This window comes from Onychomys torridus, chromosome 4, assembly GCF_903995425.1.
Source record: "Onychomys torridus chromosome 4, mOncTor1.1, whole genome shotgun sequence".
In the NCBI taxonomy this organism is placed as follows: Eukaryota; Metazoa; Chordata; class Mammalia; order Rodentia; family Cricetidae; genus Onychomys; species Onychomys torridus.
Genome location: NC_050446.1, coordinates 107,908,818 through 107,980,906, shown reverse-complemented (window position 1 = coordinate 107,980,906; position 72,089 = coordinate 107,908,818). Strand labels below are relative to the sequence as shown.

Here is a 72,089-nt window from a genome sequence, read left to right as displayed (position 1 = left end):
GTTGGCAATGAACGGAGAATGAGAGCTGCCCTTTTCCCATAATCTCATGAACATTTGTTGTCCATAGATTTGTTGATCTTAGTCATTCTGACTGGGATTAAATCTCAAAGTTGTTTTAATTGGCATTTCTCTAATTGCTGAGGATGATGAGTTTGTGAGGTGTTCCTTAGCCATTTTTATTTCTTCTCTTAAGAACTAAGTTGAGATCCTTAGCCCATTTTTAAAATTGTGTCACTTGTTTCCTTGACTGTTTTTTACTTCTTTGTATATTCTGGTTATTAGTCTTCTGTAAGAGGTTCAGCTAGCAATGGTTCTCTCTCATTCTGTGGGTTTCTTCTTTACTCAGCTAATTGTTTTCATAGCTGTACAGAAGCTTTGGAGTTTCCTAAAGTTCCACTTGCCGGTTGTCAGCTCTAATTCCCAGATAAATGGAGTCTCAAAAAGTCCTTTCTTATACCTAAATCTGGTAGGATATTGCCTATGTTCTATCCTTTTTGACATTCACTTTTCCTAGCTAGTAGATTATCGGTACACCAATAATAGGTTTCTCCACCAATACAGTAAGCCAGATGAAGCCAAATTAAAAAGTAAAAGACCAGGTATATTCTGAGCAAAGCAACTCCTGGGTGACTACTCCAGTCCCCTGAGATCAAGGTGGGGGAAGGGCTGGTAAAAAATTACATAGCCCATCTAAAGGAGGGAGCTTCAATACCCTGTAGGCGTGGGGGTGATGACATGTCATCCACAAATTGGGTTTGTGCCCAATTATAATGTGTTAGGCAGGGATTGGGCAGCTGGCAGCTTCAGGAGAGGAGCCTCTATTGCCAAGAATGCAGAACTGGGCTATTTGGTGGCTCTTCTCTGCTGTCGGAGATTCTCTGAGGGTTTGGAGAGAGAGAGAAACGGGACTAAGCTGGAGATTCCAGTGGAACATTAGCACTATTCACTGATGATACTGTGTCTTCCCTAGTGTGTGTTTTTGTCTCTTGTCAAATATCAGCTGTAGTAACAAGTACTCATGTTTGGGTCTTACTTTCACTTTGGTTTACATGTCTATTTTTGTACTGGTATTCTTTTTATTACGATAGCTCTATAAAATATATTGAAGTCTGGAATAGCAATTCCATCAAGTATTCTTCTTGCTCAGGGTTACTTTGGCTATCAGGCTTTTTTTTTTTCTGGTTTCATATTAATTTTATGATGGTTTTTGTGTTTCTGTGAAGAATGTTTTGGTATTTTGATTGGGATTGCATTTAGTCTGTCATCTAATTTTGATAGGATGGTCAATTTTACAGTATTAATTCTACCAATCCATGAAAATGAGATGTTTTTGAGTACTAGAGTAATACCAGCTTCATAGAATGAGTTTGGGGATAATTTTTCTATTTCTTTTTTGTTCTTTTTTTCTTTGTTAAAATAATTTGAAGCAATGGTTGTAGTTCTTTGAAAGTCTAGTCAAATTCTGCTGTGAATCCATTTGCCCCTGGATTATTTTTTTAGTTGGAAGCTTTTTTATTGTTTCAATCTCTTCTCTTATGGGTCTTGTTAAGTTGCTGATATCTTCTTAATTTAAATTTGGTAGTTTTGATAAATCAAGAAATTCATTCATTTCTTTTGAATGAATGAGTGAATGAATGAATGAAACCTAGTCACTAGGGTAAAAGGTTAACAACTGAACCATCACTTATACCAGCTAGGAGAGTTAAAATCAGTTTTCTCCAATGAGTGATACTGGGTATATCACTACAGGGCAGGCCTCATGTTTAGGAGTAATTGACTAACAATGTATAATTGGACTCCACAGTTTTTTCTCTGTGCTTTTATTTGGTTACAGTTTTGTTGTTGTTGTTGTTGTTGTTGTTGTTGTTGTTGTTGTTTTGAGACAAGTTTTCTCTGTATAGTTTTGGTGCTTGTCCCTGATCTTTCTCTGTAGACCAGGCTGGCCTTGAACTCATGGAGATCCACCTGGCTCTGCCTCCTAAGTGCTGGGATTAAAGGCGTGTGCCACCAATACCTGACCAGTTTGTTTTTTGTTTTTTGTTTGTTTGTTTTTATTCTTTCTTTCTTTTTTGGTGTGGTTTTCTTGGTTTCCTGGGTTTGGGAAGTTTTGTTGTATTGGGTTTTGTTTCTTTTTTTAAGAACTTAAGTTGGGTGGGTTGGGATCTGGAGGACTTGGGGGAGAGGAAGAATATGATCAAAGTACATTTGAAATTAAAACATGTTTTAAACAATAAAATATAATAATAAAAAAATAATTTAAAAATAAATTCATTTCTTTTAGAATTTCCAGCTTAATGGGGTACAGCTTCTTAAATTATATTCCCTTACAGTGTTCCCTATTTCTTTTGTGTCTGTTGTAATGTCTTATTTCTGTAATGTTCATTTCTGATTCTGCTGACTTGGGTCATTTTTTTCTTCTTCTGCTCAGTTGGGCCAAAAGTCTCTTAATGTTGTTTAATCTTCCAAAAAACAGCTCTTATATTAATTGATTTTATATTTATATATGAATACATAGAAATGAATGAATATATGTATTATATATATATAAAGAATATATAATATATATTTTTACTTTTAAATTTTATTTTGTGTGTATGGGTATTTTGCCTGCATGTGTATCTATGCACCATGTGTGTGCCTGGTGCCTTTAGAGGCCAGAAGATGGCTCTGGAACCCCTGGCATTAAAATTAGAGATGGCCTTGTGCCATCCTGTGGGTGCTGAGAATTGAACCTGGGTTCTCTGGAAGAGCAGCTAGTGCTCTTAACAACTGAACCATCTCTCCTCTCTTCCTTGATTCTTTGTATTGTTTTCTTTGTTTTTGTTTTACTAATTTCTGTTTTGATACTTATTATTACTTGCTTCTACTGGGTTGGATTTTTGTTATTGTTGTTGCTACAAATTCTTGAGTTACATCATAAAGTCATTTATTTGTGTCCTTTCTGATATTTTGCCATAGGTACTCCTAGAACTGCTCATGTGTCCCAGAGGTTTTATTGTGTTATGTTTTATTATTATTATTATTATTATTATTATTATTATTATTATTATTTTGGTTTTTCGAGACAGGATTTCTCTGTGTAGCTTTGTGCCTATCCTGGAACTCACTTGGTAGCCCAGGCTGGCCTCAAACTCACAGAGATCTGCCTGGCTCTGCCTCCCGAGTGCTGGGATTAAAGGCATGTGCCACCACCCAGCATGTTTTTATTTTTAATTAGTTCAAGGGATATTTTGATCTCTTTTTTGAACCATTCATCATTTGTGAGTTGTACAACCTTGATGAGTTTATACATGTACTAGAGTTTTGTCTGCTGTCAATTTTAAGTTTTATTGCACAATGGTCAGATAGGGTACATGGAAATACTTCAATGATCAGTATTTGTTAAGGTTTGTTTTATAGTCCTCCATATGGTCTATTTTTGATAGGTTTCCATGCGCTAATGAGAAAAATGTATATTCTTTGGCATGAGTGGAACATTCAGTGGATATCTGTTAGGTCCATTTGATATTGGATGTCATTTAATTCTAAGTTGTTTCTCTTTAATTTTTGTTCAGATACCTATTAGAAAAAGTGGAGTATTGAAATTGCCTACTATCATTTGATTTATTTTAATCTGTATTTTTAATTCCATTAGTATGCATTTAATGAAATTGGATGCACCAAGGTTTGGTGCATATATATTTAGCAGTGTAGTATTTCCTGTGTTAATTGATCACTTGATTAGAATGAGTGCCCTTCTTTGTCTTTTCTGATTAATTTTAGTTTTAAGTCTATTTTATTAAATATTAGGGTAGCAATACCTACTTGCATCCTAATCTCATTTTCTTAGAATTCTTTTCTTTAACCAGGCTTTCATTTTAAGGGGTACCTATCTTTAAAGCTAAGATGACTTTCTTGTGGACAACAGATAGTCAGATTTTGTTTCTTAAACCATTAAACAGTCTATGTCTTTTGATTGGAGAGTTGAAACCATTGGCATTTATAGTTATTATTGAAAAGTATGTGAGGATTGCAGTCATTTTTTTTTTTTGCTGGTTTGTTTTCTTTACTGTGTTTTGTATTTCATTAAATTGTTGTTTGTTTTCTTTCTAGAGTTTCTTAGCTGTTCTTATTCTTCTCTTCAATTCCGAGTATAGTTTCCAACATTCTAGTCAGGCTTTGTGTTGCAGTTGCTAAGAATTTTTAGGCAGCTTATATCATGAAAAGTTTTACTTCTCCTTCACCTATAGCAGTTTTATTAGGCACAGAATCTATTTGGCAGTTATGGCCTTTTAGAACTTAGCATGTACTGCAGCCAGCTCTCTGTTCTAGGTCACAGATTAAAATGTAAATTAGTCAATCATCTAGAAGAATCCATAGGCAAAAATCTTGAAGCCTAGAGCTTGATGAAGAGATATTAATTATAATAGCAATCCCCAGGAGAAAATCAAGTGTTTGTGCCATGAAACAAACTGTCAGGAAGATTGAAAAAGTGAACTACAATATAGGATAAGATATTTGCAAACAATATACCCAACAAACTCGTAAATAAACATACCAAGAACGCTTGGAACTCAAAGTTAAAAAACAAGTAAGCAATATAATTTTTTATTATGAGAAAAACCCAGAGATATATTTACTGGAAAACAAAGAAGCATCAAATAAGCGCTGGGCATTAGGAACCTACCCCAACTACCCATGGTCATAAGCACTAGAGAAGAATTTATTATTGCCATTTTCCTAAATCTACATAATCCCAAACTGTGTTCTAAATACTTATCCTAGATCCATGGGTAAGCTTATATTACACCCCTTTTCTAAGAAACTTCTTTTGACAGCAGACAGAGACTACTACAAAACCCCAGCTGGTAAAAATGCAGAGAGTAAGTGACAGTGGGATTCCTAGCCCCAGTTGGTACATCTATGATGTGACCCATACACCTAAGAGTCAGGGGACATGTGGAAGAGAAAAGATGGAAAGATCATAAGAGCCAGAGGACCAGGATGCCGCTACCCAATAGATTCTATATGTGTTACAGGAAGTTATGGCCATGATATCTCAACAATATCATAATTCATACAAGACCTGAATAATGGCAACATACCAAGGTGGATAGAAGAAAACTAATAAGACCCCACTCTTAGATAAAAATCTGCTGTCCATCAATGGCTGAGAGGACAATCAGTCTAGTCACTGACTGAAAGGACAACCAGTCTTCTTCAGGGTCAAGGCCCCTGAGAAGTAATTTACCCAATCCCAATCAGTCAACCCTAAACACATGTACACATGTACATAAGAGCAACACTAACCGGGCGGTGGTGGCACACGCCTTTAATCCCAACACTCAGGAGGCAGAGCCAGGTGGAGCTCTGTGAGTTCGAGGCCAGCCTGAACTACCAAGTGAGTTCCAGGAAAGGCGCAAAGCTACACAGGGAAACCCTGTATTGAAAAAAAAAAAAAAAAAAAAAAGAGCAACACTAAATTGGACCAGTAGAGTGTGTGTGTGTGTGTGTGTGTATGTGTGTGTGTGTAGCAAAAATAATTATAGAAGATGAAGTCTTGAACTTGAGAGGAAATGAGGAGACACAAGAGAGTTAGAGCAGGGAGAGGGAGGGGTGGAAATGGTATAAATACTGTACTCATGAATGAAATCATACAATTTTTTCTAATTCTTATTTCAAAAGAATAGAACACAACTTTCAGTGCAGCTAAAACATGAAAAAATATTATAAGGAGGCAGAGGATTACAATACAGCTGCTCTGGAAGAGATTGTGGTCCTTTCATAACAAAACTAAAAAGTGATCATATCATGTGATCCAGCATTTTTCCCAGAAAAATAAAATGTATATTCATATCAAATTCCAATGTTTCCTAGCAATACAGAATCATATTTTTATAGCAGCTCTATTCACAATTGTCTAATTGGAATTACTCAGATGTATGATTAAATCATAACACACACACATAATGGAACACTGCTTGGCACCCAGCTTCTGCTATATACAGGGATCTCCTCCAAGGAAGTGAATGGAGTAAAAAAGGCAGTCTGAAAATTTAAGGCACTCCTTGATCCCATTCATATAACATTTTCTAAACAATAAAATTATAGGTGAAAAGCAGATTCATGGGTACAGAGGGTTAGGGATCTTGGTACCTATCTTAGTTAGGATCTCTATTGCTGTGAAGAGACACCATGACCATGGAAACACTTATAAAGGACACTATTTAATTGGGGCAGCTCACTTACAGTTCAGACATTCAGTTCATTATCATCGTGGTGGGACATGTCAGCATGGAGGCAGACATGATGCTGGAGAGGTAGCTGAGAGTTCTACCTCTTGCAAGTAATGGGAAATGAAGTGAAGTGAGACACTGGGTGGTATCTTGAGCATATATGAGACCGCAAAGCTCTCCTACATAGTAATGCACTTCCTCTGATAAGACCACACCTACTCCAACAAGGCTATACCTCCCATTAGTGCCTCACTCTTTGGGGGCCATTTTCTTTCAAACCACCACCATACCTTTGTGGTGAGGAGAAGCCTTGACTTGCGATGACATTCACATAGATCTCAACACACAATCAGCAGCTAGAAGAAGTACACATATACAACAATGCCACATTTCAGGGCTTTGTAAGGAAGCCTTGGATACAGACACACAAATCTCTAGTTATTGTATATCCACATGCTTTTTTTTTTTTTTTTTTGACATAAGATTTCTCTATTTGGCCTTGGCTGTCCTGGAACTTGCTCTGTAGACCAGGCTGGCCTCAAACTCAGAGCAGGCTGGCTACCTGCTTCTGCCTCTTAGGTGCTAGGATCAAAGGCCTGAGCCACACTGCTCAGTATATGTTCACATTCTTGTTTCCGAGTTTCATCTGGAGAAAACCAATGTTTCTTCTACGTATTCTCTATCTAGCTCCCTTACAATTTTCAGAAACACAGCTGTTTGAAGATTTTTTTTCTCCCCATTATCAACAATTTTTTTCTTACCATATGTTCATGAGTTAGTATCACATATTAAACATGCACACATAAACACATGCATATATATACACCCATATACCCATACACAGACATACACACACATGTAGATACACACATGCCTACACATACACATATATACACTCACATATACATGAATACCCACAAACATATGTGGACATCCATACTTACACATACACACAAATATATACACACACATACACATACACATGTACATCCATATAAAAATGCATATACACAGATATATACAAGCACACAGTACACATATACACATGAACACACTGGCAACATAATATATTTAAGTATGCACACACAATCATATATAATACAAACACACACAGACTTCTTTCAGCCCTACAAACCCCTCACACTACTGGCTTGCCACTTGACTCCACTTTGCAGACAAACATCCTCAATGAACTGTCCACATTTACTGTGTGTGTTCCCAGTCCATTCCCTACTCACCTGCACACACTTAACACTGGAGTCCATGATGGCTCATGTGACTCAGCATCCTACATACGATGTATGCTTTCTCTCCTGTGCCTGTGGAGATGTGTTCTTTTCAGAGAATAGCCTCCTGGATCTCAGGACAGTCCATGCTCTACCTAGATTTGCCTTCTTTATTTTACACCATTTTTTCCCAGTCCTTCAGGCTTCCTAGTTTTGGCTTCTGTCTTCTTTCTTGGCCTCCAAATGTCAATAATTCTTAGGCTAAGCTTCGTTTCCTTCCTTCTATGTATGCTGTTTGATTTGCCTGGCCTTCAGTACTCTTTACATGCTTGTGAGTGCCGAGGTTATATTCCTAATTTAGAGTTCTCCTCTGAGTTCAAGTCTCATATAGCCACTGCTCACTAATAGTCTTCTTCCATGTCCCTCTTATCTCAGTTTTCATTCACCCAGACTTGTAATGGTTCTAACAAGAATGCCCCCCCCCCGCCCCCATTGGTTCTTGTATTTAAACACTTGGTTCCCTGTGAGTGGCACTATTTTCCAAGGTTTGGATGCTGTGGCCTTGCTGGAGGAAGTATGACCATGAGGGAAGGCTTTGAGAGTAAACAGCCTTGCCTACTTCCATTAGCTCTTCCTGCTCAGTGCTTTGGCTTCAGGATGGGAACTTTCTGTATCCTGCTGCCTGTTGCTGCTCCTCCGTGCCACAATGGGCTTTTTGTTGTTGTTTGTTTTTGGTTTTTGGTTTTTTTTGTTTTTTTCCAGACAGGGTTTCTCTGTGTAGCCCTGGCTATCCTGGAATGCACTCTGTAGAGCAGGCTGGTCTCAAACTCAGAGATCCACCTGCATCCTCTGAGTGCTGGGATTAAAGGTGTGTGCCACCACCTGTCTCGAAATGGACTCTCAACCTCTGGAACCATAAATCCAAGTAACTTGTTCTTCCCAGAAGTTGTTTTTGGTCTTAGTAGCTTATACAGCAACAGAAGTGTAGCTGATTTAAGATTGAACTTGGAAATCTGTTCTTCCTCTATACTTCCCATCTTGAACAAATTGCAGCACTAGACACTCATTTGCTCAGATTAAAGCTTTGTTAAGCAATCAACTTTACTTCGTCCTTCTCATCCAACAACATTTAACACATCGGCCCCTAATGTCACATACACTTATAAAGCAGATCTCCACTCTGCCGCTCTCCATCTTCCTTACCTCAATACCATGAATGGTATTCCTTCATTGTCTATATAATGGTAGCCCAACAACATAAAGAAAGACAGATTTATTACCTTGTCATTTTCCTGGGGCAGAAGCCCAGGTGTAGGGCCTGCTCTACTGGTCTGGACCTCCTCCGGATGTTCACCGGAACTGTAGCTTCCCCTGAGGACCACTCTCCTCATTTGAACTTGTTGATTGTCCTCTGCATTTCTTTTCTCATGGGTTGAAGTCGCTGCTTCAGTGTCCTCTACTGGCGTGGGATTGCTCAGAGCAATCAGAGCATCCATGCCTTTCCTAGGCACGTGAGTCCCTACAGTGGGGCTGCTGTTTGGTTTCTTCTCAGCTAGCGGTGTACTTTCTCTGTCACCATCTTACAAATGGCTCACTGACTTAGGTGATTCTACTCAGGAAAATCTCCTCTGGGTCAACTCGAACAGCAGATTTTCTTTCGTTATATTTACAGACTTCTACTGCCCTCAAACAGAAGGGCAGGCCACTCAGATCTCTTGGTGGGCATCTTAGAATCATCCCATTCACAGCCTCTCCATTATTCTTTATTTTCCCTTTCCTCCCCCCATCCATTCTTCGTGTAGCACTTTGGGACCTTAAAAACAGTAACCCATTCAACTGAGTATGATGTTGTCTGCCCCCTATTGAGAAGCTCCAATAATTCAGTCAGATTTAGACTGGCAGAGGGCTACAATATGGCTTCTGCTTACCTCCCAACTTTACCATATATCCTATTCTTGACTAAGATATTTCTCTTAAAGCAATTCCCATCTTCATTACAGACACTAAACTACAGAGCTCAGGGAAACACACTGGACCTGATTTTAGGCAGATTTTAAGAAAGTAGTTTAATATTTATAGTGAATGAATATGAGAATAATCTTACTTCAAAAGGTAAATTGGTAGCCAGATGGTGGCGGTGCATGCCCTTAATCCCAGCACTCAAGAGACAGAGGCAGGTGAATCTCTGAATTTGAGGCCAGCCTGGTATACAGGACAGCCAGGGCTATACAGAGAAACCTGTCTCAAAACCCTCCCCACCAGAGAAAGAGGTAAATGCACATCCAATTCCTAACATAACAAAATTCAACTCTGAATATTTCTTCAGATGTATAAAGCTATTCTATGATTAGTTTTGAGCTTGAAATTTTTAATGCAGATGTTAACAGTCTGTTGATTTCTATTTGTCTTATCTTTGTTCTCATAAAAGAACATGTAAAAGCAGTTCCCTTCAAGTTGTTCTTATTCTTTTATTTATGTGTCCCTGCAATATGGGGAGAAATAACCAGCCATACTTACCTCCTGTTACTTGCAACAGAGTGGGCTGGGTCATTAGACCACAGGCTTCTTTTCCAGGAGATGCCAAACTTGTCAAAAGGCCACTGGAGTGGAAAAAAACATCCAGCTGGCCAGCCATCTACAAACAGCCTTATGAGGAACTTCATCTACCTGCAAGAAAAGACAGAACCTAGAGGACAAGTTTGAATAACATAAAGACTCCCTGGATTAGTGTTCATTAGCCAGAGAGGTTTCCTTGAGACCAAAGAGCTATGGATAAGAAAGGCCAGAAGCTCAGCATGCATCCTTCAATCTGAAGGAACCTTCCACTCTTTAAAAACCTCAGGGATACACACACACACACACACACACACACACACACACACACACACACACACACACACACACTCACAAGAATAGAGCTGAGGGTGAGGAGAATGGGCATGGTAGATAAAGCCTCCCAGGCAGCAACAGCCCTTCGGGACTTGTTTCCTGGCCCTGCTGGCTTCTGCAGCACCATTGCTTCTGACTTTTGCCTGTTCCTGCAACCCGAGCTTTTGCCAGTCCCTGTACTTAGGGAAAAGAGAAGCTGAGTTAGAATTCCTTGAGGATAACCTGCTATACCTCACAAAGACTTATGGTTTGCAAAGGAATAAAGACCATAACTGTTAGTTCTAACAAGTGTGGAGTGCAAGTGGAGGTTCTATTTTTCAGACTCAAGCAGGATCAAAATTTTCTCCCTAGGAGCACAGCAAGGCTTGGATCTCAGTCACTTACAGAATGAATTTGGTGTTCTGTTCATTTTGTCTTGAAGGTACTAAGTGTGCATAGTTTTATAAAGTGTGTACTCACATCTATCTAGGTGTTTTTTTTTTTTTTTTTTTTTTTTTAATGGAACTTATTACCCCTCCTCTCTTTTCCCTTCAGGCTGAGCTGGATTTTGTAACTTGCTCCTAATGAATGAAGCGAAGTAGAAACAATGGCATAGCCCATTCAGTTTGATTTCCTCCTTGTTTTGTTATGCTATAAAGATACTCAAGTAGCCATTAGGGTAGATCCAGGGAGTACAGAACAGATGTGAGTGAACTCTTCTGAGAGAGGGTCCTTCTGCTGTAGATAAGGCTTCAAATGACTTTGGCACTGGCTAACATCTTGACTACAGTGTCCTGAAAGACAGAGGCAATCTCACCTGGCTAAGTCATTCCTGAATTCCCAGCCCATAGAAACCATGCAAAGTGATAAACACTTCCAATTTTAAAGCACTGTTTGCAGAAATTTGTTTCATAGTAATAGTTGCCTGATGCAAAGCCCAATTACTCATTCAGTGTTCCTGTTAATATTCTGATCTGCTCCTTGAAATCCCATCCCTTGATGCTGCCCTGTATCCTGATATAAAAGCCTCATTCTAAGGAAAAACACCTCCCCTTCCTCTCTCTCTTCCACTTTTCTTCCCACAAGATATGCACCCTCAACCTCTCTTTCTCTCTCTCTTCTCTTCTCTCTTTCTCTGTCCTTCTCTTTCCTATCATCTCTCTATTATAATGAACTCTCCATATAGATGCAGCATCTGGGTTGTGAATTATGGGCTACCGCCACTGCTGCTGCTGCTGCTGCCATGCCCACATGGCATGCATCTGCCCAGCATGTTTCCCTGCATGTGAGGATACCCTTAAGGGTCTCCCCCACACACAATAATTTGAAACATTGGCACACAACATAGGGCTGTTAAACTGATACTCTAGCCATCAAACATCATCACATCTGAGAAGGATAAATTTAAGAAGTGAGACAGCTGTTCAGTTACCTAGGCAGCAATCCCAAGTCTCTCCATGGCAACTTGAGACAAACCTAGACATATCAGGGAGGAGAGAATCTCAGCAGAGGAACTGCTTCCATTGGATTGCCTATAGGCAAGTCTGTAGTGCATTTTTCTCTATTAATGATTGAGATGGGAGAACCCAGCCCTCTGTGGGTGGTACCACCCATGGACTGGTGGTCCTAGATTACCTAAGAAAACTGGCTAATCAATCCATAGGGAGCAAGACAAGTCAGCAGCATTCCTCCATGGTCTCTGCTTTAGTTCCTGCTTCCAGATTCCTGCCTTGAGTTCCTACCTTGACCTCCAACTTCCAGATGGACTCTGAACTGAAGCTGAAGTAAGCCCTTTCCTCCCCAAGTTGCTTTTAGTCATGATCTCTTTCACAGCAGTGGAAACTAACAGTACAGGCTTTACATTTGTAAATAACCTACATTAGTATTGTATGGTGGGGTGTTAATATACACTATCTAAGGCTTTCAGTTATTATAAAAACAAAAACAAAACCCTATGGGTTAGGAAGGGCTAGGATAACATCTGTTTTAAAAGGGGAAGAGGTGGAGAGTCTGATAGATAAAACCACCTTCTGAGAGACATACATTTAACTATCTGCAAAGCCACAGGTACCACACAGACTCCAGAAACCAAAGCACAACCTTTGTTGGCAACTCTTTTCCTGTGGCTGTTCATAACTCTACCTAATGATTTACTCTAGACTAACCTTTTCCCTAGGGCTTCAGAAATTTGAGTAATGTGAATCCACTCTAATGTATTGTTTTAAACTAATTATCCAATAGAAATGTAAATTCTAGCAATATACACATTTAAAGATTTTCTACTATATTAAAAATAATGAAATAAAGGTTAAAATAATTTTATTCAACCTCCATGTATATATAACATGTAAGAAACATAGAAATTATTCATATGACTTTTTCTTTTCTGTCTTTTTATTTTTTATTTTTTACTTATCATGAAATCAAGGACATATTCAAAATTATAGTACATTGCCATTCCAATTAGGCACACTCCTGGGCTTTCATTGCCTCAATGGGTAATGGCAGCTTTATTGGACAGTGTGTTTCTACTTATATCTTGTGCAAAATCATATATTTGTTTCAATGTAAACTGCTTAGAGCCACACTTTACATTGATTTACAACTGATTTGGGTATGTTGGTGAACACTGGACCCGGGGAACTGCCTCTAACGTTCTTCTCTTCTCCACAATGCCTTGTCCTGGAGAACAAAGCTAAGTGGGGAAAGATGGTGGTGACAGGGCTCTGTGTGCAGAGTCCTGGGATGGTCTGTGTCCTTCTCAGCAGAGTGATAAAGATAGGTGTGGAACCTCATGGGGAAACTATCGGGGCTGCCTCGGAAAACTCCTGCAGTCATTAATTACAATGTTAAAAAGAACCCCTGCTAAGCTGATTTTTGAAAGCCTGAGACTATTCAATAAAAATGTCTAAGAATCAGTTCACTGCATATTCCACAGCTGTCAAAATTATGAAATTGGAGCTGTTAGATGAATCCTGTATCTAATTAATTCACTGGAGTCTTTCCCATAAGAATCATCTATCATAAAATAAAAGCAATTCATAGCTGTAGAACAAATTGATCACTGGCAACTTCACTTTATACTGGTATGTGAGAAAGTGTGTGCATGTGCAGGAGTGTCTGTTTTTGTTCTTGTGACACCACAGTCTTTCCTCCCCCATTATTCAGAATTCCTACAATACCCTCTGTAAAGCCAGAGGTAAGATCAGACTCATAACACAAACACAAGAAGGATTAACCTGTTTAGCAATGTTACAACAAAGACCAGAGGAGGTAAATGACAGTGTTTACTGCTCAGTGCAAGATAAGAGAATCCTTTAAGATAAAGCAAGCTGGCTAACAGGCAACATTAGGGAGCCTGGGAATGTCAGCTGCTGCAGAGGTGTGGGCAGAAGTGGAAAGAAGCAGATCACAGACAGACTTGCTTCAGTGTTTTGCAATTTAATGAAGCATTAGAGCTCTTCCCTTTCAAAGGGAAACGATGTATTCTACCTGGTGAGTGTGTAAGTTCCTGAAAAGTAAAGAACAGTTTCAGCCTTTTAATTTCACATTAAATTATCAGTGAGTCAGAGGAAAAATGCTACCATCAAAATTAAAGTCAAGTGAGTCACTGCCTCTGGCTCTGAGATTGAAGCACTCTGCTCTGTGCACACTCTGCTCTGTGAACACTTACTCTGATCTGTGCACACTCATTTTCTGTACACACTCTGCTCTGGGCCAGTTCTACTGTGTACCCATTGACTCTGCTCTGTGTATTGCCTATGCACACTCATTCTGCTCTGTGCACACTCATACCACTGTTCACATTTACTCATCTCTGTGCATTGCCTGTGCACACTCATCCTGCTCTGTGCACACTCATCCTGCTCTGTGCACACTCACCCTGCTCTGTGCATACTCATTCTGCTCTGTGCATACTCACACCACTGTGTATATTTGCTCATCTCTGTTCAGTCTCAGTTTTCTCTGCACATCCATTCTGTGCATACATGCTGGTCTGTGCACACCCTGATTTGTGCACACTTGTCATCTGCTGTGCACACACACACTGTGGTCTGTGTAGAGTACTCTGTTGTGCACAAGCTCACTTTGGTCTATGCACACACTTATTCCATGAAGTTAAACTGCTGCCAGCGCACCCCATAGGAGCAGCTCTTCTCCCCAACATTGTTGAGGTCTTTTCACATGGATGGCAGGAAAGTAATTTCTCCTTCGATATAAACATTTTCAGAAGGAAACTCAGTGGAACTATTTCTTCCCATAAACTCAGTCCCATAACCCTGGACAAAGAAAAAGCATGATAGGATCTTGTTCATTGTTCAATCTGGCATTTCGGAGACCTCCAGTATAGTTTCATGTACCTTCAACACACCCTTAGTCTGTGATGATGTGGAAAACCTCCCTCCCTGTGTTCTAGCAGGTTGGCTTCTCTAGCTCCTTATCTCCACATAAGGCCCTGGCATGGGGGTGGGGGAAAAAGAAAGAGAAAGGGAGGGAGGGAGAGGAGGGGGGAGAATGTGAGATGCTGAAACAGAAAACGCAAACAGGAAAATTCACAATACAGTCTTCCCTAGGAATCTGGTCAGAAATGGGAACATGATTCCAGAGAAGAGTTTCTATGCCAGCTAAACAGATATCCCTCTGTATGGGCAGCCTTGCCTATCTGCTGCACAGATTTCCAGAGCACTGCATTAGCCCATAGATGCCATCGAGAAAGGTTATGATTTTGTCACCACTGGAATTGAAATACCACTTGTTGATTTTTCTAGGAACATTACATAATAACTGGACCAGCCTCTGGCCCCTGCCCTGCAGAGTGCCTTCGTTCACTTTCCAGGATTAGTAACAGTTTTATACTCGCAATGTCTGACCCTTGATAGCTCTGGATATGGGAACCCTCTGGATACGCATGCCTTCTGCCATGAGAATGGACCCAAATGTGTTGTAAGGCCATCCAGCAATATCCTATGCTCTGTCATGCCACAGTCTTAAAAAGTACCTTTGTGAACTTTCAAGTGTCCCAATGGTCCAGAGGTACAAAGATCACCCTTCCATCATCCTGGCTTCAGTCTGACCATATCTTATTCAAGTGCTTGAGAAGCATGAAGGATACTCTACACACACACACACACACACACACACACACACACACAGAGAGAGAGAGAGAGAGAGAGAGAGAGAGAGAGAGAGAGAGAGAGAGAGAGGATGAGAATAGGAGCTCACTCATGATCTGATATGGCAGCCAACTAATAACCTATTTCTGCAAAATGTCATTCCCGAAGCTTGTGTAACAGTCAAGAGTATATTTTCCTTTTGGGTAGATGTTTCTGGCAAGAGGAGTCTAGACCTCTTAACCTTCCTTCCTTCCTTCCTTCCTTCCTTCCTTCCTTCCTTCCTTCCCTTCCCTTCCCTTCCTTCCTTCCTCCCTTCCTCCCTTTCTTTCTTTCTTTCTTTCTTTCTTTCTTTCTTTCTTTCTTTCTTTCTTTCCCTTTCTTTCTTTCCTGCAGGTTGCAGCTAAGACTAATGAAAAACCAAATGTAGAACGAGCTGTGACTAAGGCTAAAGCATTTGTAGGGGAAAAGACAAGCCGGGGAAAGTAATCGGGAGACACAGAGTCATATCAGTGGATGTATTCATGAGGCAAACAAGGCTGGGTAACCAAACAAATAGTAAACCAAGATGCTCTGTGTCTATGATGTAATTGATGAGAAACACGATATGATCTGGTGCATGGGTTTCCTTATGTATTAGAATGGTGCATATATTCTTCCTCCAAGAATCTTCATTCCAATGTAATCCAAATGAGGAGACATCAGCACCATCATTAGAGTAATTGAGGAAAATCCTAATAATTACACTGCATCCATGTTTTCATAGTGGCCAGAAGTTTAAATCTTCATGTTAACTTCTTTGGATAACTCTTTGTTTGTGTCTTAAATTTCACTATGTTTCACTGCAGTTCTCTGTTTATTGAGAACTGTTCTTTATTTGAAGTTTTACAAAGAGGAAACTCTTTAAAGTAACTTCTAAGACTCTCTCTACACAGAAAAATAAGATGCCATCAACATCACAAAGGCGGTCCTACACTATGATGCCATTTAGAATGGGTCCACTCTGGAAAAGTGCATTAATCATGAATATGTAAATATACATATAGTATATTTGAAGTATATATGCATATGTATTTATATTTACACCATAAAAGTTGCTAAGTTTATACAATCCTTCCCATTTTCTACTGTCCAGCCTGACGAAATTAGGAAATGTTGGCTGATGGGAGTTTTCACCTAAGACTGTTATTTCTGTTTTCATTTATTGCTCCCCTATGGATCACTGTTCTCTGCCCAGCTCATTCCAGGCCCTCAGTGCATAAGCATGATCACTTTTTCATACTGATGTGTGCCTTAGAGAACTGCAGGCTTATTGAAGAAAGCAGTAGATTGGATAATTCTTCAGTCAGATGGTGAGGTTTCTCTATCAGAGACTGGTTTGTCAAAGTTCTCTGTACTGGCCAGATGGCTCTCAAATGAATCTAATTGCCAAGCCAGTTTGGGATGAACCAACCTCAGTCCTCCTTCCTTGATCTTCCTGCCAGGAAATCCTGCCTGTAAACGAATCAGGAAAGTGGTTAAAGTTTTCCATGGATTTGACTGCATTCCAGCCCAGGGAACCCCACAAAGAGAGGAGCCAGAGCAGCAGCGGCATGTCAGAGGGTAGAGAAGGAAGAAAGATCTCAGCATGGAGCCCGTCAGCTGCCAACTGTGTGCGCATGTGAGTGAACTTGTGAACACAAGTCCAACTTGGCTGATCTATAAAGATCCGGATTTTACAACATGCTCCTGGAGCATGTTACAGAAATCAGAAAATGACTTTGATTTAAAATTAGGCCCTCACGATGGTTTTAGAAAAGATTTTTCAATACTCTCTACCAGAAGAAAGCTTGGGGTAGCTTCCTGGAGACACCGCACTCCATACCCAGGCCCTGTGCTTCTAAACATTGCCTCAGAAAGGAATAATTCCTTTATTTTGAAACAATCTGAGCTTGGAGCTGTAACTCAACATTATTAGTGATTTAAAACACACCCTTGGACACCAAGTTAGCTTCCAGGTGGGAAGCGAATTCCAGCAAATGGGAACACCAGTTAAGAAAGCTCTCGGACAGACAATCCTGTAGAGCCAGACTTCAAAAAACTCTTATGGGTTAGGGAGATGGCCCAGTAAATAAACTGCTTTCTGCACAGACATGAGCAGCTGCATTTGGATCTTCAGCACCCACATTAACAACTAGTTGGGCATGGTGGGCCATGTGTCTGTAGCCCCAGTGAGGGGAGTGCACAGGGGTGGAGGCAGGAGGATCCCTGGGGCTGGCTGGCAGGCAGCCTAGCTAAACTGATGCAAACCAGGTTCAGTGAAAGGTCTTTTCTCAAAAACCAAAGCCCAGAGCTATTGAGAAGAACACTGGATGTTAACCTCTGGCCTCCACATAGATGTGCACAAATGTGTACATGCACCTACAAACACCTAGACACTGCGCATGTGTGTACATGCGCGCGCGCGCGCACACACACACACACACACACACACACACACACACACACACACACACCTCTTCTACCCGTCAGCTGTCACTGCAGCAAGAGGCAAGGGGATCTTTGTAAGAAACCTGCGCCTTTCACATAAAGACGGAGATAAAAGAGTTCAGCCGCCCAAATTTGGCATCTTTAAAAATGCCTTTTGAATCGCTAAATTTTGTCTGCTTGGTTGTCTAGCAACCGAGTGCAGAACAGAAACTCCACCCAAACACAGTGAAGCAACACATCCAGTTCATGAGGCGGTGTGCACACATGTGCATGTATGGAATCATCAGTGTCTAAGATAGAAACTTGCCTGCATACACAGCAGAGGAAGTCTGGAGTGTATGGCAGGAGAGGACTCGGGGAGGGGAGCAAGGCAGAAGGCAACAAGAAAATGTGCAATTCGGGATGAGGGTATAGTTTCCACACACTGGGCTAAAGCAAGGTTTACACTCTTAAGCAATAAAAACAAACCATTAAGCGAGGCCCAGCACCGTCAGGAAGTGTAAAACAGTTCTTGAAGCTTTGCAGTCACTATACAAACGCTTTTCATAAACTCTGTTTCCTGATCTTCATTAAATGTTAACATCAAGTTGCCATGGGGCAATTAGCTTGCCTCCTGAAATCAATAAAAAATCAACAATTTGGAAATAGTTGTACAGTAAAATAGTTCAATAATTATTCTCTCATAGTGTTGTGGCCAAGCAGTTCCAGGGTAAATTTGGTCCAGATGAGTTCCTGCATCTTATGAGGGAAGCTGTGAGCAGACCAGGGTTTTGCTGAGAGACCTCCTCATCAGAATGGACTGCAGCAGTGATGGACTCCCGGCAATGCCCTGGCGTGGGGCCCAGCACACAGGCAAATATGAGCTTTTAAGTACTGTTCAAGTCAGCGTCTGGTATAGCACCTCAGAGGGACTCAATTCAAAACTTAGAGACCTAAACAAAACGATAAACCCATCAGGGCAGAAAGAGCTGCTGTACTCTTAGCAGTGAGACTCCAGAGAGGAGCATATTAAAACTTCTCTCAGAGATGTGCATGCATGGTGTGTGTGTGTGTGTGTGTGTGTGTGTGTGTGTGTGTGTGTGTGACTTACAGAACTAAAGACTGGTTGAGATGAAGAATTTATTCATCCCAACATTTCGTCAATGCTCAAATCTGAGTTGCTTGTCAAAAGGTCTTCCATGATAAGTAAGGTGATTCCCAAACTTGCCCCCAGTCCCCAAAGGGCATTTTGCTAATAAGAGGTGCCAACGCCAAGCAAAGACAGAAAGTGAGTTCTGTGTTGAGCCTCTTTGCACAGGGAAATCCACTCTTTTTTTTTTTTTTTTTTCTAGCTTAAGCCCATTCACGTAAGCACTTTTTCCAAGCCAAAATGCAGCCTAGAAAAATTCCAACTTCCATTAGATCCAACCTCAGATACCAACTTTGGAGTCTTACACTACATTCTAGGCTCGGTGAAGTTATACAGTGCACTGTCTTATAACTTAGAAAAAAAATCCAGCATCATTTTGTACATACAAATGCTTCAACTGCATGACATCTACCCACTGTCTTCAAAGGGAACCCTTTAACTCAGTTGTTTGGCACCAAGATCACACAGGATCAGCTCAGTGCACTGTCTTAAGTGTTAAAAGTTTTTGAAAGTACATTTTTAAGGGCTTGCACCTGCTCCCCCATACATATAGATGTACGGACACGTATTTGACTAAACTGACTCCAGCATGCCCAAGCAAGCAAGAAGATTTTACAAGATAAGCAACCAAGTGTTTTCATGTCTAAGAGTGGCTAGAACACAAGATTGCCAGTCATCCTGTAGGGGAAAGAATGTCTTTGAAAAAACACACAGGGCACTGTTTCGGATGCCATGCAAAGCAGCTTTACATTCTGTTTCTTTCCATTTACATGCGGCTTTTGATCGAAGGGGCTACCTTGATCCAGCTTCTGTAGTTCTGATAGAAAGAACAGTCAACAGAATCTTGTCACTCAACCTGTAGTCCTCTGGTTTCACCTGGGAGTTCATTAGGAATTCAGGACCTGCGGCCCCACCTGGAGCACTGGGGCGGGATTCATAAAGTAGCATGACTCCATGGAGGCTGTATAGACATCAAGGTTTGATTTCCCTCAAGGCATTACTGATGATTGAGGTGCATGTTAAAATCTAACAAGTTTTATTTAGAACTTAGGCCCCACAAGTTAGGCAGAGGTTCACTTTGAAGTTTGTAGGGCAGGGAACTGGTCAGAAAATTCTGCCCTAGAGAATATCATAAGGCTGTAATTTATGTCAGCATGGTGAAGGAAAGAAGAAATGGAATTTACCTGAGTAGAGCAGATGTGCATGCCTCCCCCTAATCTCACCTACCTGTCCTTTCCCCTGCAAGACATACAACAGAAAGGGAAGAGAGTCTGGGTGTTCTGATGTCCTCAGATTGCCAGTTTATACGACACACACACACACACACACACACACACACACACACACACACACCCTTTTATTTTTTTAACCTTAACCATTCTTTACTGCAAAGCTCTGTTCCTTTGGCCTCTCTGTCAAAGAGGGGGCGCATGGCATATTAGTACCCAATGAATCAGTGTCTTAACAGCAACTGAATAGACATTAGCTAAGTGATTTGATGGATCTTTGATTGTAGGGATGAATTTTTCCCATCCTAAAAAACTAAAGGTAAAATCTGCATCACTCAGGTTGTGTAAGAATGACATAGCTCTATTTATGGTGAAACCTCTGAACCTTAATGGAAACTGAAAACTTCACCATCCACATATGTAACATACATTATCTTCATATATGTATATACATAAATTAGAACACATACACACTATATACATATATGTATATACATAGATATGTATATACATAGGCATCACAGGGGACCTGCTGTTCTGGAAGTAATTTTTTAGCCAAGAAAATCAGAACCAATGAAGGAGAAAACATGCAAAGGATGGACCAGCCAGAAGATAGATTGCTTCTCAAATACTCCCACACCTATCTGGAGAACTTGGAGACACACAGAAAAACATGGTTCATTCTTTTGAAGATGTTAAGGCTGTAGTTTGTTGCCATTATCCATGGCAAGAAACAGCGAAGAATGACTGAAAGACAAGAAGGACTTGGCTAGCCATGCTTGGGTCTAATGGTTTCTGCGCAAAAGCAACAGCAAACGGGCATGCGGAAGAGTGCTTGCAAAGGCTAGCCAGACTATCTTTACAAAGGAGACCTCCAGAACCTCAAAGCCTCCAAAGGGAAGTGTGCTCAAGGCCATCCCATGTTAATACCTCAGAGGAATTTGACACACCACTTTCCGATTCCGTTCTAAGGCAGGGGAGGGGAAAGGAGGCAAGGATTAGGGTTCAGCCATGATGATGGACTACAGGAGGACACACGTTCTGGAAACTGACCGAAATCAGTCAGTAAACTAGCACTGTGGATTCCCCAGTCTGCAAAAATAGCCACAATGCCCTGCCTAGGTTTCATCTCCAACCTGAGTGCAGAAGCTCTGCCCCTGCTGAGGGTTCATTCGCCAGGGATTCATCTGACTGCACTCTGTTTGGGCGGCTAGCCAATTGGCAGAAGATGTCTTTGCAGAAGCTGATCAGACACTCTTTCTAATTTCTTGGCACTGTGGCCTCCATTGCATGGGAGATCATCTCTGGGACTTTATCTGGGGACCTGCAAGCTTTGCTTTGTTTTAAGGATTGGCTTTCTCTCACACGTTTTCCTGCTCCTCTGAAAACCACTCCTTGGTAAGTCCTTTGGTGCAAATGGGGCTTGATTGGAATTCTCCAACCCCAAGTCATCCTCCCACCCCTTTAAATCAGTCACTTCAGAAATGAAAGTGCAAACACGCGTAGACACTACGAACACTTAAATATACTATTTGTTCTCATGGGTTGGATGTTATAGGATGAAATGCCAGAGTTTTGATATTTATTATCAGAAATAGGTTTAACATTTGGAGAAATGTGTTCGAACACACATCCCTGAAAAGTAAGCTGATAGGTCAGAGAACAGGTTCTAGGAAGAAAACACGACATGTTTGATGTTGTTGAGTGTTGGGCAAATGTAGAAAATTGCTTTGGAGAATAAAGAGCTTGCTGATGGGGTAAACACGAAATACAAATCAATTTCCACTTCTTTTGGAGGGCCACAAGATAATCAATTGTACATATATATGACCACGATGTTAATAAAGAAGAAATATTATATTTTATTTTGTACTTTGGCCAGATCAGCCCCCTGGAAGGGATCATAGGTTTAGGAAAGAACAAGATGCCATTATCATTTCCCGACATGGTCACAGTTTTCCTAATTATTTCCACTGGTCCTGCTTTATTCTCTCTGCAAGGAGAGCTTTTTCTATCAGATCAGTAATGTCTGGTTCTTATCCAAATATTCCCCCTAATAAGAATGAAAGTTCTCACGGACTGGACAACCACTCTGCAACATTCCTGAGAATTGAACAATATAATAATCTTGAAAGTCAGCAGAGTGGATTATCCACTTTCTTCTTTTTTTGGACTTGAACTTGTGAACTTAACAGTAGTGCTGCAAGAGACAAAAAGCAACCGGGCAAGCACTCTGCCCAGGAACCTTCCATGCGGACCTCGCATCTTAAATACACACGACTGAAAAACAACTACAGCTTTTTGGAAAATTATATACAAACCCGATATTTCTTTTGATTACATATAAATACAAATTAACTATTTTTCTTCCTAAAAAGTGGTTATAATAGTAAATAAATACAAAATAACTCTGACCATTATACTTCATGTGCTGGAGTTGAACCCATATAAAATGTACAACTAAATACGTTTTAAATCTTTAAGGAATAATTCTCTGATTAAAATATTTGTTTTCCCAACTTCTTTTCGTAGATATAAATATATTTTCAAAATAGCTGTGTTTTTTTTCCATTCCATTCCATAAATAAAGTCTTCATTGGGAAATATTAAAGTGTCAGCTGGTTTTGGGGGGTGGGGAGAGTAGGGTTTTTTTTTTTTTTCTAAAATATATCTATATATTTATTTATTTTTGCTGTGCTAACGACACCCACAACCCTCCACAACCATATCCTGATAGTTTTTTAGCACGACCTTCTCATTCTCATCTAGGTACAACATGGAGATCGCGCTGAGCTCTGTGGGAACACAGCACGCCTTAGGGATCTTGGAATTCACAGAGTTCACCAGCGTCTGCACTATGGCATGGTTAGTGGAGTTCAGGTGATCAGCCAGGGGAAACGGGCATTCCCCGTGGCAGTAAAAGGCATGGTAGCCCGGAGGGGCCACAATCCAGTCATTCCAGCCCACATCGCTGAAGTCCACATACAAAGGGTGTCTCTTACAGCTGGACTTGAGGCGCTTCCGCTGTTTGTGTTTGGCTTGACGCTTTTCTCTTCTGTGGAGTGGATGTCCTTTTCCATCGTGGCCAAAAGTCACTAGCAACGGCCTTATCTGTGACCAGCTGTGTTCATCCTGGTGCAAAGACCTGCTAATCCTCACATGTCTCTTGGAGATGCCTGGTTTCTCCTCTAAATGGGCCACTTCCACCACAAACCCATGGTTGGTGTGTCCCTGTGCAGTCCACCGCATCACAGCCGGGGTGACATCGAAGCTCTCCCACTGACTTGTGTTCTGATTCACCAACCTGGTGTCCAATAGTCTGGTCACAGGAAATTTCAAGCTGGCTGCTGCCGGCTTTATAATTTCATAAATATTAATTCGGTGCTGGAAACTACTGTTTCCCAAAGTTTCCTGTATCTGTTCCCGAAAAATCTGGAGTTCTGCAGACGTGATGAACTCTTCAGTGGGGACAGAGCTCAAGTTGAAGAAGAAGCGGCGGGCCGTTTTGCCACTCATTTCTGGTAGTTCTTCAATGGCTTCTAGTTTGATCAAAGTGGAGAGAAAAAGGAAAGTATTCAGTAAGAAAGCCAATGGTAATTTACTTCCTTATGAGAAGTTTAAAACCTCAATGCACAGTTTGAGTTAAACTACATAAAAGTTTGCAACCAGAAAGTAAAAATGCCAGGGCTAGAGGTACAGTGTCTGCCTCCGTTCCTTGGCCCTGGGCTTAATGCTCAATACTATAAAAGAAATAAAAATATGTCATCTCTGAAGTGAGCATGGAGTCTCCTTTTCCTTCTTCTATATGGTCATATTACCTTTGTAACTGCTATGTGTTTAATCCAATATGTGAACATAGCTCCTAGGTAGCTATAATAATGGAGGAAATAGTGAAACACTTCTCTGGAATTCACAGACAGAATTTAAGGGGGAAAAAAGTCTAAGCACTATAGTTAGTAGAGAGCTAATGACTGAGGGGTTGAGGAAATGATTGCATTTCTTAACTAAGAAAACGAGCTTTAATGTCAATTCCTTAAGCGGCGTTTGAAAACATTACTCTACAATTTAGATGATTTACAAATCTCAATATACAGATTTTAGTCTCCTAATTAAAGAGTCTGAAACTCAACATCAATGATGACATTTTGCTAAGCGCACCCTACCATTTTGCTCCAAACTCAAGAGACAAAGGTATGGGTGGCACTAAGACACTGTAGTAATTAGCAATGAAGAATTTCAGAAGAAATGGCTCCCAACGGCCTGTCCTCTCATCTCCATCTCATCCTCATTCAAAATAACCCCTGTGTCGGCACAGCAGATCCGAGACTCTGGCCTGCACATCAGTTGTTCTGGGAAGGGGCCTGCACGCCTGCATTTCCATTAAGTTCTTAGGGAAGAGATGCTGCAAGCTGATGAACCGCACATTCAAGGGCACATTGACAAATGAGTAGATTTGTAAAGCACCTTTTATAGAAGAGGCCTTAGTATTGGCCAATGAGTAAGGATTCCGGCTGCCATCAGCCAGCCAGGGACTCGGACTGGGGAGTCTTTCCAAGCTCTTCTGCCTTGACCTGAAGAATGCTAGACCAGCTGGCTATCATTCATAGTCCTCTCACACCGGCTCGACAAAAAGTTCTTGATGATACCTTCGGGGACCCATTTCTGTTCTGAACTCCACTATCAGCTAATGGTACTTTAGGGCCGGAACATTCCTAGGAAGTCTGAAGGACTGTATTTAGCTTCTTCTGTAAAAAGCCATTTTCGTTGCCATTCTTGGGCTCCCTAATGTTCCTGCCTAAGGCATCTCATCAATAGAAAAAAGAAAACAGTAGCAACATTTCCCAAACCCTAATCACACCAAATCACACTGGCTTCTCCTGACATTGGCACAGCAAGGTACACATTACTTCCTTTAAAGACAGAATATAAAAGTCAATTACCACAAACAGCTACATCAGTCAACAATAGAAAAAAAAATGGCAGCAAAATCCCTGAATCCCAATTCACAAAGAAGGAAAAGGTGACAATCATAAGTATAAGCATGCATACAGACACACATACATGACAAGGAGAAAAGAACAGAGGCAATCCCCAAGATAAATGTGGGAAACAGGTCATTGAAGTAACCCAGAATACTATCTGCCTAAGAAATAAAGTCAAGATTGCCATCTTCCAACTGGAAGCATAGAAAGGGCCACTTCCTGTGGCCTGTTACTCAGGAGGTAAGAAGTATCCACAAGATAAGTGACCTTCACAAAGGAGAACAATGCACTACCCAATGTTGATGACAAGGGAAAGACCTATCTCCAATCTTCCAACAGCATTCTATTAGCCTAATCCTTGGAAGATCCCATCCCATCCTTCATACCAAGGTATCTACTGTGACTGTTCACTGAACTTATACACAGAAGTCAAGAATTTAAAGAAAATCCCAACACAGGAGGCTAACTGCCTAGGTAGGGTCAAGACACACAACACCTTTTCGCCTTCAGAGGACAAGTTGCAACCTCTTCTTGAGGGCGGGAAATTGAAAATATCTTTTAAATAAAGTAAATTATAGGAAAAGACGTCTACAAATTATCACAGCAAGCCTGGGGTTCTGAAAATACAGAGTAGGTAATGCACACGTTTTGGAGGCTGAAATAGCTGTTAATTCTCTGTAAACATCCCTTGTTGAATCAGCTGAACTTGCTAAGTGATTTCAAGATTCTTAGCTGTCTCTAACCTGAGTATCAGCTTCCTAGTTCTTAATTAAATGGAAGGAATGATTAGCTGAAAAAATGTTTTAAAAAAGGAAGAAAATGGGGCAACAATAACATTCCATTTTTCTCTAGAAAAAGCCCCCAATTTAAAGTTCCATACAATGTTGATTATTCATCTACCTCAAAATAACTTGGCTGGGGCCACTCCCTAGAAAAAGGGATAACAGGACATCAAAATGTCACTATAAAACATTAGCTACTGTGCTGAATGCTCTTTCTTTCTTTTATTGTTTATCTATCTATCTATCTATCTATCTATCTATCTACCTACCTACCTATTTATTTTTGCCAAGTCTGATGCCATCATCTTTCTATGAACTATCTTACATCAAGCTCATTAGAGGGAAACCATGATTACCTTCATTTTTGTGAATGAAACTGATGGGAATTCAGAGAGGTTCCGTGACTTCCCTTAGGTCACAGAACTGTTCATTTGGGTCTACTACAATGTCCAAGTTCTAGCTATTGAAAGGCATGGTCTAACGTAGGAGAGAAATCAAATCACTCAGCAACAATACAAATCCTTGGGAATTAGTACCTGATGCCATGTTAAGTGCAGAGTGAGTTTTGGCCTGAGGATCAAAACATAATGTCCCTTTGGACACATAGACAAAGCTAAACGAACAGAAAAGTGAGATGACCCAGCCAAAAGGGACACACAGACATTGTTTGGAACCTCCTCTCTGTGGCTACTTGTTTGCCCTAAAGTAGGGTGAGTTTTATCTCAAAAGTTATCATTAAGCTTGGAGGATTTTGCAACACTTTTTGGACAGAGAGCATTCCTCCACCTAAACAACAACAAAGCCTGAGGCTGCTCCAGATCAGCAGCTGCATCTCACTCCTGCAACAAGAAGCAAGGGGCTCTGGGCCACATGTGACTTTCTACAGGATAAAGTAAACAACACATCATAGAGGGAAAGAAAAGTTCAAGTACACAGAATTGAGTTTTCATTTTTAAGGTAACAAAGGAAGTGGTGGGAAAGGAAAGCAGGGGCTGGTGGCTGCCACTAGCCCGACTTGGTGTATGCTGCCCTGAGCACAGCACCTTCAGGAGGACTGTGCTCCTGCAGGTCCAGGAGAGAGTCTCTAAAAGACTGATGACATACCCCATGGGGCACATCTCACCAGGACAAAAGCAGCCTGCAAAGGAGTCAAGAGGTGTCCAAAAGACCCACTGCCAACCATCAGGAGCAAGGAACTTCTGCAAACCTGCAGGGTCTTTGTAACCACACTGCAACAGCTAGAGGTAGGTAGGAGCATTCCTGGGTGTCTATGTCCAAACACACACTGGAATTTTGGACCACGCTTTCATCATGAAAGGTACAGTTGTACCTTGAGATGTCCTAGCTTGTGGGTATTTTCTGGGTAGTTACTCTTCTGCCAACAAGATTTCTCCCTCTTTGAAAACTTTAGCCACAGGCCACACAATTTATTTATTTCAAACAAAAGAGGAAGACTCTGTTCTCCATTGTCAGAAGGGCAAGTGTGAGCTCCTTTAGTAAATGATCTGCCAGGAAAGAAGAGGTCTCTGCAGGGCCAATGTAGTCAAACAATTTCAAGCTATTTTCAAGGGCAGCCAGTTGGGGAAGGTCTTCAGTGACCTTGGGGTGGAGGGGATTCAGCAAAGTCTGTGCTCTCCGGGATAAAATCCATGTCCAGTGTTCAACAGGACACTGTCTAGAAGCATCTGCCACTGGTTGAAAACCTATCATAGTATATCTTGTCACATCATGTCACCCAACCATCTAACTCTTTAATAGGGTCCTTAAGGTTCTTTTCCAAATGTGTGTCTATTAATGTGTATGAATTCACTTCTGACCTTGAGCCAGCAGTCTTATCACATGGTTTTCTAAGAATTTTTAGTGGCACAAGGATGCTTATAAAAATCAAACTCTAGGTTACTCGGCAATGAACAGTCTCCAAAAATGCCATGTGTACCTGATATGACGGGAAAGAATGGGTTTTCTTGAAATTTACAGTAAAATGTATATCTAAGTGCACCAAGATATAAAGTTAGTGCAAGTTTATTTTAGGCAAGTTGATAACTTCTATGCAGTCTTATACATGAAAATCTCTTTTAAAGATATAAATTTTTGTTGTGAACTCAGGCACACCAAGTTAAAATAACACACAGAGACAACGTTTTGCCTGTGTTTCTCTCACACCACTTCCAAGGGAAGAGTGAGTGAGAAGATGCAGATTTTACTGATGAAACTTTCAGTTAATTGTATTTTTGTGTTTTAATTGACTTAAACGATCCTGTTAGCTTAGTTAAAACAAAGATAAGGTACATACTTGGTTTTTACAAATGAAGAATGGTTTTCATGCCAGAAAAGACTAGTAAATAAATAAATATACAAATAAATGGGCTTTTGTGCTAAATTGCTAGAGGCAGCAGAGAAAACAGCCATGCTAGTTTTCTGGTTGTGTGTGTGTGTGTGTGTGTGTGTGTGTGTGTGTGTGATCTACAAAAACTTTCCAATCAATATCAACCGGGAGAGATCAGCTTAGGCCAGAATCACCTCAGAGTGGTCAGGATGGAGTGAACACACCTGAGTCTCCCTGCTCTAGGTGGGTAGATCCCGGAGACCAGGATGGGATCCCTCTATCTTTCCAAACTGAGTTCTGCTCCCTGAAAGCACCTTAGAAACCTGTTTGCAAGAAATGGATTTAGAGTACCCTTCATAATGAGTGGCTGCCTCAAGGAAGGTCCATCTCTTGCTGTGTGACCTCCCTGTGGTAGTTTTTCCTATCAACCAGACTTTTCAAAGTTTAAGCCAAAGTTGGGGCAGGGGGGACTGGGTTACCATTTCAGAGCACAGCTTTTCACTTGAAATTTATCATCTCAGCAAGGCAAAGCAAAATTTTAAAAAGGGAACTTCGCTTCGAGCTCCCTACTGTTCTATAAATTGCAGCTCACTGTCAGACAACTCCGCATTCTTCTAGAACTTGAAGGAACTGATATTCGATGTAGAATACATTAAGTCAAAAGCACATTTAAAGGTACACACACAGAATTGAGCTGGGGAGATTTTTAACTGCTCCAAGAATTTCGGTGCAAGATACTAAGACATTTCCAACCCACTAAATGTCTTTCTGATGAAATAAACATAAATGCCCTACCTTGGGAAGCCATATTCATATCATAAAAGAAAAAAAAAAATCCCCACTGCCTTGCATAAGGAAGGTAGCAGTCAGTAGCCGAAACAGCTTTTATCTGAAGGCTTGCCCTGTCTCCACGTAGAGACTAAGATTTAAACACAAGAAGGGAAGGTCACTGTGGAAACAATAAGATTGATTGTGGAATTGATCTCCCACGGGGATTAGATAGGGATTCAAAATCTTTCAAACTAGGCCCAGATCAACAGTAAATATGAAAGCTTTGGGGCCCTGGGCTTCAGTTTGTTAGTACTACCCCTGAACACTCTGCCCTTGGCTCGGTCGAGCCTAAAACTCCAGTGTGAACACAAGACACAGGCTTGAGCTTTCAGACAGATTTAAGGAACTCCAACCCTCCGCTTTCTCCTGTGGAGTTCTAGCACGTTTAGCTGACAAGGGACTAGCCAGCCTTTTACCCTCTACTCCATCACTCCGTCTTCCCTCCAGTGCTTGGGGGAGGAGTCTGTCTTCTGGCTACCTGCCAGGAAAAGGGAGCGGACTCACCAGTGGGGAATCCCTGGCTCGGGGCCACAGAGGGGACGGTACAGAAGCAGAGGGGCCGTCCGCTGTGCTAGCGGAGGCCCGGGCTGCTCGCCGAGTCCCCGCCCGCCGTCCCCGCCCCGCCGCCCGCCACCCGCTCACCTTCGTGGTGGAAGCTGCGCACGGTGTTGGCGCGGCTGGCTGCCCTCTCCAGCCGGTGGTCCGGGGCGGGCGCTCCTGGCTGGCCCGAGTGCCGGCGGTACAAGTCCAGCATGTAGGGGGGTACCACGGCGTCCTTGCTGGGGGTGGGTCTCTGTTTCAGTCCGAACATGCTGAGCAGCCTCAACTCAAACTCGCTGAGGACGTCGTCCGAAGGCCGGGACAAGGGGCGGCCGGATGCCGCGGCGAACTTCTTGCGGCCCAGCTCCGGAATGAGGCCGGCCGCGCCGCCCAGGAGGACCTGGGGAAGCAGCAACACTAGAAGACAGCGGGTCCCGGCCACCATGGTCGACCTGCGGACAGGGCCGACGTGAGTCACCCACGTTCCCCGCCCAGTCCTTCGCCCGCCCCCGCGGCCCCGGCTCCCATAGGGCTCGCTGGCCTTCTCCAGGATGCTCTCCTGGCATGTCATGCTCGAGGGCTACAGCCCGATGATCAAGAGGATGGTGGACCCTAAGTCCCCCTTGGCTCTCTCCTCCCCTCATCCCATTCCCTGCCTACATCGGACTTCTCACATGGGGCCTTGGTCTTCACTCTCAATAAAAGTCAATGACCATCAGTCACCTTTTCTTGTGACACCAGCTAGGAAGGTGGTGTCAGGAAGCTGGGAAGCCACCGGTTAGTCTGACACACTGCAACTCTTAAAAAAAAAATAACAAAACCCAAACCCTATATTCTGCAGCGCTCATTTGCACATAAACAGACACAAACGCACATGTGACTTCCTTAGAGGCACTGTATAGAACTTCCTGGTAGGCGAATATATCTAACTTGTAGATTCGTAAGCGCTAAACTCAAGATTTATGACGCCACTTGCAAGTTGTGGCCCACGCCTCTAACATCAGGGTTGACCCACTGGACACTCTGTCCTCTTCCCTAGACCCCTGTTCAGTCAAGGAACCCACCCATGCACCTTCCCGCAATTATGTAAATGGATAGTTTCTATGAATGCACGTGTAAACTGTGACACATCCTCACAGTAAACACGCACGGAGAACCCCAACTTTAAGTAGCTTCTATAATGGACCTAGTTCTTAGGACAAACTCTACCTAGGTTCAGAAGTAACTTAAGGACGGCCAACGTATCTCTAAGGCCCGAAGTACTGGTTTGCAAGTAATGGGTGAAATCCACTGGATTTCTGTAACTTTTTTTTTTTTTTTTGTAAAGCCATTAAGTCTTTAACAGACCTAATAATATACCGACAATTCGGGAGAAGGGCGGCCATCGGGAGAGAGCAGGCCAGGTGGGCAAGGCAGAGGGGTCTGGGGTTTGGGATGCCTGACCCCCCTAGGGCTTCGCTGCACGTGCACCGGGAGAGGGTCTGTTTACGTCCACTCGACCGGTCCTCCGTGGCGCTCAGCGCCGCATGGCGGGAACGCGGTGTCACCCGTCAGCCCCGGGTCCCCGCCCGTGTCCTCTACCTTTAGGAGACCGCAGTCCGTCTAAGAAGCACTCGGGGGCACGTCCATTGAGAGAGTCTCCACATGGGAAAAAAACTCTGTCCGAGGGACCTGGAGCAGGAACCGAGATTCTGCTGTCTTTCTTGGTCTTCTCCTCCTTCTTTGGGTGCCAGCCGCGTCGTCCCTCTCCCCGTGGGGAACGGTGTCTTGGGGTGGACCCAGCCGGCCGAGGAGCAGAGAGGTGACGGGGCCGGAGGCGGCAAGACAGGATCCGCCGGGGCGAGGACACCGGCGCGAAGTGGGGAGCCCAAGTCACTCTCCCGGCAAGTTCAAGAAGTCTCCAGCCAAGTGCTGACACACAGCCTCAAGCAGGGGGAGGAGTGCCGGGCCGGGACGGGACGGGAAGGGAAGGCAGAGGCAAGGCTGCCGCTGTCGTCGTCCTCAGGGACCAGCGCTGGTGGGGCGCAGGACCGGCTCCGGGAGTCGCCGGGCGAGGGTCGGACGCTCCGCGCTAGCTCGGCCGCGACCCATGGCTCGGGGCAGCCATCCTGGGAGACGCCGGGTCCGGGGAAGGGCGCAGCGAAGATCTGGGTGGCGGACGGGCCGCCACTCCGCATCCCTCAGCCTGACTCTGGCGCACCCCCATCAGCGCTCGCCAGCGGAGCCCGCACGGCTGGGGCGCCCCGGCGTCCTGGGGCGCATTCTCCAGCTAGTTCAGCCGCGTCCCGGGCCGCCAAACCGGGTGACCTCGAGGTTGGAGCCCTCAGGCCAAATGTCTTTTGTGGCAGCCTGGGGTCCGATCACTCCTCTTCCTGCGCGCCCCGGGCGCTCACTCCTCGGATGGGGTGGCCCGGCATTGCGGGCGCGGCTGTGCTTCTGACTCCCGGCTCTTCGCGTCGCTTCGCTGCTCCGGTTTCTCCCGGGCAGCCGAGGCCACAGCACCGGGCGCGCACAGTCCGGAGCTCCAACCCGAGGCGTGCCGGTCCCTCGAAGCCACGGGTGACCCGCGCGCCGCTCGCCCCGAAGGCGTCCGGTGACCGGCGGCAGCTGGGGAGGCGACGTCCCGGGCTGCCTATCCCGGGCAGGCTATGGGAAGCGCAGCGGCGGGCGCAGCGCGAGCCGGGCTCAGCGCGGCGGGGCGAGGACTCCGGCGGCGACGGCGGAGGCGCCGTGGCGCGGCGCTCGCGGCTTTTAAAGGGGACGCCGCCTGCCGGCTCCCTCCCGGCCGCGGCCGAACACCTCCCCCTTTGCAGGCGCAGCGCGCCGGGGATCCCCGAGCGGGCGGGAGCGGCGTGCAGGGGTGTGGACGGCGCGCCCAGCGGGGCGGCCGCGGTGGGGCGGGGCGGGGCGAGCGCGCGGCCGCTCAGGGTCTGGTCCTAGACGAAGGTGAAGCGGACCCTCGGGACCTGGACTTGTGCTCACGGCTGCCCCGAGTCCAGGGCAGATCCAGGGTCTGGTTGCCTCTGAGTCCCCCACTGGGCCGTTATTCAACTTGAGTTTGAAGTTTTTAGGTAATAGAGCACTGAAAAGAAGAAGTAACAAGTTATTAGACATCTTGGCAGAGATTCGGGCAAACACTTCTGCATTTTGAGTGATGAGAAGAAAATGTCAAGAAATAGCAGATACACATTGAGAGCATTATTACATTTGAATAAATATGCCTGCACATATATTCACACCCACGTGAGTGCATCTACTATAAAGAGACGCATATATTTTATATGTATTTGTTTATGTAAATTATACAAATGAAGGCACAGGTTTCTGTACATAGATATACGAATGTAAAATGGATGTCTCCTGTGTAGTGTGTATGTGTGTGTCCATGTGAGGGGACAGTGGGGGTTGATTCTTTTTATAGAAGCAATCACGTCACTACTTTTGATATGTATCTCGACCCCAACCCCCACGCACAGAGGCAGGTAACAAGATAATTCCGGTTTGAGACCTTAGAATTTTCGGCCTGGCCCTGCTCCACCAGGTCTCCAGAAGCAAGACTCTGGCTGTGGCCAGGCCACTTTTCCTCAGCTGGAACGTCCCCAAAGCTGCTGAGCCAGGATTCTTTTTGAACTCTTTCCACTTCTCCCAGAATTTCGGGAGCCTTCATGCATACCACCACCTGGATGCCCACATGACCCCGCAAAGCCAAGGGCAGAATATTTTTGTAGAAGACCGGATTGGTACCATCAGCTTTTGAACTAGATCTTTCAAGTTTGCAAGGCAGAGGCAAGAAAAACAAAAAAAACAAAAAACAAAAAACAAAAAACCCAGAAGCAGGGGCTTTAGTAATCTATTATCCATGTGTATTAGCTTTTCAGTTGGGGAGCTAAAATAACTCAGGGTTCCACTCACCTAAATCGGATTAGCAACCCACAGAGGGAAATGGGGCCCTGGCTGTTTCTGGAGCTGGAAAGGTCAAATAAGGTATTTTGACGGAAGACGGTCTCCTAAGAAAATTAAAGGACGGGAGGAAAGATTCGGGAGTCTGCTACCGTGTTGCTTTTTTTAAAGTGTAGTAGAAGTTGTCACTGAATCATGAGACACCAAACAAGCGAGCAATAAAACACTCTACGCAGACACTTCAGCCAAAGTGCCGATCACTTCTGAAACCGTTCACTTCCCTAACTGAGAAGTGAACAATTGCTTCTGTCATCAGTGAGGCGGGAGAAGCAACCCAAACCCAAACCTAACCTACATGAGATTTCAATCGGAATGTTGCCTTTAGTGAGGAAGAGAAAGCCGACAGGCTGTTGGACCCACCCCAAGAAAAGAAGAAAATGAAACCTCTGGTGATGACATCAACAATGCCTTGCAGAACCCCAGAAGTAGAGATTTAGCCATTTCTGACACCCGTAGTAATGAAGACTCTGAGGAGAAATGGATGCTTCTGGACAGTCGCTCCACTTTGGTGGTGCCTGGTGGGTTTTCTCCTTCCTTTGTATGGTGCGCAATCCCGAGTTGCTGCTGAAAGCCTTTCCCAGAAACTTTCCTCAAGTTTGGCCCAATTTCTCCGAAGAGCAGAACGGCTGTTTTTTAGAGATGGCTGCCCTCTTGTGGTAGAAATGAGTGCAGACACATGGGAAGTGGATCCAGTTTGAATGAATTCTCTGAAGGAGGATTTGGAGTCCAAAGTGGATGATAACGTTCAGTCTGCTTTCCACAAAGCAGAAATAGTAGAGAAGAAGCAATGCAGATATTTATTGCTTTTTTACACTCCATGCTGACGGCCATCTTCCATCCACAGCTAAGGCTGTGAGGTTACTTAATACTCCCAGGGGACAATATCTGTCTTCTCTGAGAATATTCAGTCCTTCTGGTCTGGCTTGATCTTACTGTTTATGTTTCTCTCAGAATCTGTCAGTTCAGAAAGTGAAATTAACTCGAAGTTTATCATATTTAGAATATCTATCACCGAATTTGTAAGGAGTAAGAGGGGACAGGGAGTATCGGGGCAAGATGTGGTGAGAGTTACAATTCCAAATTCTTCAGAAGGGACAGGCAAGTTGTATCAAAACACAGACTACTGACAAGGACTCTACATAAAGGAGGTTGCTGCTATTCTAGTCAGTTCCTGCCAGTTTTTCAAGAGATACCGGAAATCCTCATTTGATTGTGTGTGGACATGACCTGGGATGAAATTAAGTACTTAAAGAGTCATACTTTGGCAACTTTTCCTTTAGCAGTTCAGCCCAGATAATGTTTAATTTTATTGCATCCTGCAGCTATTAGCATTCAGCATTGTTCCTGCTAGGCTGACCATTATGCAAATTAACATTAAAATAATGATCCTCATGTATTGTAAAGGTCACAGCAGGCGTGACATGATCCAACTACCTTGTAATTGTCATTCCATTGGAACCCGTGGCAACTCCCCTGAGAAACCTCTTAGCCTGTCTACCATTTGTTACTGGTGTGACACCCAACCCTGGCCCTACTCACTCCCGGTTGAGATTCTTTCCTAGGAACCAGAAGCCACAGCCAAGAGTACCATTTGCTCTACCAAGGGCTCTCCTATTCAATGTTTGATTAGACACAGTAGGAATTATGGGTGGAGTGATTTGTAGGCCAAACTAGGCCAGGTTGGCCAAGTCACATTGTTCTAGACAGCCATCAAATCTTATTTAATTGCCATATAGCAACATACTTGCATTTGTGACCAATGATATTAAAATGTTTTGCTATTGTCTTAGATTGTGAAGAGGGAGGGTTTAGAGGAAATAAAGGAAAGAGGGAAATGGTATAGTTACAATCTAAAAAAATAACCACAGTAATTGTTTAAAAAGGAGTCAAGCATTGTATTGATGTTTTGATGTATTCGCTACCCAGTGAGGGTTCTTCCCTAGAGCGTCTGTATCGAAGAACCCCCAGAGTGCAAGCGTTCATAGGTGTAGTTTGGGGGATGTGACTAGGTCATAAGGGCTTTGACTTTGTCAGTGGATTTGTCAGCTGACAAATTCCAATTTGGACACCTTTATTGGGAGGTGATAGAGGTGTTCGGGGGTGGGGACTGGTTGAAGGAAGTAGTCACTGAAGACAAACTTTCAAAGTGCCTTCCTGGCTTCTCACCAGTTGCTTCTTCCTGGGTTTTCTCCTGCTGCCCCTTCCTGGGTTCCTTCCTGCTGCTTGCTCTCTTTGCTTCCTGGCCACCATGATGCAAGCGGCCTTCTCTTGCGGGTTTCTCTCCCACCACACTCTTCTGCAGCTCAGGTCCAGAAAAACATGGAGCCATTTACCATAGACTGAAATTTCTGAAAATCAGAGCCCAAATAACAGTTACTTTCCCCCAAACTGTTTTAGGTATTTGCTTCAGCACTAGAAGCAGAAGTAAAAACAAAACAACAACAAACTAACACACATTCGGTCTATAAATCTCTATTGAGGTTCTGTGAAGCCCATGACACTATGTTATTTGGGTTCAGTGCATAACGGACATGTGATCTCTGCACATCATTTATAGAGGAGCCAGTGGAAGAAGTATTATATGTCCAGAGGTCGATAAATATAAAATGTAGGCCTATGATGCGGACACTTTAAGAGAGCAAACAGTTGTTGAAGGGCAAATAGAAAGTACTCTTCCCTCTGCAATGTGGACTCAATAAGTTCATAGCAAAGAAAGGGTTGTGGTTTGGGTGTGAGATGTCCCCTGGATTCTCCCAGGCTTGAGCACTTGATCCCCATCTGGCGGTGCTATTCCAGAAGGTCTTCTTATAGAAACACAGGAGGTGGAGCCTTGGGGGAACAAGCAGGTCTCTGGGGCAGTGGGCTTTACATCCAGATTCCCATAGGTTCTGTGCTCCCACCTCTGTTAGTCCTCTCCCAGCATGCCTCTCTGATAGAATGGACTGTTTGTCCTCTATTTTGAGAGCCAAAATGGACCCTTCAGTCGATACTTGTCAAGTGTTTTTGTCACAGAAATAAAAGTAACCAGTGATGGCAGCATTTCAGGGGGGTATTCAGGTAAATACAATAGCTGGGCAAGGGTTCAGTGGGTAAATTCATAGAAAACACCAGCAGCAGAAATTTCATAGGAACTACTAAGTGCTAAATTTTCTTTCCCTTTCCTTTCTTTTCCTTCCTTTCTTCCTTCTCTTCCTTCCTTCCTCCCTTCCTTCTTTCCTTTCTCTCTCTCTCTCTCTCTCTCTCTCTCTCTCTCTCTCTCTCTCTCTCTCTCTCTCTTTCCTAGACAGGCTTTCTCTGTGTAGTCCTGGCTGTCCTGAAACACACTCTGTAGGCCAGGTTGCCCTTAAACTCACACACATCTGTCTGCCTCTGCCTCCCAAGTGCTGAGATTAAAGGCGTGCACTACCATTGCCAGCTAATTTCAAAGTTTTGGATACTAACTGTTTGCCGTGTGTTATTTCCTTTAACTTTTACAAAACCCACTTCTTGGTGGGTGTTATTAAGCCTATTTTATAGACAAGGAAGCTGCTTAAGGAGGTTAAACCTCTTGCCTGGCTTTTGCAATCAATCATGTGAATGGTCTCTCAATTTCATACAGTGGTAGCAACCTGGAGCCAAAATTTTAGGTGAGTGAACACACAGTGGTGTACAAAGAGGCAGTCCCAGTGTGGAGATGGGTTAGAATAGGAATAAGTCAATACTAGAGAGTAGATCAATCCTCAGGAAGGACACTGATGGCTCAGTCTAGAGGGGAAATTGAAGCTTCTTGAACAATAGAATATTGTACACAGTTGTTGGCAGAGTGAAGGGAAATGGTACATGATGGTGAAGTCCCCTGGGTCTTCTGGAACCTAGGAGGGGCAACTGCAGCTGCAGGACAGTCATTGGCAGAAGTGGAGTGCTGTGGGCAGAATGGGTGCTTCAACCAATCTTTCTTTCTCTCCTCAGCATTTGTCACTGTCATCTACTGATCTGATTTAGCCACAAGGGCAAGTGTATTAGGTATCTACTGCTGTGTAACAAAAGATCATAATCTCACTGGCTTAATGCCCATTTATTATTTCACAGTTTCTGTGGGCCAGGACCCCACAAGGCTGCAGTCAGTGTGGCCCAGGGCTTCAGGGTCATTTGACACCCCAGTTCCTGTTCTCAGTACATGTGGTTGTTGGCAGGATTCACTTTCTTGATGCTATAGAACTCATCTTCGATCCCTTCTTTCAACAAAGCCAGCGGGAGACCTTCTTTTTCTGGAGTTGACTCACCTTGGAAAGACTTGCCTGATGATATTAGGCCTGCCCAGGATAATCTACATTCTGACTAACTCACATTGAGTTAACTACACCTTGGAAATTCCTTCATCATGGCCATATAATGGAACCCAACGAGAGTGATGCTCTGCTCACTATATTCACAGATACAGCTTACACTCACAGGTAGGGGATACGCAAAATCTGTACACCAGGCACTCAGAATCCCAGATCTAACCTATAGAACTAAATGGTTCAGGTACAAAACAAGACTGGCCCTAGGAATATAAAAAGAGATTATCAGGTGTAGTATAGCTGTAAGAGAGGCTATTTTAGGACCTTGTAACTCTGGGCTGCTAGTCTGAGGAGTAAGCATCAAGATTAATTATTTGACCAGAGAAATACCAAGGATGGAGATGTCTGTTAGGAAGATAAAGCTAATGTTTGGCAGTAGTCAGGAGAAGTAGAGAAACTGTAGGCACAGGATCAATGAGTGGCCTTGGAAATTATATGCATGTGTGTTCCTGTGAAGGGGGGAACGTCCACATGGAAGCCATCATGTAGGTTAGCAGGGCAGGATAAGGCAGGCATCGAGATGGGGGGTAGAGCTTTGTGGGAGAGAAAAATCAGCAATACTTTGCTGGTTTGGACTCGAAATGGCAAAAAATAAAAAATAAAATGGTGCAGAGAGGAGCACAATCAAAAGCTCAGAGAGACTCTGGTCTAAAGAGCCTTGGAGAATTCTAGAACAGGGCATTAGACCCTAGCCTAAAGCTCAGGCTAGGGAGCAGGCAGTGGGACGGCATTCCTCAGATGAAGCTTAACTGTCTGGAGGAGAACCAGTTGTTGAGAAGAGATGAAGAGGACATTGCTAAAATAGTGAGTGGTGTTTTGTCTTAGAATGAGTATGATGCGCATCTTTAGAAGGGCTGACCTACAGTGGTCTCAAAGGATGATCCAGAAGATCCAGTGACCAGCTCTTTGGTGATGTTTCTAGATCATAGATCCAGAAGGAAGAAGGTAAGAAGTGGTGCTGAGGAAACTGAGCAGAAGAACTGGAAGTCAGCAATGGGGAAGCTGAAGGTGGGCAGTTAACCTGGAAAAGTTAGATGGGAATTTAACTGACAACTAGAAAAATGCAGCACTTTAAGCATGCTAGTTTTCAACTGAGCTATAGATTTGGTCAAATCTTTCTCCATATGATCCTTTGAATACATCTAACAAATGCCTCCACTCCATTTTTTTCAATATTACAGAGACAAATCTTACCTTCAATGGCTCCTTTAAAATCAGCCCTTGTAGAAACCAATTATTGACAATATGCTTGCTCATATGCAAAAACTAATGGTATTTTTCTCCTTAATTCAAGTTTAGAATAACTTTCTGCCTGGCCTATCTGGTCAGCCTCCAGCCTATCTGTTCCTTGGTGGACAGAGCTGTACAGACATGTGACTCTTCATAGACAAAGCTCTCATCTAGAAAGAGTTGCTTGCTTCTTCATTGCACTGGACAGTGGTTCTAAGAAAAGCCCATCACTTCCAACACAGACATCAGATTCCCCAAAAAGTTCATTATTATATAGGATTAGATTAGTGCCCTGGTTCCTGGGAAGACAAAGATTTTCTACGGAGACACCATATATCTGGAAAATTTTTGTGCCCGAGCCACATTAAATATTGTATGTAGTGGGCCTTCAAACTGAGAGATAGTAGAAAGTAAGTGAATGAGCAAAAGCATTTGTTTTAGGAAATAAGATTTAAAAATGTACATTTAGGAAGTAAAATTTCGTTGGAGTCCAAGCTGGTCTTGAAAGACTCCCCTTGCAGGTCCCTAAACATGTAGACCTTCACTACAGCTGATTTCCCAAGGGGGAACTTTAGAGATGTTAAGAGGGGCTCTTCTGCCTCTAGCGCCTCTGTCTTTATTACCTTATCCTTATTTCTCCTGGAGTCAGTTCCACTTTCTACACAGATTAGTCATGGGATCCTGGTGTCCTTTGTAACTCATTTTGTCAGTAGGGAGACATAATGATCTGTTCTCTACATGGGTCCATGGTTTTGAGAAGGAGATGGCAATGAGTTAAGAGGGTAGAGCGGGATGTGTAAACAGGGCTTGGCCCAGAGACCTGGCCTTCTGCTTACTCCAGCTACAAATATTTCTAGACCCCAGCTGATCCCTTTCTGGGGACCCTGACCTCATCATGATTTCTGTCACTTAATCTGCACCATTCCAAGGACAAATGAGGTGCTCTTGAGAGTCCCACCAGTCCTTTGTAAGTTTCTTAGCTTTATGAACTTTTAAAAAGCATCCATTAGTGCTGCCTGTCTGAGGAGTCAAGCTGCAGTGACAGTCTAAGCACTTTCCATTTATTTTCATTTATCAGCTATAATGACTCTATTGTTTCCACTTCCGTATATGTTTAATTGAAAAATTATGGACTATAAAGGAATAAGTACATCTAAACAGGTTCCCTCTTTGACTGTAAGCTGCTTAAGGTCAGCAATTTTAAATATCAATATATCAAAATGATTATTAACTGAATGCACAGATATTTTCAAGCCCTTAAAATGATTTCTGAACATATCACAGAAAAATAGTCAGCTTCTTTAGCCTTTTGGGTGGGAGTGTTGTTCTATTTGTTGATTGGTTTTGCCTCAGTGTGTGTGTGTGTGTGTGTGTGTGTGTGTGTGTGTGTGTGTGTTACACAGGCGCAGACATGTGACGTCAGCCTTAGGTTGGTTTCTCAGGAGCCATTGTTCTTGTTTTTTTCAAAGTCGCTTACTGGGATCTGGGGCTTGCTGATTTAGCTCTGCAAGCTGGCCAGTGAGCTTTCAGAATCTAGTGGTCTCTGCCTCCCCAGTGCTGAGATTACAGTTGTTCACCACTCTGCCAGCTGTTTATAAGTGTGCTAGGATTGAAAAGTGGATTTTTAGGTTTGTAGTAAGCACTTACTATCTAGGCTACTCCTTAGTGCCAACAATCAGTTTACAAACAAAACCTCATAACTGTTTTAAAAGCTCTTCATGAGTGATTTTTCCCTCTTATATTTATTTCTAATAAGTAAGCTGGATTTAAGAATGGGAGAGGTGGTGGTGCAGGTCTTTGATCCTAGCACTTAGGAGGCAGAGGCAGGCGGATCTCTGTGAGTTCAAGGACAACTTGGTCTACAAAGTGAGTTCCAGGACATACTCCAAAGCTACACAGAGAAACCCTGTCTCGATAAAACAAAAAACAAAACAAAACAAACAAAAAGGAATAGGAGAGGTGATGGAAGACGAGAAATAAAATAAGGCTGAGTTATCAGTAGAGGAAATGAATCTCCAAATAGTAATGTCTCCTGTTTTTGTGACTCATCACATATGCGCTGGCATCTTTCTAGTGCTTTAAAATGGGAGGAAATACATTTTTCTAGTGTCTGGAGACATTTAGCTATCAAGCATGGGTTCATGTATTGGCTTTGTTGCAGAATTTCTATACAAGTATTCGTTCTTTACAAAAATCAGTCTCATGGGAAAATAATACAGTTGCAAGCGCAGACAGCTAGAGGTTTGTATCACTTAAAACAAGTAGAATGTTTGTGCAACTTCAACCTGGTGGACCCCGTAAAGTCTCCTATGCCTGGTTAGTTGTCTCTCACCTGCTGGTTATTTGCTATTATCCATAGGACCATCATGGAGTAACAGACTAAGAATTCTGCTAATCTTAGTTACACATTAATTCAGTGAGAGAGTATTGCAAAGCAAACAAGAATTTAAGAGTGGTAGCTTTCAAATCAGTTTAAAAAATCACTTGGGGGCTGGAGATGGCTCAGAGGTTAATTTTTCCAGAGGACCTGGGTTTAATTCCAAGCACCCACATGGCAGCTCACAACTGTCTGTAACTCCAGTTCCAGGGAATCTGACAACTTTATACCAATGTACATAAAATAAAGTTTAAAAAATTATAAAAAAAAAAAACAACAAACACTTGGGTTGAACAGTAGCAGCCTAAGAGAATTCCTTTGACCACTAAGTCTTGGTGGAAATATCGCTTGTGAATTAAAAAATTTTGCTTAGTGAGCCATAAGCAGTTTTTGAGATGTATCTTTCTTTTAAAGAGGAGAGCACTGTCTTGTTATGTAGCCCAGGTTGGCCCTGAGTGCTAGAGTTTCAGACATTTGTCACCAGATCTAGTGAGAAATAACATATTTCACCTTGTGGTGTTTGCTCTGCAATTGTGCAGAAAGCCAGATGTAGCAGATGTGTTTTTGCACCACAGTCCCCAGCGCCCTGGCCATTCTTCCAGTGCTCCCTCCTCTGCTAAGATTTTCCCATTTGATACAATCCCAGTGACCAATGAGGGCCAAGCCCTCAACCAGTGACCAATGAGGGCCAAGCCCTCAACCAGTGACCAATGAGGGCCAAGCCCTCAACCAGTGACCAATGAGGGCCAAGCCCTCAACCAGTGACCAATGAGGGCCAAGCCCTCAACCAGTGACCAATGAGCATTAAAGTAGCAACTCCACAGTCGCTGACCCCCAAAGCTCTCCCTGGCTCAAGACGAGCCATCCATTCCCCCTCCTCTCCTCTCTTCCTCCTAACTTTGTGTCACTATCCATAACTTACTTACACTCAAATTCTTGCCACCAAGTCAGAAACCCTGGCTATTCAATTGACACGAGATAGTGTTTATCAAATCGCTTTGAATTTAAGCTTGAATTGCACTTCGACAAAAATGAAATGAAATCGTGGCTTTGAAATGCTGCTTGCTCTGCTTGAGTCAAACATTCATTCACGGACTTTCACTTTTCCAGGCACTGCTAAGTTTCTGGATTGACCAAATCACACCCGTCAATTTAACAAATCAACCAAATAGAAGTTTCTACATGGCCCGGAACCTGAGCCAAGAATAGAGTTGCCACCTTCACCTGAAGGTCAGAGCAGCTTTCCTGGGGGGACGCAACACTTGCATTGGATCATGAAAATTGAGCAGGTGTTAGGCAGATCCACAGGGGTGGGGGAGGGAATGGCAGGCAGGAAGAACAGCAGGGGTAAAGGCAGAAAGGCATGAAACATCAAGATGCATTAAAGAAATGATCTGCAATTAAGTGTGACTGGACGGAAGAGGGGAGAGAAGTGCCAGCATTTTGCTGGGCAAAGGAATTTGGTCTTTTTCCCCATAGGATCTACTTTGCTCATGAGAAAAATATAGTTGGTAGAAGTGGGCATGATGGCTTGGAGTCAAGCCAGATTACAGGCGAAGACAAATTAAAAGGTTGTAATTACTTAAGCACGAGATGGGGAGTCTACACTCAGCAGCTGCATAGTGCGAAGGGTAAGGCTAGAATAAATTGAAAAGATAAAATTTGACGGGACTTAATGGCACACTAGGATGAAAAAGGCGTTGGAATGGCACGGTCAGAAAATACAGGAGCATGCCCTTCTAAAAAAGAAATGTGTAGGGAAAATTCTTAAGAGAACCCCATTGTGTTCCTAAAGCCAAACCGTCAGTTTCCACAAGGGTCAATGATGAAGTTCTTATGGTTGTTCCTGCAAAGCCATTCATGGTAGGAAACACATATTCAAAGGTAAGCTAAGTCCTTTCACCAGGCAGGTTCCACCTTAGGGGGCCATTTGTGTTTTAACAACTCGTTAACAAAAGACCCATTTGCATGTATAAAATGCTAAGGGATGGAAAAAAAAAATATTTGGTCTGACCCGGAATGGTAGCACTTAAAAGACCAATAAGAAAAACAGATATGATTTCACTAGATGACTGGAAAACTAATCTTAGCAATAGATTTGCTTCCCAACAATTGAGTTTTTGCTGATAAGGCATTAACTCAGCAGATAGCCCTTTCCACATTTTTTTTTTTTTTTGACAAATAAACTACTAACTCCCGAGGACTCCTGAGCATTGGTTATTTTGATATGCTGGTGAGTGAGTGATGATGGGATATATAATAATGGAAAGGTGAAAAGAAAAATAATTTTACAATTGTGTTATGTATAGACTACAAACAATTATAGGAAACTGTCAGTGAACAGGATTCAGTTTATTTTGCCTGTTAGGTGTACTGGGGTTCCTATAACGAAAGTGTGGGGTCATGTATCACGAAGTTTGTCCCTTAAGCCAGCTGTTTATCTGGAAAAACACAGAAGTTGTCTATTCGTCCTGACCACTTGAAAAACTATAGAGAAAAGCAAGGAAGGGAGGGAAGAGAGGGTGGGGCGAGGGAATCCATGGCATGGTTTGCTTCTTACAAAAGGACTAGAAAAGACGCTCTGGAGGTTCAAATGCTCCGCTCCTAATTCAGAGTGGCGTGGGGGCTTCTCATAGTTTGGAGCTAACAGTACCCAGAGTGACAGACAGACTCTGACAGAATCAGAACTCTGTGGTTAGCTTTGCTGTGACATTCCTTGCTCATATTAGGAGTGGGTATCATTGTGGAGGAAAGAGGGAAATCCGAGCTTCCTTCCCACGGGGCCTCCTGCATCGTCAGCAATAAACACATGGGACACTTTTAGACAGGAATTAGCTTTCAGATGAGTTGTCTCCTGCTTCATGTCCTCATGATAAATCAAAACTTCAAAGAGCAAATCCGCCATTCTGTTGATCTCATGTCCACCTTGAAGTAAACCACAAAAGGAATTGAGCAAGAACAGATTCTCCATGGTCATCTCTCTGCCGCTTTATTTGATGGTTGTGTCTATTACTCTATAGTGCTCCATAACACAAGTATGTCTGAGTTTATTCAGTTATTGTCTGGTTTTCTTTTTAAATAGCTCAGATGAGGCAGATTAGCTGAACAATACCTGAGTGATTAATGAGCACTTTCAGGATTAATTCTAAATTACTTCTATAGTGCTTCAAACTGTGTGTGAACATTATGGTCTTACCTCCAACTCTACCTAATCAGAAGCCTGAATGCATATCTGATTGTTTTACTTATTTATGTTAAAATAATGTAATTAGCAAGTGAAGACTGAATCTACTCAAGATAAGTATATATAATTTCATATACATATGTGTTGTGTAAATTAATCACAACTCCACAACCACTCAGGCTATATATTAAATCCATAGATCTTGTCCATGCTCTAATAGATACTTTGTATATTACCCTTGACCCAAAATCTCCCCATCATCCACCCTTATCCTCCAGGTAAACACCATTCTCTCTGTATCTGTGAGCATAGTATTTTTGGATTCCTCATGCATGTGAAATCACAGTTTTTGTCTTTCTGTATCTCCTTTATTTACTTTAGAACAATGACTTACTTCATCCATATTTTTGCAAGTTTCCTTCTCTTAAAGCTAGCTAGTATTCCATTGTATATATGCATTACAAATTCTTCCTGATTGTGTTTGCAGGAGTCTAAGCATTTGTATGTGTATATGTGTTTTTTTGTGTATGCTTGAGGAGGCCAAAGCACAGCTGTTGACCCTATACTGTTGACCTTGATTTTTGTAACAGAACTCCTTACTTCTTCTTGATGCTCACCAATTCAGCAAGGTTGGCTGGCCAGCAAAACCCAGGGATCTTCCTGTCTCTACATCCACAGCACTGGGATTACAAGCAAACACCATCATGTCTAGCTTTATATATGAATTCTGGGGTTCAAACTCAGGCCCACCTGCTTTGTGACTAGCACTTCCTCAACTGAGCCATCTTCCCAATCTCCACAAATTCTGATCTATTAACTTATCAAAAGATACTTGTTACTTCTGTATCTTGGTTACTGTGAATTGAACAAACTTAATCAAGGCTATTAAAGATGTGAACACTGGAAATTATACAACAGTGATGGAAACTGAAGAATATTTGAATAGATAGAAAATACCCCATGCATATGGACTGAAAGAACTATTATTATGGAAAAGCCCACTCTATACAAAGTGGTCCACAGATTCAGTACAGTCCCAATCAAAATTCCAATTCTGTTTTTTTTCTAGAATATGTAAAGAATATCTTAAATATCTTAATCTGTGTAACTATAGAAGCCAAATAGTCAAAGTTATTTTTAAATATCTTTGTTTTAAACAAAAACAAAGAACCAGAGACATTATACTGATTTCAACCTATATTACAAAGCTAGCACAGTCTGACTGATATGGTACCTGCATTAAAAACAGACAACTGTAACAAGTAACTGAGAAATAACCCCCCCCCCCACATTCTGTTAACTAAAATGTGACAATGTCACCAAAAGTACACCAAGTCTACTTGTTTTGAGGCTATAACAGAATATTCAGTAATTTATAAAGAGTAGATATGTGGGGTAGGGATTATTAAACAGTGGCAGCCGTTGCCTACTATGTTAAAGGCCTCAGGATTTATCTTTAGCCTTACACACAAACAAAACAAATACCACAGATTTATCAAAGTCACAGTTTTAGGAACTGAAGTTCATGTCAGGCAGTTGTATCTCCTGAGAGCCTGATTTTACACAGCAGAGCAGCTGAAGCGTGGGAGGCCATGGGAAGAGCTGTAAGGATAAAAGAGGTGGTCTTCATTTATAGCCATTTGCTCCTGTAGTAGTAAATCCAGGCACATGAGAACAATATTAAATCTATTCATGAGGGCTATGCTCCCTATGACCTAAGATTTCATCACATTTCGATATTGCAACATTAGAGGCAACTTTTCTACACCCAAGTTTTTTGGGACATACAGATATGCGGAAGGGAGAGCCTCTTCACTAGATGATGTTGGGGAAATGTTCATGTGCAAAATGATGAACATTGACCCTGTCTCACATCATAAAAAAATTAAGGAATATTTTAAAGGTGTAGGTACAAGATTTAATGTCATAAAAGAAAACTTAGGTTGGGGATTTAGCTCAGTGGTAGAGCACTTGCCTAGCAAGTACAAGGCCCTGGGTTCGATCCTCAGCTCAAAAAAGAAAAGAAAACTTAAAGAGGTAGTTCCTAGACATTGGCCCTGACAATTTCCTCACACGGTTGCTGGCCTGTCCTCACACCTGTGGTTACAGCTTTTCCTCTGGTAGAATCACAGTAGAAGTGGGGGACTCAATGAAATGGTGATGGGACACCAGGGTCTGCAGCTTCCCTACAATCTGACTCTTCCCCTCTGAAATGTGTGCCTGGCCTTTTCCGCTCTCTAGTGGTATGTTTATTTTCTAATTTCCTTTTAAATTCTAAAATGGCAGAGTGAATTTTGTTTCACTTGACATTTTTCTTCAAACTATACATGTCTATTTATTTGTCTGCCGGGCAATATTTCAAAGCCTTGATTAAAGCCATCCATCTCCCGCTCCCCCATAAGGATATCTGTATTATTATCTGACAATGTCATTGACAGGTGGGTTCTTTAAGACCGCCAGACCACTGTGTTTGAGGTAGGACCTATTTTACTTTCTGCAGAGATGGTGGCAAGGTAAGCTATATTGAAGAGATATAAAGAATTGCTGGGTGGTGGTGGCACATGCCTGTAATCCCAGCACTTGGGAGGCAGAGGCAGGTGGATCTCTGTGAGTTCAAGGCCAGCCTGGTCTACAGTGCTAGTCCAGGACAGGCTCCAAAGCTACAGAGAAACCCTGTCTTGAAAAACCAAAAAAAAAAAAAAAAAAAAGGGAGTGGGGTGGGGTGGGGGTTGGGGATTTAGCTCAGTGGTAGAGCACTTGCCTAGCAAGTGCAAGGCCCTGGGTTCTATCCTCACCTCAACAACAACAATAACAAAAAAATCCCAGAGGCCTACTGTAGAATCAGTGGTAGTCACATTTACTGAGCACTTAGGTTATGTTAGCTACTCTGAACTTAAATTAAGTCACTTCATCCTTTCAACAACATTGGGAAATGGTAAATAAAAAGCCCAGAGTGGTTAAGTAGCATATACAAAACCACTCAGGTCCAAGTCGCAGAAATGGGATTGAGATCCTAGTGCCCTCATCTAATTCTGCAATCTAAGAAGAAATAAAGCCACATCACGCTCTCTGTAGATTGTGTGTGCACTTTGAAAAGAAGGCAGAGATAGCTTCTGCTGAGGTCACCTTGGTCAGCACATCCCACGCACAGCCAACCCAATGACTAGGTTTACGCACATTCTTGCTAAGCTGATTTGATTTTCTATTGACCCATCCTTCAGCAATAAAAACAGCCTCATGGATGGCCCCTTTAATAGTTGTCTGCACACTCAGAAGAGCAACAACAAGGCAAGAAAAGGTGAGCTGTCACTCTGTACGGCTGTCACTTGCCTGAGTGTGTGTTGGTGTGAGAGTAAAGGGCAAGTCAGCCACATAGTTAAGATCACCCCCAGCTGTGAAGGTGAAATGGATGAATCAGCCAATCTCTCTGTATTGGATGTGTGTGGAATTTCTATCACAGGCCCCAATGCAGAAGGAAATGTTCATCTTACAAGTTTTTCTTTATGTACCAATCCAATTGTTCCCTTGGGATCAATCATAAAGAAGTATCATTGGATTCTCTAATTGTGGCAGTCACCAAAGCCATTTTTTTTTTGAAATAGCAACATTGATCACAAACTCAGATTTTAATCAAAACCAGAATTCTGGTAAATGAAGTTGTTTTCCAATGTGTTTCAGCTGAGCTTTCTGTTGGTCACCAGGATCATAAACTGAACCTGGACTTAAAAGATTTCAGCCAAACTAGTTCAGTGGTTTACAGTGAAGTTAAGATAGAGAGCCTGCATTTCTTCCTGAAGACAATGCATGTACACACACACAAACACACACACACACACACACACACACACACACACACACACACACCCCAATACTATTGCCTCACCTTCCAAAAATACTTTCCAAATTCTATACTGAGGATTGCTCAAAAGTATCTGAAATTTTGACGTCTAAGCTTGGCAGTTGTACAATGTTCACAAGGGAGAAAATCCAGGGGAATTAAAAAAAAAAATTGGCTTAGCAATGTGTTTTGAATACAGGTAACAGAACATTTCTCTGTTGGTAAAACTGCATCAGTAAACTTGAGCCAGGGGAATTCTTGTTAGATGTCATTTAGAAGGCTGTCAGAGTGAAGGGAGGTGTCAGAATACCAGTTGGAGCAGAGCACTGCCTGAGAAAGACTATTTCCTGCTATATATAAATGAAGACCAAATACAGGAAGTCATAAGGTCATTTCAGCAAATAAAATCCAACCCACCCTACTGTGTATCATATATTGCAGATCCTGGTGCTGGTATTTTATTCACTGTGAGGGAATCAAAGCCTGACTAAAATTCTTTGACACTTCGCCACCCCTCCCACGTGTGAGTAGGCTTGTCACTGCTGTGACTGAGAGATTAAAGCAGAAGTGACTTCTGAGGCCACATCATCAAAGGCCAGGCAGGTTCTGCCTTGTTTGCTGGAACGCTTGCTTGTGGAGTTCTGCGTGCCACGCCGCAGCACTCAGTGCCTTTTTCACTGCCATATTGGAGAAACAGAACAGCGTACCATCCAAGCATGCAGGTGAGAGAACAAGACTGTCCACTGCTTCATAGTACAACTTCAGGACTGTAACTTAACTCCGCATGCTCCAGTTTCCTCATCTGTTCAGCGGAGAGAAGTGATGCTTACATGCCCATCAACTCATCTCATTAGGTCCTACACAGCTGCTTAAAGAGTTGATACTTGCTAAATACGTTGAATAATAAAGCATTGTGCGCCGGGCTGCTAATTAAAACATGCATGCCCTCACAGATATGCCTCACAGGCTCAGAAGCAGATCCCACTAAAGGCAGTCAGAAGAAAATCATTTCACTTTTGGATTGCAGAGAACAGAGTCCCCTAGGCAGTCATTGAAAGGGTTGTTAAAACGCGGATGAACTTGAGCGGTTCAGACCAAAGGGAATAGCAGGGAAGTTTCTAAAATACTTCTTTTGCTAACATTTCCCTTCCCACATCCCTGATGTTTGCTGTGTTTACATCATAGAGCCAGGTATTGCCCGACTCATGTCCTAACACTAACATATTTAAACTTATAAAATTTACAAGTCTAAAATAGTTACCAGCGTGTACTCTCCCACCCCCACCCCCAGCTTGCCTCACCCTCTGAGGGATTAGGTTATAAAAATGAATGAGGTCATCATTCCTGTTTACTGGATAATCCTACTGCTAAAATTCAGGAAAAGTAGATGAAAGAGGGGACAGCGGAGAACATCTGAGGAAAAAAAAATGGAGAGAGACTGGTACAGAGACCAAACTAATGATGACCTGAATTAGAGGCAAACACATGACAGCCTGGTCAGCTCTAATTGTGTTTTAATCAGTCTTAAAATAAACCTTCATTTTAAAATGATGCTAGAACTTTCTGCTCAAAAAGTTCACTCAAAAGCCAGTTCAGTGAGCTAATGTAAATACAAAAGCACTTGGCTGCTGAGATACTAAATACGCTTCCATGTTCTGATCTAGAACCTGCTTCCCTTGGCCTGACAGGCTCAGTCAGAGGGAGGTTCTGTGGCAACACAGGAGGTGGGAGCAGAAGCTGTGTGGTTCTGAGCTCTGTTCTCCAGTTCTCCCATAATGGGGCCTCCTTGGTGATTCACTGTCCCTTGGGAATACCTCTTAATGGCGGCTCCTTCCAGCATGAACACCCAGATCCTGGCCCTAGGGAGAGCAATAACTGATACTTGCTATTCCCAATCTCGGGGTGTCCTCACTCTCCCTCTTGCTTCTCCCCTCCTGCCCCCACTCTGGTCCCTTCCTTCATTGATTCCTGTAGAATATCTTTTCTTCCTGACTTCGCAGATAGCCACCATCAGTTCTTTCTTTTTATGACCCCAAATAGAAACAAATAGCATTGTTCAGTTGACCTCACATTTCTACATAAGATGTGTCATTTACCTAAATTAAGGATGTTATGATAGGTGCATCCGTTTTTATTTTTCCCATGAGATAACATGCTTTTGATAAAGAAGCAACATGTCCAGTTGCTCACTTAAGTATTCACAGGAGGGAACTCACCAACTGTGCAGATGAAGCCATGTTCTCTTACATTTAGCTTTTCTATTATTCTTAAACATACTGTTTTCTAATGTTTTTGTAACAATTGTGCAGCATGTTAAATACACACAGGGCTTGTGGTAAATAACTCGATGCTCAGTTGAAGAAGTGACTCTCACTGCAGGATTTAACAAAAAAATTAGTCTTTACACTGAGATTTCTTTTGCTCCAACAGACTGTATTGACACTCAGGACCGCAAAGCATCTCACAGCCACAAGCTCCTGTCACCCATTTTGTTTGCTGGTAGAACATGACTTTGGATGCTGGGTATAGACTATACGTTCGTGAAGTCTCGTCCCTGTGCCCATGGGGACCTGCTCCTCAGCCGGGAAGATGGGACCCAGCAGTCAGAGAGGACTTGTCTGTGAGGCAGCTTTACTGCAGCTGGAGAGTTAGCACATATGAAAAGGTTTTCTGTACTCAGTTTCTGGATAAAGCACATTGCATCATCAGGAATTCCTGTCCTCTAACACACAGTGACCAACACGCCTTAATAAGCATTTGCCTTTTTATTTTCAGGTCAATAACGTAATGCTTTCTGTTTATTATAAAACTAGTTTTTTTTTTAAATTTTCTTTTTTTTTTTCCAAGCAGAAAGAAAGACATAAAATAATGATTCTAATCTTCTGACTCTGCTATATCCTTCACACATGTACCGAGTTAGCTGAGCTTAGTATGTCAGGGCAATGTATGCCTTAACATAAGGCAGCATTACCCAGGCACCACATCTGGCAAGAGCACTTGTTGTCAAGGGAAGAACCTTGTGTATCTTTCCATGAGGTTAGATACTCTTGGAGAGGGCAGGAAATTGGCTCCATGCAGAGTCAAAGACAGCATCCTCTTAGCAATGGAGGGGTCAAGAGCCAAAAGTTCAAAGTTATCATTGGTTAAAAAATCACTAACATCAGAACTGAAAGACAGAGATGTAGCCAACAGGATGAAGCCCATCCCAGAAAGCCAGAGGATCTGTGTCCAACCTGCAGAGCACAGAGGAACCATACAGACCCCATCAAACACTGTGGAGCAAGACGGGGGAGAAGTAGAGGAAGGTTTGGCCATAAGCTACCAGTATACTGAACCAAGAGACCTAGCTCCAGGGCTGTGTTGAAGGAATTGCTCTTTAGTGTGCACGACTCTTAGCTGCAGAGTTACTTTGTTTCTTTAAGGTGCTTCGATATCACAGGCCATGAAAAGTCTCCTCCAGAAGCAGTGGCCTCAGAGGGGTTCTGAAATACCGTAAGGTAGAGCAGGATTTTAGCACTCAGTTCTCCATATGAGTGGAAGAGCCTTGAGCCTCTCAATGACAAAGAGCAGATGGGTTTTCTCTGGGGAAGGAATAAGGAAGGAACCGTGTGTGTGTGTGTGTGTGTGTGTGTGTGTGTGTGTGTGTGTGTGTGTGAGAGAGAGAGAGAGAGAGAGAGAGAGAGAGAGAGAGAGAGAGAGAGAGAGATTTGGCAACATTGGATCTTCATCAATGTGCTACACCAAGGCAGTGGAGAAATGCTCTTTGTTGCATTCCTGGCCTTGATTGCCACTGTTATCACACTTATAATTTATTTTGTTAATAGACTATAAGATAAAAACATGTATTATGCCAACAGTGGTATTGAGTATAGGGACCAGATGAATCTGTAACATCTACACATTCTAAAGCTAATGTTTTTACAGCTCAGTCATTCACATAGAAATAGAAATCTCCTGCATGGCTGCTATAAGCATTGCCTTTTGTGCCTGAGATTAATATACTAGAAGGGTGTGAATGACACTGAGTTTGTCAGTGACAATCTACAATGTGAACAAGATCACTTTGGGGAGCATTATTATGTTCACCTCTATCTGTAGATAGCCTTGTGGATATGGACTTAAGAGACAGCCATTGACTCAACTCAGGAATGCCCTGCTCAAATCATTGAGGTTTATTTGACTGGTCCAATTGCACTTTTTTGTAAGAAGGCTGAGTGACACAGTCCTTACTAACTTTGTGAATGATTGCAGAATTCTGTATCAATGCTGGAACTGGGGACATGACCAATGGCCTCTTAGAATCTGGCCGGTTTAGACAGTGGTAAGTTAGTATATGCCGCAAGTGTAAGGTTGTCTTTAAAAGTCTCTGCTTGAACTGTAAACTCCTTAAAACACACACACACACACACACACACACACACACACACACACACACACATGGAAATACTGCTCTAAGGAATCCTGAAGACAGTATCACAGCTCCTCCTATAGAAAGTTTTAAATAGACTACAGGGTTAGGTTCCAAAAGAGAGGTCTGATGTTAGAGCAGACCAGTTTAAACAGAAAACGCATACATGCTGGGATGAGCCACAGCAGTGAGGATAGTGGGCAACACAGGTCCAAAGACAGCTAAAATTAAGCCAGTGAATGGGATAATATAAAAGGACCTTTCTGCCAGGGTGTAGGGTCTTGAAAATTGCAGTATGATGGATGAACTGCCAATCACATACGGTCTAAAGCACAATTAACTTCAAGAACCAAGCCTACTTTTTGGATGGGGCACCCCCCCACACACCTTGACAGTTCTATTTTTGCAATTTCTTAGTTTGGATCTTACTACAGGAAACAAAGTCCAGAGATGAATTCAATGTACTAAATATCAGGATTTCAAATGTTGGTTGATTAATCTCTTTGTGCCCCCTCATCTCTACTTTGCATCCTAGGAGGTGATATCTCTGGGTGGAGTTATCCCATTAGGGAACTTTTGGCTGCTGACTTCTAAGCCTGCTAGCAGGAGGCTGGAGGCCAGGAAGAAAGGGATCAAGATTTCATTGCAGCTTTTCTCATGAGCTTTATGCTATAGGGTTATCACTCTGGGCACTGCCATTTCCTTCCATTGTGCCTTCATACCTCGGGGTGGTCACAGTTCCTTGCTGCAGGTAGATCCTGGGGTCTCAGTATCTTTTTATCATTTCTCCTAACTGCCCAGCTTGTCTCCCTCTGCTGCACACGGTCTGGGCATTAAACTCTCTATAGCCAAAGCTTTTGCTTAGGCTACTTAGCTCCTGGCTTTATGATAAAAAAAAAAAAAAATAGTTGAAGTTCAGTGCTCTCTACAGACCAGGAAGTATACTTTGCATCTGTCTTCCTATGCAACTCTCACATCAACTTAGAAGTAAGGAGTTGCTTTTTATCATACAACTTTGATTAGAGAAGTTAAAAGCTTAGAGAGATTAAATCGTTTATCTGAAGTTACACTATGTGAGGGACCAACTTAAGACTCAAACTCAGGTCTCTGTGAAGATGTGATAGAAATGCAGCCCATCCAAAAAATTTGTTCTGAGATTTTTGAGATGGAAGAAGACTCTGGTTTCTTCTGTGAACCCCAAGGGCAGAATCACTCCAACAAGGCATTGGAGAACTTGAGCCCACAAGTTTTCACAGTTGTCTGCCAATGCAGTCAGAGGCAAGTTGCCATGAAACTTCTGATCTATAGCTTTTGGCAATTTCTGCAGTGAGAACGCACCTCCATGGCTCATCCAAGCTATGAAATCTGCACCACCAGGCATGAAGTTGGGAAGACCAATGCAGAATCAGCCAGCAAGTTGGCCTGAGCAGATGTAAATTTTGTTTAGATGAAAAGAAGAGCCATCCATGTGAGTGAATCATTATTGTAAGTACCAGAGGTTTAATAAGCTGACTTGGGCCTTATAGAGAGGATTCCTGAGCTTGACAGGGGCAACTGTGGCATTGAATGATTTGAGTTAGGGTTACATGAAGTCTATATGAAAGGGAAAGAGATTGTTGTAAGAATCTACATCAATGAGAAGTAAAGAAGGACAAGAATGGGGGGAAAGTCAGAGGAACTAAGTTTCTTGATCCCAGTTTCTAGCCCTGTGTGAACTTGAACAAATGAATAATTACAATCCCCAAGCCTTTGTGTTTTCATCTCTAAAATGGAGGTAATAATTCTTCCTTTTCTTGGTACATGGTTAAATATCAAAGCCTCAGAAAAGTCTTAAGTGCATTTTCCACAACTCTCATCCATCACACTCATACCTAGGATGAGGAGCCTACATGGAAATCATTTTGTAAACATATATACTTATCAAATTAACATCTAAATTTTCTATTTTACAGTTTGAGTTGTAATATTAAAAATGTATATAATACATTGAGCTGTATTACAATGTGGTTCCATGGCAATTGGCAGGAAATTAAAGGCAAAAAGAGAAGGAAATCTAATAGACTCTTGACCAGGTCTAGCTGAAGGCCAGAGGCCCATTCTGTGAGACACTCCTATTAGAAGCCAAGCCAGCTGGAATTGTTTGGTAACCCTGCCTCCAATTCATTGCTATCAGAGGAAACAAAGCAGCCACCTGCCAAATTGCTTTTGGACACACCAACCTAGGCTGGCACCGTACAGCAATACTCCAGAAGAACAAAATTGGAGTCCTCCTTTCCAAGCCCTGCATCATTTTAAGGGTCAGAGTCAGCATGTGGTTTGCCAGCTTCTCTTAGCCTCTGCAAATCATGCCCAAGCCTTCCAGGAACAACAAGAAAGCCCTGCTACCCATCACTTGCTTTGTTCTCCTTTCCCAGTGCCCTTCTTGAAGGAGAGCTGTTTGGGCCATAACTGCATCCATGGGGGCAAAAAGTTGCCAGCCTCCACTACATGTTAGGTGTCTTTCTTGACTTAGCACAGTGAGAAGATAGAATGATGGAGAGTATACAAAAAGCTACTATTGACCAGCCTTGGGTCAAAAGGTTTCACTACAAAGAGCTCTAATTCAACTACAGAGAAGACATCTTCCTCAATTTTAATTTTTAAATTTTGTTTTTGAAAACAAACAAACAAAAAGTTTATTTCAAGTGTTACTACCTAATGTAAGATACAGCTAGATTCCAGAGAGGTAGACAAGGAAAGATAAGTCATTCATTGCTAGACCAGAATAAAGGTCTCCAAAGCATTTTGAATTTCAAGATGAAAAGACTAAGATCTCTCCCAAAGGCACTGAAAAAGAAATTGTCCTTTTGTTTCATTTCCCCCTGACTTTTCTCTGTGTTATCCTGCTGGATCTTCACTATAGCTCTCCTTTCCTTGTCTTACAAGCGTGAAAATGGAGATTCCAAATCACAGAGAAACTTTTTAGATGACAAAGAACCCAGCTGGTAGGTGCTGCTGTACTTTGGCTCTAAATTGTTCCCAGCAGGTCCATGGCTTTGAATGCCTTGTCCACAGCTGGTAGTGCTGTTTAGCAATGTCATGAAACATTTGGAAGGCTGTGCTGAGTCAGATCAAGTAGAAAACTGGGGAAGGGTGGGGCTGGAGGTTTATATACAGAGACCCCACCACCACCTCACCTTTCTGGTCTGCTGAGAGGTGAGTGAGCTGCCACCATACACTTCCACCACGTTGAAGTCATATACTACATTTGGCTGATCCCTTCAAACCATAAGCTGTAATAAACCCTCCTTTCCTTAACTTGCCTCTTGTCAAGTATTTGGTCAGAATGATTGTTACATACAGCAGTGTCCTATCATACTATAGAAATATTTTAGCTAGTAAATCTTCCTATTGATAGATCTTGGTCTATTTGGTTGTATATGTACCTTTCTTGGTATGCCAATAGGCACTATAGGTAGCTATTTTATCCCTATGCCAGGGAGTTTCCTTTTAATCTAACATTTCAGCCTGTTGGAGTACAAGGGGCAAAGTACTCTCTTCTGTAACTACTTCCTGCTGAGACGATGATGATGTTGTCAGGACCCAGGAAGGTTGGAATTCTAGTCAAAGACAAGGAGGGAATTAGGCAGTGGGTCATTCATCAGAAGCATCTGGTTCACTGACCTAGCTGAAGAGACAGGAAACATTCACATTGGCTGAACTTGTCCACTTTGCCTTTTTAGCAAATCCAGGGCTCTCAGTTGTTAGGAGCATGTTATAGTGAGCAGCTGAAGTTTGGATGTGCCTATCAGCCAAGTGGAAATCTGCTGAGGCTGATATAGACTAGGGACAGAAGTTAAAATTTAGTAACTTAAAGGAAAGTCTTACATTTGGAACTTTCAGGCCCGTGGTCCTAGTAATTAGGGGAGAAGAGGAGTCCCAAGACCAGGAGAGACAGAAAGAGAGAAGGATATCCCACCCTCAAGAATAGGCAGATAGGGAAACTTAGGCTGTACTTACCTGGAGTCCTTTTAACCTGTGAAGTGGATCAAGTCTTATGACTCCCTCAATTTTCTGAAGCTTACATAAATTTTTCAGTTTACAAAAAGACACAAATGTTTTAGATATATTAGCATTACCAATCTGTACTAAAATCCACAGTGTAGAAAAAGTAGGTAATTGTGTCTGTAAAACAGCTGGAGTAGACTCACACTTTTGAGTCCTAGAAAAAGCTATAGATTTGGGTTAAAAAGCATGAACATTTTTCCTCTGTCCAGAGAGCTAGATATAGATTGGACAGAAATGTCTTTAGCCCAATGAGAAGCATCTTTAAGTCTATACTTAGAAGACAATCAAAAGAAATCTAAAATCTTGATCTTGTGGCTGAAAAGTAAGTAGTCAAGGCTCTACCAGTTTATCAGAACTCCATTAACCAATGTTAAAACTCTGAACTTTTAAGATCTTAGTGTAACAATAGCATACAATGGGGAAAAATCTGAAACATTTTCATATGCCTTAAATCATTTACTTATATCTTTATAACTTGCATTTACATCTTAAATAATTTTCTGAGACCATTAAAACTTACTTAAGCTTTCATATCCTCAACCTTTCATATATCTTAGACCCTCAGAACTTACATAGACTCTAAGACCTTTATATACCTTAAAACATTTTATTAGACCCTCAAAACTTGAATAGACTTTAATATTCATTCTTTCCATCTAATAATTTACCAGAGACATGAGCAGTTATGACAGAGAACAACCATTTCAAATCATGTTTCTTTAGTGGAAAGTTACATCTGAAACCAGTTTACCTTTTAATATGAAACCTGGTAGCATGGCAAGCCCACCTGCCTTTTCTATACTGAAGAAAAGCTCTAGAAAAAGCAAATCTTGATTTTTACATATAAAATGAACTAGCAAAGTAGTTGCAGCCTTGGGAAAGAACCTGGTTGCCTGCTGCTGCTAAGTTAGCCTAGCCATCAATACCATCAGAGATCTGAGAAGGATAATTATAGCAGGAAGTATAATCCAAATGGCCCACATATCAGTTAAAATGGCAGAGACTAATCTATTACCTAGCTGGGCATTCCAGGCTCCTGTGTTCTCCGTGGTATTGGAGGCAGAGGTTCCATGACAGCATCAATCTTCAACTGCCAGACCTAGAAGGTGAGAGGCTTCCTATGGAGGAGGAACATGGGAGAGACTGATCTTACTTTATCTAGGCAAAGTGGGGCAATCAAATCTTTAGTGTTCTGCTTGTCTACAGTTTGGGCTAGGTCCTGGCAGCAGGTGCTGTATTAGGGCAGTCTTGTCCAGTGGTTAGCATTACCATAATCCAAGTGGAGACATCATGGTCTCTCATCATCTTCTTTGGAGACCTTGGGGTCTCTACTAGGAGCTGTGAGGTTCTGTCTGTCATAGTAAGCTTTTTCCATTAAACATTTTAAACCCCATATTCATCAGATCTCTGACAAGTTTGAGGACCATTATCTATTAATTATATCTGAGCTAAACAAACCTAGGCTTAACCTTGGATACATACCTAACATGATTACAAGTTTAATTATTATAGATCACTAACCACGTTTAATTATACATTACTTTTTAAAATAAGCTTCATACATACAGAACCTTAAATAAGAGTAGAAATATATATATACAGTATAACAAAAATAACCTTAAATTTGTATCAATATGCAGAAATCCATGTCAACATGAAATATTTAAGACTAGCAGTTGGTTTTTGAGTTTAAAAGTAGATTCAATAATCTATCTTTTTATTCTATCATTTTTATTTTAAAAGTAGATTTAATAATCTACCTTTTTCTATATCCTCATCCCCACTTTTTTGGAAAAAGATCACCAAATCTAACCTCTTTTGTTTAGTTTCCTCCTTGACCATGGCCAGTAACAATTTACAATCAACTTTCCTAAGCAGTGATAAACATCCACTGAATAACCAGAAACCACCCACCTCACCTCTTAGGAGGTGGGCATCATGTTCTCTTGACTGCTTCCTGTTGTCTGGGGGTGATGGCATCTCTAGGGGACCCTTAGAAAATTAGGATAAGGGTCAAGTCCTGGGATAGCTAGCTGTATAATTTTTTGTTTAGTCTCTGTGTGATGGAAAGTTGTAGAGCTTATCTGAAATCATGGCTGGAGTAATCTGTGAGGCTGCACCATCTCAGCTAGCAGCTTTGAAGTTGTTCTGGATGTAGATTTTTGAGGAAACTGTAACTGAGGCAGTCTGAGACTGGATTATTTGGGCTACTTGTCTTTTCTTTATTTGTGTCCAGTCCTTTTTTTTCTGAAAACATACAAACTTTTAAAGGTAACATACATATAACTGCATTAGCACAAGTATGGAATGTGTGATATGTACAAGTCAGCTAAAGATGATTTGTTTTATGTTGAGCAAGTAAAAAAAGATCTGCCAACTTTATAAGTCAATTTGGACTATACAACCAAACTGTTATGAGGACTCTGTAGCCAACAAGATTTATCATGTCTCATCCAGTCTCAGAGCTGTTACTATGTAGACGGATCAGCATACACATCACCTGTCCTATAGTCTTTCCTGGCTTCCTCCCTCATTTGTCTGCAGCCAAAATCCTCAGGAGGTCTCCTTAGTCAAATTTGATCTTTATTAATTTTTAAGGAATCCATAGCCTTTTGTTTCCTATAGAAACAAAAGCACAACCTTTCCCAATGCAACACATTTCCTGACTCATTATGAAGCCAAGACATCCATAAAATATATAGACTGGTATAATTCAGCAGTTCCTTCCACAATCCAATGTCTCTCATCAGCTACTGTTCACTCATCAGCATTTAAAAAAATTCAAAGTCAACAAAGCAACAGACAGGATCTAGGTGCCCTGTGTATTTCCCATCCTTACACATTTTTTAAAAAATATTACTTTATATTTCTTTAAAGAATTTATGTTTGTCAGATTTTTCTTAATTATCCTTAACAGTTTACAATAACTTACTAGCTTTCAAAAGACTAGGACTTGCTGGGGTAGGGCTTGCTAGCAGGGACTGGGGAGCCTAGAGGCTAGCATTGGCCTTGAAAAGTTAATAGGCACCACAACCATGTATTGATAGAAGGGCCACAAGTTCCTTTTGTCAGAGATAAGAAGAATGACTCCCTTTTTAGCAAGCAGGAATTTCTTCAAGCCCCTGAGGAAATGGGAGCTTTTGTCTAAAAGCATGATCCTGGGAAAAGATTTTATAGCTTTATCTCTGTTAAGTTTGTGCCTTAAAAAATAATTTCTGGCTGGGTGGTGGTGATGTATGCCTTTAGTCCCACCACTCGGGAGGCAGAGCCAGGCAGATCTCTATGAGTTCAAGGCCAGTCTGGATCCAGGACAGGCACCAAAGCTACACAGAGAAACCCTGTCTCAAAAAAAAAAAATCTGAATTGAAGCTCCTTTTTTTTTGGGGGGGGGGGAGAGGATTGAACCCAGGGCCTTGCACTTGCTAGGCAAATGTTCTACCACTGAGCTTAATCCCCAACCCCTGAAGCTCCTTTAATATAAACCTTTTAACTCATAAACATAGTCCACAGAGAGACTGGGAAATTTCCTGATTCTTTTATAACAGAATATAATAGTTTCTTATATGACTCAGTTTACCAACATAGCTTAAGCTTAACAAAGTTAGCAAAGATTAGGATACTAGACATATGTTCTTCAGCATGAATAGACATTAGATAAGGAAAGACATTCTCTAAGACAGAGGTTCTCAACATTTCCAATGTTTCAACCCTTCAATATCATTCTCCATATTGTTCCTGTTGCTATCATACAACTGCAATTTTTCCATTGTTATGAATCTCAATGTAAACATTCAATATGTAGGTGGTCCTAGGCTACCCCTGTAAAAATGTCTTTCAACCCCTAAGGGGTTGAGACTTGTAGGCTGAAAAGCCCTTTGCCAGACTGCTTAAGTCATTGTCTTGCTACATCATAAGATTGGGAGATCCCAGTTTCTGGTGTTTAGTATTTGGTGCTCATTGCTGTGGCCTTAATGTTTAGCCTTTTATTTATTAAGTTCAAATATTAATAATATAAAACATTTTATAAACTCAAAATGTCCCATAGCCTTATACATTTAAATATTTTAAAAACTAATCTTTAAAAAATATCATTTTTAAATTTTCTGTAAAACTCTAAAATTTCCTCTTATATAAAAATTAAAGTACTTTTTTTTTTAACTTCAAGAGGGAGAAAACAAGGCATAAGCACAATCTGCATAAGACAAATCAAAGTTCCAACAGTGCAAACAATTTAAAGCCCAATTATCTGAGGTTCATTCACAGTTGCCCTGGTTTTCTGGAGAAGCTTGGATCACCAGGCCTCTTTGGCCCCACCCTTAACAGCATATACATAGCCTGCTCCACTTCATTGTGGCTGATGCTTCTGGTGACTATCACAGGGCTCTAGCATTTCAAAACTGCTAAGGTCCACCATTGTATCTGGGCTCTCTTTAGGAATTCTAGCCCTGCCACACATTTGCAGACCTCAGACGTTCCCTATGATCCCTTCTTGTCTTTAAAACCATTATCACCTTGTGACTCTTAAATTACAAAGTTTAGTCACCAGAGTAAGGTACATTCTTGCTTATAAAAACATGGAGGTACATCTTAAGTACCTTATTAAAAAAGCATTGATTTAAAATACTATCCTTCATAAATCTGGTTTTCAGGACAAGACAGTAATTACCACACAGAAGTCCATCCTAATCCAAAATATCTTGAAGACCTATTGTTGCCACCTTGGTAGACCCACTCCACATGGTCTCCTTTAATCAAGATGGCAATGAAATCACATGATACCCCATCTTCTCTAACCCTAGCAAAGATGGCTGCCAGACACGTGGCAGCCCAAAGATGGTGAAGTCACATGACTTTATGCCTTGGAGAGGAGAATATCGAGGTCTCATTGAACCCCCTCCACATCCCAGATAGAGATCTCACAAAACAGTAACCCACAATCATTCACCAGGAGGCCTCCATAAGTGCTTGCTGCATTTCTTGGCATGGCTGTAGAGAATTCTGGGAAGTAGGAGACTGGAGAGAGACAATTAGGAAGCTGTTTTTAGCTCCGTCTTAGAATCTTTTTTCTCGGATTTTAGGTGGAAACTCGTGCCCCACGTTGGGCGCCATTTGTAGTTAGAGTTTTCCTGCCTGGCCCACAGTCAGGACAAATCTCTCTCACCTGCCAGTCTCACAGTCGCTCAGACCCAACCAAGAAAGCACACAGAGACTTACATTGTTTAGAAACTGTATGGCCGTGGCAAGCTGCTTGTTATCTACTTCTTCTCTCTTAAATTAACCCATTTCTATTTATCTATACTTTGCCACATGGCTTGTGGCTTACCGGTGTCTTTACATGTTGCTTTTCATGGCGGCGGCTGGCGGTGTCTCTCTCCACTCTTCTACTTCCCAGAATTCTCTACTCTCTTGTCCCGCCTATACTTCCTGCCTGGCCACTGGCCAATCGGAACTTTATTTACACAGAGCGATATCCACAGCACATGGCAGTTTACTCCAACAGTCTGAAAATTGAGGCAGCCTAGGAGCACTGGACCATCTCAAAGCATGTGGTTCCTGAAGCAGCCTCTCACCTCCACAGTTCCAGAGTGAAGATCTAGCTTTAGATTTTGTGTGGGTGGTCTGAGTCTCACTGGGAGCCTCCAGAAGATATTAATCCCACTGACTGAGAATAAGACCACTACCATAGTTTAAAGCCAAATTTAAAGCAAGCTTTAGTTAAATACTGGCCAGGTGGATGGGTTCTGGCCAGGTCCATACCCAAGTTCCTGGGAAATGGGCTAGAATCAAATATGACAAGGGCTTAAAAGGGAGAATCCATAATTTATTGCATTTCCCATCAGTTCCAATCAAGGGCAAGCATACATCCTGACATACCTCTAGCCTATAAACAATCAGGGTTAAGTGTATATCCTAACGTATTTCCTGCCTGTGAACCTCCCGCCCACATGTGATCAAGCACACCAGTGCAGATGCATCAAACAAACTAGTTTAGGGGAGTGAAAAACAGGGGACTTGTTATCTCCCATAAACAATAGCCTCCAGCATTTCAGGAAGTATCTGTCCTTGGGCAAGGGGCTTGCAGATAAGAGGCATTTTTGTTTTGTGGATCTCTAAGACATAGTAATTAAAACTTAAAATTTAACTTTGGTTCTCACATGATGGGTAACATAATTAACACAGTTCTGAAACTGGAACAGCCCTAACCTTAAGACCTTTTTGTTGTTGTTGTTTATTGTAACCACATCACTCAATATCCTACACTATTTAAGTTCTTGAGTGGTTTTAATCAGTATTGAATATCCACACTAAAACTGCTAGGCATCAGAGTGACTGGACAAATACTACAAAGTCCAGCTCAATGGGAGCCTGGCCCACTCTCCTCTGAAGCAGGCTCAGTGGGTTGTGTTTGTGTACAAAAAGAACCCAAAGAGTTGTGTGCTATCCTGGGAACTCTGCCTCTGGTTGAAAACTGAAGAGTAGAAGTAAGCATTGAAAACTGTGAGCACAGTCCAGGACAAGAGTCCACTGGGACTCTCAGACATTGCCTGAAGGGTGCAGATCAGCTATGGAAGTTTCCAGAATACTATCAGGGGCACAAGTATGTACAGCTCTGGGTACACTGTGGAAAGTAGGAACGGAATACCCCACAATACAAAACAGGAAGTTCCCAAACAGGATATCAAGTTAAAGAAGCCTAGAACAAGAATGAATTCAGTAATTAAACTCATGTTAGTCCCTAATGCAAGAATTTAGGTCACTCTGGAGTTTGAACAGTTCCTGAGAGAGACATTAAGGGGATTTCTGGGATGTATGAATATTCTTTTTTGTAGCCTGATGCTTGTAACACAGGTGTGTTCAATTTTGGAAAATCCACAAGGCTGTATTCTTGAGAAGTGCAAAGCATAATGGCACATGCCTGTATTCACAGGTCTTGGGAGGCAGGAGCAGGAGCAGGAGGATTTTGAGTTTGAACTCAATCTGCACTCAAGCTGAGGCCAGTCTTGGCTACCTAACAAAAATCTGTCTGGAGTGGAGCATGCATGTGCTTACCTGCACCCTCCCATTTCTCTCATGAGAAGAGGGGCTGACCATCTTCTCCTCTGTCACTAGTGCCCCGTGCTTGATTGTGGTGCGTTCCTGAGAATCTAGCAATGACTCTAGGGAAATGTGTTGGGGGTGGAGCATAATTTCCTCTTCTAAGCTCCCCGCCTCCTTCTCTCTGCATCTCCAGCCCTGTCTCTTCCTACTAAAAGATCAGTTAGCTACCCCCACCTGCCTAATATATATTTCTATCTGAATATGACTAGGTTTGCAACTGGGTTCTGAGTACTTGACTCTTCAATTTATGCATACTTTTGTTTTCTTGCTCAAAAATGAAATGAAGAATGCATTAAAACTAAGGAAAAAAAATTCCGTGATTTGAAAGCTGACTTATATGAATACAGTTTCTTCAGCAACAAAAATGTATTTAGCATGTTCCTCTATCACTGAGATCAAGTAATGTGCCTGGATCTGGATGACACAAAATGGTTTGAATTAGAGTCAAATCATTGCCATTAGAGTGGACATAAACTTTCTTGCGGGAAGTGGTGAATGAGGATAACACAGTGACTAATAAACTCTGAAACAAAGCTGACAGCTAAGACTTAAACTGCAGAGGTCTTTCAAAAAGAGCCTTTACCCCGAGGTGGGGGGCGAGAGGAAGAAGAGGAGGAGGAGGGGAGGGGGAGAGAGAGAGAGAGAGAGAGAGAGAGAGAGAGAGAGAGAGAGAGAGAGAGATGCATTTGGGTGGTAGGAGTGGTTTTCCCAAGCTGATTTTTCATACAGGGGTGACCCAGAGTGGGTCGGAATGTTACCATGTGATCAGTTAGGACCGTGGCAGCGGCACAGTCTCAGCACAGAAGTTCAGACTTCCTGCAGCATCATTAAAATAATTGGAAGAGAAAAAAAAATGTTAAGCTCCACAAGCTTGAATCACAAGCCTCTTGGAAAGGTTAATAAGCTTTCTGCTGTGTGCTCTCCTCCCTCTCTTTCATGCCCTGCCACCCCCATCCTTCCAGCTCTCAGTGATACTGCGAGGGAAGATTCAAAATAAAGTGGTTTTGTCTCCAGCAGCGGAGTATCTCCTGTCCCTCTGTGGATGCCAAGGAGACTCTTGTTTATGGTGATGGTTATGGAGCTCCAAGAGAGGGTCTGCTTTCCCTCTCACGCCTGGGAGCTACCAAGCTAGATTCATGGGTTCTAAAAGAAGGCAGTCCCGCAGTATAAAGGTATGTCTGGCAGAACAAAGGAGAAAATACTGTACCTGGTCGAAGTGGGAGGGTGGAGGTGGGCGGGATAGAAGCCATGTGCAGTCTGGGATTGAATTCCACTAATGAGAGAGAGGCAAACAGCACAGACCCAAGAAGGAGAAGCAAGAGCTGGCTCTCACTAGAAAAGCAGAAGCAATTTTGTTGTGGCTCCCAGAGAGTGTCTGAGCATGGAGTTGCTACATGACCATAGATGCTGCACCAGCTAGAGGGCTGAAGCAATTGGATAATTGGATTTGTGTTGGGAAAGGAAAGGGAGAGGAGAGAGGAGAGGAGGAGGAGAAGGAGGAAGGGAAGGGGAGGGAGAGAGGAGGAGAGGCAGCAGAAGAGTGAAAGATATTGGGCAATGGAGTAAGATTTCTTCTTTCTCGGCCCTTCTTGGTCTTGGACTAGTCTGCAGTTGAAGGAGGATGCCCTTTAGCAGAGGTGTCTATGCCGGTGTCCTCATTGCTCCCACCCCATAAAGCCTTGGCTTGAAACTGGGTCAAGGCATGGTTAATGATTATCTTCAGCAGGCACATATTCTACCCTACCTAAGTAGGTATGGCTGGGGCCCCGTGCAGGTTTGGAATGGCGGCCAACAGTGCTTTCAGATTTGTGAAAACAGATCGATTTCAGTGAGCAGAGTCCCTAGCAGAACAAGAGGGAGGTTGACTTGATCAGAAAGACAAGTGAGCAGAGGAGCAACAGGCAGCCAGCAAAACTCTTCACATCCCTCTGCTTAAATAAAGGTCTCTGGTGGATGGTGAAGGAAACATGGATGAGAGTTTGGATGTCACATGCAAGCATCACAAAGGCCGGGTCCTTGATAACTCAGCTGCCTTCTTGTGGAAGTCAGCTGTGTGCTGCAGGAAGCCCTTCTGTAGCATGGCACATCTCTTCAGCTGAATGCTCTGATGCGTTGAGCAGACTTTTCCACTTTGCTTAATCAGTATCTAGTCCCAGTGACTGACACACTTTCTGGCATGATGGGATAGGTAGTCTTTAATAACTGTCATTAAAAAACAAAAACAAAAACAAAATCCCCCAAAACAAAAAACAAACAAACAAACAAAAAAACAGCCATGAAGGTTAACTTCTCAGTGTTTATTGATTGTTTATAAGAAGCCATCCATATATTCTGCAGCGACCCAGAATTCCCACCTTTTGACTCTCCTCACCACCAGGACATTAAAGCTCTCCACCTCCATATCCTACAGCTTTGACTAGAGAGGTAAATTGTAGAAAGAAAGCATCAGCTTTAGATGCTGCTGTTAGGGAGTGATATGTACCATCTCTGCCCACATTTCACTGGAAAAACTTGATCACCTGGTCTGTGATGCTAATCTTGATTGTCAACCTGCTTGGATCTGGGATCAAGCTAAGGGCCAATCTTCGAGGGCATTTTCTGAAAGAGTTAGCTGGACATGGAAGTGCCTCCCCCATAACGGGCAGTGCCTTCTCCTGGTAGCCCAGACATAAGGGGATCCGGAGCAGCCACAATGCTGCTTTTGCACACACACACACACACACACACACACACACACACACACACACACCCTGCCCTCGCCTCCACTCTTTGCTCGTGAATGCATTTACTCTGTTGCTGCCCCTGCTGTCATCCTTTGCTGACATTAGGGCTCAGCTTCTTCAGACTTTTCACATGGAATGAGGACCAGTGGCTACCTAGGAATCTTGTAGGCCCCCAGCATCGGATTGGGACAGCTGAAGTATCCAGCTCTGTGAACTGAGTAGCTGTTGAATTCTCAACCTCTCAAGCAAGGTGATAGTCATTGTTGGACTACCCAGTGCGCATCATCTAAGCCAACCTAATAAATCTCCCTTGTGGTATATATTCATTCTCTTGGTTCTGTTCCTCTAGAAAACAGAAGTCTGAGCCAGTTTCAAAAGGGTCTATAGCTGAAGTAAATGTCTGTCTAGCCACTGAAGGCAGAGACTGCTTTTCATGTCACTAAGGCGGTACCCGCCACTCACTTCTACTCCAGGGAGAATCAGAGAAGCCACCGAGGGCAGCAACAGCTTCCCAGGACTGAACACAGAGTGATTTGGAACACTTTTGAAAGAAACTGAGATCTTGGAGCCCAGGCACATCAGTTCTCAGCCCAAAGCAGATGTCCTAACCCATCTATCTCTTCAGGGGCTGTTGTGAAACGTAAATTCTTATTCATTACTCTTAAATTTTGGGGTGGTTGATGTAGCAAAGGCTGATGAATAGGAATGTTTACTACTTCCCACAGCTAAGAACTCTCTCTCTCTCTCTCTCTCTCTCTCTCTCTCTCTCTCACACACACACACACACACACACACACACACACACTTTTCAAGCTACTCTGATATACCATTTATTCTAGGCACATCCTATCATCTGTCCATTTCTAGTTTGTAAAACCTCATTTTGTTTGTTGGCTTGTTTTAAGACTTATTTAAATTTACTTTATGGGTATGAATGTTTTGCCTGCATGTATGCATGTGTACCATGTGGGTCCCTGGTGTCCTTGAAGGCCACATAAAACCACTTTTAAAAGTAAAAATAGGGGTTGGGGATTTAGCTCAGTGGTAGAGCGCTTGCCTAGCAAGTGCAAGGCCCTGGGTTTGGTCCTCAGCTCTGACAAAAAAAAAAAAAAAAGTCAAAACAACCTTAAAGCAGTAACATGCATACATTACAATACTATAGATAGACTTTTATTTATTATTGCACTTGTGACCTTCTATGGACAGTGACTAACGCAGTATAAGCAGGCCTAGGCAGAATCAAAATTGGGAGAACCAAGAAAATTGGCAGGATACAGAACATCCGGGTGATCTGGCAGGGTGGGGATTCCCAAAGAACCAGACGTGCTAACTTCAGGCTCACCGAAAGCAGTGGAAAGCCCTCAGCTGTGGCAGAAATGGTCTCTTGGTTTGATTACACGTTAGGGAAACAGGTCCCAAGGCAAGTGACTGCTCTCTGGGAAGGAAAACAAATTTTGTATGGTAACTGCATGAAATTATTTATAGTAGACAGTAGTTTCGGACACACTGGAGAATGTGTTCAAGAGAAAACACATAAGGGACTCACTTATTTTCAGATTAAATGAAATACACCAATCAGAAATGATCAGTGCAAGGCTCTCTCGGTTCCTCACCCCTTCCCCTGGCCAAGCAGCCCTCCAATGTCCCTTTTTCTCCTATTCTGAATGCATCAGTGTCCCAGAAATTCTGGCAGCCCTCCTAGGCCAGCTGCTGCCTCTGACCTGGACATTCCCAGCCTTCTACAAGGTCACGGGACATGCTGTATCCTGGGATTCCTCTTGTGGAAGACGGGAAGGGCTGAAGACTTCATGTTCCCCACTGCCCCCATGGCTCCATCAGCTGGTCTCTGACTGATGGGTATGGTTTACAAGCTCGGGCTTTGACTTCAAGCCTGCTGTCAAGGTTCGATGGGCTTGAATTCAATGTAATTCCAAGATTATAGATTCAGTCCATCAGACAGCTCATGGAATAAACATCAGCATTCTAATTTTCTGGAGGACAGTAAAGGTGGAGACCTTCAATGAGAGTCCCTGAGATCACATATGATGAATTAAATGCCTTATTTTTATTCTCCAGAAGCTGAGAAGTAAGGCAGAAGTACATTTGTTTCCCAACTCTTTGAAGCGTTCTCTCTAGCTTTCTGGATCCCAGACCCCTCTTAGAGCCCAGGTTCCTACTGGATCCGTGTTAGTTGTGTCCACTGGCCTGCTTGTCTCAGCATCTTTCGGGTGAGCCCCCCTTTACCTGCAAATACCCTGGGCATCTCTAGAATGTGGGCACACAGCGAGTTTCCAATCACTTATTCTTGACGGTGCCTAATTGGAGCCTGCTTACAGCTCTGTTTGGCACATGAGCTGTCAACAGAGACTGCAGCCGGGAGCTCACAGTCCCTACCTGTCACCTCTCCCTTTTCCTTGTTTCTGTGAAGAAGAGACCAGAGCATATGTGCAGGTAGTTAAGTAAAAGAGAATCAAATAAAGCAAAAATAAATGAAAAGAAAAAAAAAAAGAAGAGAAGAATTTCAAGTTGTCAAAAAAGGAGGAACCCAGAACTGCTGGCACAGACTCAAACCTGGAAATCCAGAGAGATTTGCCCATCACTAATGACCATAGAATATGTTCCCAGGGGAGGGGCTGAGGGCATCTCTGGTGCTCTACGGGAGAGGAGCCTTCTGAGACACGGGGGCCGCCTGCTCTCCCCTTGGGAGTTAAAATTACAAGTGAAGATTGGATTTGCAAGGTAAAATGTTGGAGAAAGCAGCTGGGGACCTCTCTTTTCCCAGCCCAGGGTTTGGAAATGCAATGTTGTAGATTTTAAACATGGTGATGGGCCAGCTTGTTAAGTGTGCTGTTGGCTGGCTTGGTGAGTGACTGGCAGGGTGCCTCAGGGAACGGAAACTAAGTCATTTGTGGAGTATGAGGTGACCAGAATAGCCAGAACGAGGCTTTCGGGGTATCTTCCATCACAACAGTTCTTTCCACAGGTGCTGGCAACTGTTTCCTTCTAGGTAGGCATGGCTCTCTACTGGAGTGCTCAGGAGGCTTTTGACATTTTGAGTGATCCCCTTGGAAGACGAGACACCCTAATTTAACCGTGTCCTATAGATTTCAATAGAAGACATCAGTAAAAGGGTTTTAAAAGTAGTTTTATTAAGGCATAATTTAACACAGATCACTCATTTTAAGTGAGTAGTTCAGAGTCTGAGCAAATGTATACAGTGATAACCCATACTGGAATCAGGACAGGACATTTGGATTATTCCAAAGTAGGTCCTCTTCCCCTTTACAATCAGGACAGTCCTCAGGCCAAAGAAACCACAGTCCTGCCTTTGTCCCTGATGTTGGATTTCCTGTTGTAGAAAGCCAAACACTCATGTGGTGGATAGATTTACTGCAGAAAAAAAAATCCATACACATAAGATAAAAATTAAATATTTCTATACTAGGCCTCTCTAAGCATCCATAAACAAGGTAATAGATAAAAAAAAATGTAGTGAATTTGTACCATATGTCACTATACAGCAATGGTAATGAGTGCTACCTAACTACATGTTACAGACACAGCATGGATAGTTCATAAGTGGCACATCAAACAAAAGCTAGACATAAAAAGAGTATCTATTGGATGATCCATTAGTATGTGTTTATATGAAGTTGATAGTAGCTGCCTGTCCTACAGTGATTAGAATTGAATGCAGTGGGAACATACGTGGAGCTGGTCAAGTTCTGTTTCCTCATCTGCTTACTCAAGCAGGCTTTGGTGTAAACTTTAACATCTGCTGTTAGCAATTGGTTTGCTTTTTTCTTTCAGTATAATATTAGTCAATAAAGAGTACTAAAAGTTTTTAAAGTCTCCTTTCATATTTTCAATTCTCTACTCTTGTGTGTGCGCGCGCACACACACCCACACACACTCATGTGAACATGATTGTTAGCTAGGTGTGCTGCTGACCTTGGTACATAAAGTGGGGTATTTTAGTTTAATTTATGTTGGTATGGCAAAATTCCCTCACAAAAGTGACTCAAGTGAGGAAAGAGTTTATTTGGCTTGTATTTCTAGGTGGCAGTCCATTCATTATTAAGGAAAGTCAGGGCAGAAACTTACAAAGGAATTTGAAGTCAGAAGCCATAAAGCAAACTTCTCGTGGCTTCCTCATAGGATCATGCTAGCTAGAGAGAGCTAGCCTTTCTGTATGGCTTAGGACCATCTGTCCAGGGAATGGTGCCACCCATGGTGGGCTGGGCCCTCCTCCACCAATTAGTGCTTAAGAGAGTTTTTTATAGGCATGCCCATAGGCCAGTCTAATCTGGGCAATCCCTCAATTGAGAATCTCTTCACACATGACTCTAAGCTGTAACAAGTTGATAATTAATGCTAACTGGGACATGGAGTTAGGGAAGAATCAGGTACCTAGAAGTCCATATCATGGTCAGAAGCCAAGAATAATTGTGGCAATGGGTGAAGGTACAATAAGTAAGCCATTAAAATCTACTTGTGTGTGTAAACACAAGTGCTAAGTAAATAATCAGCCATCATAAAAAATGATGTGAGTCTCTGGAGTGAATCCATGGGAGTTCTGATCCCTGTTTTGACAGTATAGGAAAGGAGTGATGACACTCTAAACCTGTCAGTCCCTGATTTCCTTCATTCCCTCATATAAGGATTCCTGTAACTGAATATAGGGGTCCCAAAATTAGCTAACAGCAAAAGATTCCTGTACTCTCATTTACAAAAATTAATTCAAAACTAAATTACTTTCTTGTTGGTATAGTAAAATACTGAACAAAAGCAACATAAGGAGGGGTTGATTTGAGTTCCAATTTGAGGGTTCTGTCCATCACGGGAAGGAAATTACGGTGGCAGGAGCTTGAGGCAGGTGGGTAGTATTGCATCCAGAGTCAGGAAGCAGAGAGAAATGGATGCTAATTCTCTGCTCTCTTTCCGCTTTTTATTTAGTTTGAGATCCCAGCCCATTCACTTACAGGAATTTCCCACCTCTATTAACCCAAATGTAGGTGGAGTTTTCCTTTCTCAGAGCTGCTCTTATATTACTACATGGAGACTTAATATTAATTACAAATGCTCGGCCAATAGCTCAGGGTTATTACTAACTAGCTCTTACATTTTAAGTTAGCCCATATTCCTCATTTACACTCTGCCACATGGAAGTACCTTTATTAACATGGCACTTTCA

The 72,089-nt window shown here is 42.4% G+C and overlaps 1 protein-coding gene across 1 annotated transcript; it reads right to left on the bottom strand.

Annotated features, from left to right (window-relative positions):
* Positions 1-21,783: 21,783 nt before the first annotated feature.
* Positions 21,784-32,497, bottom strand: Bmp2 (bone morphogenetic protein 2). Its single transcript, XM_036184860.1, has 3 exons — positions 31,290-32,497; positions 29,811-30,160; positions 21,784-23,786 (listed from the first exon to the last, which is right to left on the bottom strand). Exons 2-3 carry the CDS (start codon positions 30,151-30,153, stop codon positions 22,945-22,947), a joined length of 1,185 nt encoding a protein of 394 aa, XP_036040753.1. The 5' UTR covers positions 30,154-30,160; positions 31,290-32,497; the 3' UTR covers positions 21,784-22,944.
* Positions 32,498-72,089: the final 39,592 nt, after the last annotated feature.

Bases quoted from the DNA above. Each gene is read 5' to 3' on its own strand.
- Bmp2 (XM_036184860.1), bottom strand. From the start codon at position 30,153: ATGGTGGCCGGGACCCGCTGTCTTCTAGTGTTGCTGCTTCCCCAGGTC. The intron at 23,787-29,810 runs GTGAGCGGGTGG...TGATCAAACTAG, and splicing joins GCGCAGCTTCCACCACGAAG to AAGCCATTGAAGAACTACCA.